The sequence below is a fragment of the Mastacembelus armatus genome, chromosome 14, assembly GCF_900324485.2.
Source record: "Mastacembelus armatus chromosome 14, fMasArm1.2, whole genome shotgun sequence".
Taxonomy (NCBI): Eukaryota; Metazoa; Chordata; class Actinopteri; order Synbranchiformes; family Mastacembelidae; genus Mastacembelus; species Mastacembelus armatus.
Window position 1 is genome coordinate 4,360,998 of NC_046646.1, and position 72,089 is coordinate 4,433,086.

Genomic DNA, 72,089 nt, shown 5'->3' on the forward strand with positions numbered 1-72,089 from the left:
CATAAGAGACTTATTACAAAGATCATTTTTGCTGTTGCCTGTCTCATTTGCAAAGGGAATGGGGGATTCCATTCAAGCTATGATTGCTTGTGGATGATTGAAAGAAGCAATGCATGTAAAGGCAGGATGATTGTGTTTGCCATTTCTAAAGCTTCAAATGCGTGCTCCACCTAATACCTTAATCCAGTTTATCCTTCTGCAGCAGAAACAGCGAGCTTGCTCATAGTCAATCTCTTGATTGTTCAGTGACCTTGAGCAAGCAAATAATAAGAGTGCTCAGTTAGCACAGTCCAATGTTTGGCACAGCTATGTCACAGAGATGGACACCTAAGGGAAAAAAAGTGAGCCCCTCATTAAAACTAAAACCTGCAGATTAAAGCAGAGAAGAGGGAGAAAGGAACATGAGGAGCCTGAGCAGCTATGTTTTCAGAAGAGAAGACAGATGGAGAAAGATTAAAAATGTCCAGCAACAAATCAGCTTTGCACCATATTAACATATTAATTTATTAGTTTGTTGATGTGCAATCTTAAAAGCAGCACTGATTATGAGCATAATTTAAGCTGTGACTGTGATAGCCATTTCCATGTTTTGGTCAGTCCACCACTTTGGCTCAAAGATTTCAGTGATTTCATGGCAATCCTGTTGTTAAGATATCAATCTTAACAACAATTAATCTTATGGAACACGAATGTGTGTGACATTCGTGTTCCATAGAGAATAAATTCTAATTACTTTGGTGGTACCCTGACTTGTCCTCTACAACTACCATGAAGTTGGCATTTGTGGATTTGACTGAAACATCTAGACAATTATTACACCAATTGCTCTGAAATGTATATTCTCCCCAAGATAAACAGTAATTACTTCGGTAACCTCTTAATCATCTTGTGCCATCATCAGGTCAATAGTTCACTTTTTCCAGTATTACCTGCAAAAATATATGATATCTCTGCTGTAGATTGTGTTTACTGCTATGTAACATATAGTTGCATGCTAACAGGTTAAACTAATATCCAGCCTACAGGGAGTCTGACATGTCTCTCAAATACTATGTAATGTGAAGTCATCTTTGTTGTGCTCTGAGTAGTGTTACTATAAGCTTGGAGAAGAGGTGGCAGTTGATTGTACGGTGGCCGACAAGGGCAAACGCGCTGCAAAACAGAAACGCTGCAAAACAGAAACGCTGCAAAAGAGAAACGCTGCAAAACAAAAACGCTGCAAAACAGAAACGCTGCAAAAGAGAAACGCTGCAAAACAGAAACGCTGCAAAAGAGAAACGCTGCAAAAGAGAAACGCTGCAAAACAGAAACGCTGCAAAACAGAAACGCTGCAAAAGAGAAACGCTGCAAAACAGAAACGCTGCAAAAGAGAAACGCTGCAAAACAGAAACGCTGCAAAAGAGAAACGCTGCAAAACAGAAACGCTGCAAAAGAGAAACGCTGCAAAACAGAAACGCTGCAAAAGAGAGAACACAACGGAAGTGCGCCAGGCCGATAGGGGGACCCCGAACTGAGGGGTGCAATGAACAAAGAACTTTTACAGAGGCGAGAGAGACACATGTAGTGACATAAGTCACGTCTCATTTTGGAGGCTGCGTAATGACGCAGGTTATAGTGTTGAATTGCAAAAGAATTGAATGAGCGACCTCTGATGATTGTTCTCATGTGCTAATATGTGCTAACAATGTTCTGTTACATTTGTTTACTTGATCAAAATGTCATACAACGTGGGGGGGGTGGGAGATCTGAAGGTGTGTTTTCCATTTGTTACTTAACACTTGGCCGTCATCTTTTACAACATTGTACTTTTATAATACTGTAAAACATGACGGCCAAGTGTTTAAAAAATAATAAATGTAAAACGTACTCAAATGCCCGCTAAATTCACAGCCAGCAGACGTTCTTTTGTCACTTTGCTTTAAGTTTTTAGTCAGAACAGGTAACAGGTAACAGGCTACTGTTTCAGCCGTAGCCACGCTAAGTAGGGATGGGAATATCGACTCTCTGGAATCGATACTTCCATACTTTGGAGTCGATACTTTCTTAAGTATCGCTCGATACCACTCCTAATAAAAAACGTGCAATTAGTTTTCACTTCTGAGAGTTTTGGATGTGTGAAAACCAGCCCAAGCGTATTTTAAATGGTCTTCCGTATCACATGATTATGGCAGCCAATCAGATGTCAGAGCTTTCCAGAGCCAGTCATGCGCTGCAGAAGGAAGTATTACTCTCTCCACTCTGCAGCGTGGAGGGACCTCCTCCGTCTGTGCTGACAGGCACGGCAGCATGAAGAGAGATAGAAAAAGAAGCATTGTGTGGTGCTATTTTTCACCCACTACGAGGGGAAATGCTATTTATTTATTATCATTTTATTATTAGCATTTAAACAAGTATTTATGTTCATGAGCATTATTCATGTTGCCATTGCAATAAAGATATTAATCAACACTGTGCAATAATGATTTTCCTTTAAGGTGCAGAAGGTATCGGTATCGTCAATACTGACCCTGTAGTTACTTGGTATCGGATCGATACCAAATTCTGTGGTATCGCCCATCAGTAACGCTAACTCCCCTCACCGAACAGCTCTCTCTCACCCTCCCTCTCTTCCCTCCACACACACTTCTTCCCTCCTCCCTGACCCATCTCCCTCTAGTTCACCCTACCGCCTCCCCAAAGAACACCCTGAACAAGACAACAACCTATAGTCATTACAGCACCTTCAGATCTCCCACCCTGCAACACCCCCCCCCCCCCCCCCCCGCCACGTCTCCCGACATGTATCAGAACATTGTTAGCACATATTAGCACATGAGAACAATCATCAGAGGTCGCTCATTCAATTCTTTTGCAATTCAACACTATAACCTGCGTCATTACGCAGCCTCCAAAATGAGACGTGACTTATGTCACTACATGTGTCTCTCTCGCCTCTGTAAAAGTTCTTTGTTCATTGCACCCCTCAGTTCGGGGTCCCCCTATCGGCCTGGCGCACTTCCGTTGTGTTCTCTCTTTTGCAGCGTTTTTGTTTTGCAGCGTTTCTCTTTTGCAGCGTTTCTGTTTTGCAGCGTTTTTGTTTTGCAGCGTTTCTCTTTTGCAGCGTTTTTGTTTTGCAGCGTTTCTCTTTTGCAGCGTTTCTGTTTTGCAGCGTTTCTCTTTTGCAGCGTTTCTGTTTTGCAGCGTTTCTGTTTTGCAGCGTTTCTCTTTTGCAGCGTTTTTGTTTTGCAGCGTTTCTCTTTTGCAGCGTTTTTGTTTTGCAGCGTTTTTGTTTTGCAGCGTTTCTCTTTTGCAGCGTTTCTGTTTTGCAGCGTTTCTCTTTTGCAGCGTTTTTGTTTTGCAGCGCGTTTGCCCTTCTCGGCCACCGTATGATTGGGCCATTGTGCCTGATCATTGTCTGCTAGGGAACTCAACAGCCTCAACAATGTCTGGTTGAACCGCTCACAGGTGCCTCTCTGCTGTGGATATGCAGTCGTACGTTTTTCTTGGCATCCTTACAGCTGACACAGCTCCTGCATCAGTGCAGACTCAAAAGCAGCACCTCTATCTGTCAAAATGTGCTCAGGGCAGCCGAAGGTCTCGATAAGCTGTACAGAGCTCTCATTAGTAGAATGATCAGTTGTGGGTATTGCAAGAGTATATTTTGAGAACAAAGTAGTCATAACTAGGATGTGGGGATAATGGTCAGCTGGATGACCCAGAGAGAGATAGTCTAACAATTTCAAATGGATATGAAATAGATATGGATACCATTGGAGCTGTTCTTTAGCACAAACATGCTGTGGGCAGGCTTCTGTCCACTCCTTAACATCCTCTGTCATCCAGGGCAAATAACAGAGCCGCCAGTGACGTTTTGCTGCTGGGGTGGTGCATCTCCTGGTGGTACTCTACATACTGTTGGTTTCCTCTGGCCATAGTGATTGCTGCTCCTATGATCATCCAACCTGGGTGGGGTCTGGGTCTCTGGCTTGGCATTCCTTCTGTGTCTTCACCACCATCCATGACCTGGTCTGCATGCACCACTTCTCCCCTTTACTCTGACAGCCATGACACAGCATCAGCCTGCCTATTTTGTGTACCTGGGCAGTATTTGATAGTGTACCTGAAAGCTCCCAGCCAGGCCGTGTGAAGATCAAATAATAATAGGTTATTTGTGAACACAGTAAACTCAGCACCAAAGAGATAGTCTTTGAATTTTTCTCCAGCTTAAAGGAGCTGTAGTTTTGGTCTTTGCACTTGTCTTTGACAAGTGGAGGCTGCAGCTGGTGCAATGACCCTCTCCTTGCCTCCCTGTTCCTCTGCTCCCAGGCCATCAAAACTGGCTTCTGTATGTAGCCTAAAAGGAAGGGAGAAGTCAGTGTATGTCATGATGGATGCATTGGTTGGATGATGACATTCTGGAAACCAGCTGACTGGGGCTGAGGGTTCTGAGGGACAAGCTGGAGCTCAAAAGGGTTGGTTTCCATCTATCAGATTGGATTTTGGATTACCTTACCAACCATCCACAGAAGATGAGGGCATGGGACTATGTGTCTGACATAGTAGCCTGCAGTACAGGGGCTCTCCAGGGAACAGTCTTTTCACCATTCACCCTGTATACTGCAGACTTCTCTGGTGACTCAGACAGTCAATCGACAGCCTCATTTCAGACTAGGATAGCGGGGAGTACGTAGGACTGATCCAGGACTTTGTGGACTGGTGCCTACAGAACCATCTCCAGATCAACACAGGGAAGACCAAAAAGCTGGTGATGGACACCCCTTACCTAGACCCAGTGTGGGTGGTGGGAAACAGGAGGATGTAGGCCAAATTAACATCTTTGTTGGAGAATGACTCTCGTCCTATGCATGAGGCTCTGGCAGCACTGGGCAGCTCTGTCAGTGACAAACTGCCCCATCCCAGATGTGTGACGGAGCGCTTCTGCTGGTCCTTCTATCCTGCTGTTATTAGACTATACAACCGGCACTGCTACCATTAGACACCCTGCCACCCCCACTCCCCACCCCGCCCCACACACACATCCCTGGTTGAACAAAAAACTGTAAATATTCTATTACACCACAGAGCAATGTTCTAATTTTTCTACTTTTTAAAAAAATATTTTTCTGTTTTTCTTACATTATTACTTTTATTCCACTATATTCTTATTGTATATATCTTGTAGATAACTTTATGGTTATTTTTTAAAGTGTTGCTTCTATTTTTATATGCTGCTGTAACGTTTTGGAATTTCCCCACCATGGGACAGATAAAGGTTCATTTTATCTTATCTTACCTGGTCAGCCCTGCTCCCTCAAGGTACCTCATAAATAGGCTTTGGCTCAGCAGTATGACTTGGGAGCCTGTATCAAGCACAAATGGTATAGAGCAGCCATTCATTTTCACATTAACATTCACGGACTATTCAAGGCAGACTTCTGCTATGCTGATAGTTTTGTTGAAGGTTCTTTATCTGACATGACCACCCCCACTACTTGGCCCTCCACTGCTGGGGCTATTAAAAATCCTGAGGCTTTGATAGGGGCACCAGTGATGAATATGCCCAGTGATGCCTGATCTCGGGCAATTGGCAATTGACTCTGGGTATTCCCACTGGTAAGCAGAAGCTGATGGGACTGCTGGCTGTTGCCCTGACCACGAAGCTCATGCTGGGGCTGCATAAGGCTCCATGAAAGGGGTTCTTGAGGCCAGGGACAATTCCCTGGTGGAAAGCTGCACCCTATCAGGTTGGCTGAGAGGGCCTTTATCTGCTTCCTTCCTCATCTCCCTAATCAGTTGAGTTTACAGCTCAGCCTGTATCTGGCCTTTCATCTTTCATTCAGGTCTACTGTAGTCATGGCTACACCACCACCTCTCAGCTCCTGCTCCAGAGCATCCATTTTTCAGTGGAGCTAGTATCCAGGTGACAATGCCAAAAACTTTAACAACAGTAATAAACGATACCTTGGATGTGGGCTTTTTTCTATGTATACCAGCCAACAGAAGGTTTGATCTTCTGTTAAAGAAAGCTGCCAGGGGTGCAGTTTACAAGTATTCATTGATACATGTTTCTTTAAAAGGTTGTACATAAAAATCAGCCTTTTAAAAAAATATCTAAAAAAGTTGCCACCTAACAGAATTGTAATAAATTCAATAAAACACAATCAGCTATTTCAATTCAATTAAATTTTATTTGTATAGCGCCAAATCACAATACAATCATCTCAAGGCACTTTACAAAAATACAAAAAAAAAAAACAACCAACAAATCCCTTATGAACAGCACTTGGCGACAGTGGAGAGGAAAAACTCCCTTTAACGGAAGAAAAAACCTCCAGCAGAACCAGGCTCAGTTTGGGCAGCCATCTGCCTCGACCGGTTGGGGTGAGTGGATAGAGGAGAGAGAAAAGAACAGCAACAATAAACAACAAATAGACACTGCAGGTTGGTGGGACCAGTAACTGCACATCAGCGATATACATCTCCAGGACCAGGGACACCTGCAGAAGGTACAGAGAGAGAGAGAGAGAGAGAGAGCACAAACTAGGGGAGAGAGAGAGCACAAGGTTAGTGACATTAAGTGGTGGAATATACATGTGAGGGGGGAGGAGAGGAGGGGAGGGTTCGGGTAGGGGAGCTCAGTGCACTGATGGTCCTCGGGCAGTCTAGGCCTATAGCAGCATAACTAAGGGATGGTTCAGGGTTACCTGAAGCCAGCCCTAACTATACGCTATACTATAGCCAAGACTCCTGGATCAAGACTAGGCTTTTTGAGTAAGGGTTTGATTACTGCAGTCTTAAAGGCCTGTGGTACGTAGCCTGATACTAGAGATAAATTTACCAAGTCTAATAAAGATGAGTTCATTAATGGCAGGGTGCCTTTAAGCAGTCTAGTCGGGATGGGGTCTAAGAGACACATTGATGATTTAGATGAAGCAACTACTGATGTAAATTCAGAGAGATCTATGGGAGAGAAGCAGTCAACACCGACAAGATGGCGACCAACACAACCAGCGAGGCACCTACAACGCCACCGACACCAAGAACAACAACAACAACAACGCCAACACTACCTGACAATACCAACTCGGACAATGCCAATCTACTACTCCGTCTAGCAAACAATGAAATCACCAAATTAAAGCAGGAAATACGCCGCCTCTCTCACGATCTCCAACAGAAAGACTCCATACTGACTAGCTTCAGGGACATTGCCCTCGAGCAGTCGAGGAAGATCTCCACACTTACCTTCACTCTCCAGGACACTGCCCCATGGGACCCGTCAACCTGTCCACGACCCTCCTCCTCTTCTACACCATGTCTTCAGTCCTCCTGGACCGAGGTTGCGGTCCGTGGCCGGAAAAAATACCACCACGGGTCTCCGCGTCCCTCCCTAGACCTCTCCAATCGATTTGCACCTCTGTCTTCTGCCACTCCGGACCTACATACTGTCTCATCCGTCAATCACGTACCGGAGCAGAACGATCCGGTATCCCAACAACCCCCGTCACCCGCCAATGTCGTTCGGCGCCGTCACCTGCTCTCGCTCCCCTCTGACGACACCCGCCGCCCCCGCCTTAGTCCAAGTGCTCCTCGCGAAGCCCGTTGCCCCGGCGGAAAACAGTCTCCATCCCGCTCAGCTACTACATCAGTGCGCCGTAGGATCTTTCGCGAGGCCGTGCTCAGGCACACTCACGGGCTCCCTAGTTACGGACCAACCGAACTGCCGCCTCCATCTTCCACCTCAGCACCTGATGTCACCGCCCCGCCTCCCCGCCAGTCAGCAAGACGACACGACTCAAACGGCCAACTACTGGCGTCTTCTCCACGCCCCCTTTTTCCCCCAACCACGTTAATCATCGGAGACTCAATTATAAGGAATGTACGCTTTTTCAACGCCACTACTCACTGTTTCCCTGGAGCTACGACCTCAGACATCTTGGCCATGCTTCCTGGATTACTGCCAACACTTCCGTCTTCCATCATTAGAATGATTGTTCATATTGGAACTTGTGACACGTCACTCCACCAGTCTGAACTAACTAAAAAGGATTTTCTTTCTCTCCTCCACCTCCTAAGCAACTGTGGTAAGACTATTTTCATGTCTGGTCCCATCCCCACGTTTGGAAGAGGCTCTGGCCGCTTCAGTAGAATCCTCAGTCTCAACACCTGGCTCAAGTCTGTCTCCCTGTCCTACAATCTCCAATTCATCGACAACTTCAACCTCTTCTGGAACCGACCTGCCTTCTTTGCAGGAGATGGTCTGCATCCTAACCGCCTGGGCTCCCATATACTTTCCACCAACATTCAACATGCAGTTCAATTCAATTCAATTCAATTCAATTTTATTTGTATAGCGCCAAATCACAATACAAATCATCTCAAGGCACTTTACAAAAACTAAAACTAAAAACCCAACAATTCCCTTATGAGCAAGCACTTGGCGACAGTGGAGAGGAAAAAACTCCCTTTAACGGAAGAAAAAAACCTCCAGCAGAACCGGGCTCAGTTTGGGCGGCCATCTGCCTCGACCGGTTGGGGTGAGTGGATAGAGCAGAGAGAAAAGAACAGCAACAATAAACAACAAATAGACACTGCAAGTTGGTGGGGCCAGTAACTGCACATCAGCGATAAACAGCTCCAGGACCAGGGACACCTGCAGAAGGTACAGAGAGAGAGAGAGAGAGAGAGAGGGAGGGAGAGAGCACAAACTAGGGGAGAGAGAGAGCACAAGGTTAGTAACATTCAATGGTGGAATATACATGAGGTCGGAGAGAAGGGGGAGGGGGGGGCGGGTAGGGTAGGGGAGCTCAGTGCACCAATGGTCCTTGGGCAGTCTAGGCCTATAGCAGCATAACTAACTAAGGGATGGTTCAGGGTTGCCTGAAGCCAGCCCTAACTATATGCTTTGTCAAAGAGGAAGGTTTTAAGTCTAGCCTTAAAAGTACAGAGAGTGTCTGCCTCCTGAACCCAGGCTGAGAGCTGGTTCCACAGGAGAGGAGCTTGATAGCTAAAGGCTCTGCCTCCCATTCACTGTACCCCACACGCTAACACTGGACAACCTGTCCATTCTGTCCCACAAGCCTGACTATCTGACTCCATACTACCAATCCCCTCCATCTGGTCATCCTCCCGACCTCAGCCGAGGAAACCAGGTATACACCTGATCAACCACTCTGTTCTAGCTAACATCCCCAGATACATGGACTCTACACCTTTCCATAACACTCATTTTGGACTACTTAACGTTCGCTCCCTCTCTCAAAAAGCATCCCTCATCTTTGACATTATTCTAAAACATAATCTCGACATCCTGTGCTTAACTGAAACCTGGCAGCAGCCCAACGACTTCACTGAACTTAATCAATCTATTCCTCCTGGTTTCACATATCTCACCCATCCACGCCTCTCGGGACGTGGTGGCGGCCTCGCCATACTGTTCAACCTTAAATACAAAATATCCATCCACCCCACTGTCACCTTTCAGTCCTTTGAAGCTCTCATAGCACGTATTCATGGTCACACACCAACCTTCTTGGCCACTATCTACCGCCCACCAAAACCTAACCCGACCTTCCTGGATGAACTGTCTGACCTCTTAGCTAACCTCATCTCTCTGTCAGCCAACATAATTCTTCTTGGTGATTTTAACATCCACTTCGACAATCCCAACAACACCACAACAAAAGACTTCATTTCCTGTCTGGACAGCTTTGGGCTCCAACAATACATCACCTCCCCAACACATTCTCTAGGCCACACCCTCGACTTAGTCTGCTGCTCTGGCGTCACAGCTCAGTCATGTTCTACCCTCGACACCTCCTTCTCCGACCACAAACTAGTCTGCTTTAACTCCAAACTACCTATCTTCAAATCCCACCTCTCCCGCACCATCACCTTCCGTAACTTAAAGAACATCGACCTCCCCTCCTTCACTGCTGCTCTCAACAAACTTTCATGTACTAATTATTCACCGTCCCTCTCCAACATGTTATCCAATTTCAACCGTGAGCTACGAAATGTACTCGACACCTTCGCCCCACTCAAAACTAGATCTGTATCCTTTACGCACTCTGCTCCATGGTACACCCCCGAACTCCGCCTCCTCAAAACCCAAGCCCGTCGCCTTGAACGTCTCTTCAAAAAAACAGGTTCATCCACCCACAAGGACTTATACCTAAACCACATACTGAAGTACAAGCAAACCATTTCTCAAACAAAATCTGACTTCTATGCCTCTCTTATTGTATCCGCCTCTGGCTCCACGCGTTCCCTCTTCTCCACTGTCAAAAATTTATTGGGCCCTCCCGATACTCCTCTCTTCCCCTCACTCTCCACCACCTTGTGCAATAACTTCCTGGATTTCTTCTCATCAAAAATCGAAAATATACACCAGCAATTTCCCCCCATCTGTGACACTGCGAACTGCCTCCACTGTACCTTACCCTGTCTATCAGTATCCTCCCTGCTTTCGAGTTTTATCATTCCACCCACCACGGTTATCTCTTCCCTGATCCTCAAATCCAAACCCTCAACCTGCAAACTTGACCCCCTACCAACCAACCTCGTCAAGCTCTGTCTCCCCTCTCTCCTTCCTCATGTTACCCACATTATTCACACTTCCCTCAGTTCTGGTATCGTACCCCCATCACTCAAGCCATCATCACACCAATCCTAAAAAAAACTGGTCTCGATCCTGCGAACCTTAACAACTTCCGCCCTATCTCCAATCTTCCGTTCTTCTCTAAAATTCTTGAAAAAGTTGTCCACCACCAGGTCCATACCCACCTTGCCGCCAATAGCCTATACGAACACTTTCAATCTGGTTTCCGCCAACTTCACAGCACTGAAACTGCCCTGGTCAAAATCACCAACGACCTCCTAGTAGCTGCAGACTCTGGCCTTGTCTCCATCCTCATCCTCCTTGACCTAACTGCAGCTTTTGACACCATCTCACACAATATTCTCCTCCATCGCCTTGCTTCCATCGGTCCTCTCATGGTTCACCTCCTACCTCTCTGACCGCACCCAGTCCGTCCATCTCCAGAACTTCCACTCTCAGCCCTCTACTGTCAGTTGTGGCGTGCCCCAGGGCTCTGTCCTGGGGCCCCTCCTCTTCATTATTTATCTCCTTCCTCTCGGACATATTTTTAGGCAACATAACATCAATTTCCACTGTTATGCAGACGACACCCAGCTCTACCTCTCTGCTGCTCCATCTTCTGCCCTCCCCCCTCCCTCCCTCCTTACCTGCTTACATAATATCAAATCCTGGTTCACCCATAACTTTTTGAAACTCAACCCCGACAAAAATGAAATTCTCCTCGTGGGCACCAAATCCACCCTTTCTAAAACCAGCACATTCTCCATTTTAATTGACAACAATACTGTCCTCCCCTCCCCCCAAGTTAAAAGCCTGGGTGTCATCCTAGACAGTACTCTCTCCTTCACTCAGCATATCAATACCACTACCCGGTCGGCCTACTCCCATCTCCGTAACATAAACCGCATCCGTTCTTCACTCACCATCGATAGCACGGCCATACTCGTTAATGCCTTTGTCACCTCTCGTTTGGACTACTGTAACTCACTCCTCACTGGTCTACCTCTCAAATCACTTCATAAACTACAACTTGTCCAGAACTCTGCTGCCCGAATCATCACCAGAACTCCATTCTCACATCATATTACCCCTGTCCTTAAACAACTTCACTGGCTCCCTGTGTCCTTCCGTATAAACTATAAAATCCTCCTCCTCACCTACAAAGCCCTCCACTCTATTGCCCCACCATACATCACTGATCTACTTCATATCTATTCTCCGCCTCGTACTCTCCGCTCCTCCAGTTCCACTCTCCTCTGCACCCCTACAGTGCGCCTGGCCACCATGGGCGCTAGATCCTTCAGCCACACTGCGCCCCGCCTTTGGAACATTCTCCCTCATCGCATCCGGTCGTCTCCGGACTTATCAACTTTTAAATCATCACTCAAAACGTATCTGTTCCGTATAGCGTTTTCCACCTAACTCTCTTAATATCCCAAAGCAGCCCGTGATGTTCTACCACCCTCTGCCTATTTCATATTGTCTCATATTGTTTCATATTTGTTGTTCTGTCATCTGGGTTTTTGTGTTTCAATTTGCTTTTGCTGTACATCGCCCACTTCCTGGATGCTCTGCACTTTTGCCTTTACATTCTGGCCCTCTGTTTATGCATTGTTGTTATTGTTGTTTTAATGCACTCTATGTATTTCATGCTGTATGCTTCCTTTTTCTCTCTGTAAGGTGACCTTGAGAGTTTGAAAGGCGCCATGAAATAAAATTTATTATTATTATTATTATTATTAAACATAACTGAGGTCTTACATATGATTCAAGAGCTACTGTAGTAGAAGATTCATTTATTGCAGCTATAGGAAGCATCTGCTGAATTTTATCTCTAATAGTTGTGATTTTATTTGTAAAGAAACTCATAAAGTCATCACTGCTGAGAGCTAAGGGAACACTGGGCTCAACAGAGCTGTGACTTTTTGTCAGCCTGGCTACAGTGCTGAAAAGAAACCTGGGATTGTTCTTATTTTCCTCTATTAGTGATGACTAGTATGCAGCTCTGGCTTTATGGAGAGCTTTTTTATATGTTAATATAACAACGTTTTTCAGAGGGGCCACAGTATCAAGCATTTCACGCAGTGAGACTACAGCACTGTCAACAATATGATCAATTTGGTAGGTAGTGGGATTGAGGCAGCTGCCCTCCACTGTGTTGGCACATGGCATAGATGTAAATAAAAATGGAGTCATTATCTTAAATTTATTAACAGCGTTGTCAGATAAACATCTGCTGTAGTGGAATTTTCTTCCAAACGCTGCATGATCCATCATCTTAAATTCAAAAGTTATTAAAGAATGATCTGACAAAACAGGATTTTGGGGAAAAACTATTAAATGTTCAGTTTCGATGCCATAGGTCAGAACAAGATCAAGGGTGTGACTGAAACACCAATTGAATCTAATAGAGAATTAAATGCAATGCTGAGGCTGTTATTTTCAACATCTACATGAATGTTAAAATCTCCCACTATAATGACTTTATCTGATCTAAGCACTAAATCAGACAGGAAGTCAGGGAATTCAGTTAAAAACTCTGAGTAAGGGACAGGTGGACGGTACACAATGACAAGTAGAACTGGTTTTTGTGTTTTCCAGTTTGTATGTGAGAGACTAAGAGTGAGGCTCTCAAATGAGTTATAACTGTTCTGAGGATGAAAGTTTAATAATAAGTTTGACTGGAAGATTGTAGCTACTCCTCCACCTCGACCTGTGCTTCGAGGAACATGACAATTTTTATGACTGAGGGGGGTTGATTCATTCAGACTGACATATTCATCCTGCTGTAGCCAGGTTTCAGTAAGACAGAGTAAGTCAGTTTGGTGATCAGCTATCAAATCATTTAGAGATTTAGATGAAAGAGACCTAATATACAGTATAGAGTACTTAGTCTTGTAATAGTGTGCAAACCTACCAGTAACAAATGTAGGCATACTGCACTGAGGTAATGAACCTGGATCTATAAAAGCTTTTTTGCAGAATATAAAGACACAGCTGAATTAACTATGGGGAATATGCAGAAATAATTAGTTATGCTGTGCTCAGTAGGACTGTAAACATGTGGTTCACTCAATATAGTTTCTCTTTTCAATTTCCACAGCAAGGTCAGGGACCGGTGATGCACTGACAAAAGCTGGTAAATGTGTCTTATATGAGAGGAATGCTCATCCAGTTGTTAAGCAGAATGGTGAGGAAAATTAAAATGCACTTCCTCTAAAGTGGCTCCATCTCAAAGGAAAGGGGAGCTTCTGGAATATTTAATAGCACGGTGAACAGTGTAAAGATGGGGAGCCATCTTCATGGACAACTTGCCATTACTGGTTTAGTTTACAAAGGCACATTCTACCCACACAAAATGCCAAAGCAAGTTGCAAAAAGACTCAACTGGCTAATCACATTTAGTTTCCATAAAACCTGCCTGGTATTTTTTTATACTATTTTGTTATATAAAAATCTAACTACCATTTTCAGTTTCAGTGAAATTCAGAATCCACTAAATAATGTTTCATTTCTATTTTCAGTTGTTTTTTTTTTTTACTGAACCAAACCTTAGCTTCATGATCACTTTTAGCATTTTGAGGAGAATAATTTCCTCAAAATGAAAACTGTTCAGTTAGTCTTTTTTTTAACCAGATATGCATTGGGGAAAAAGGAGTTGGGTGACTTTTCTAGTCTTGACTGGTGTCTGCAGGCTTCCTCCAACATCTTATTATCGTGTGGCAAAGTCCAGGATTAAAAAAGCTGCAAATTACCTGCTGCTGCTTGTAAAGCTCTGCTGTGAATTTCAGGTAATAAGTGAAGAAAACTTAGATAAGCTTTTTAACTGTTCGATCAATTCAGAGCTTCTTTATCTGGATTTTAGCAGTTGGAGTGCAGCTTTTATCACATAAAACTTAAACTGTAATAGGATTTTGAAAAGAAAGTAGGAACATGCCATGTTATTTCATTTGATTAATTAGTGTGTTTGTGGTGTGCTTTGTAAATGATAACAAATTCAAATTCACTTACAAATGGAAACATATTATAAAGTATATTTGTCGTATTGGTGTATGAGTTGATAATGTATTCGGTTTCGCGTGACAGCCTGCAGCTCTGTGTAGCCACTAGTGTCCCAGATGCATTCATAATGTGACTGTCTAAAAATACCTTTCTAGGTTGATAGATATGTCACTCATTTTAAAATCAATCATCGAAGACACATACATCAGCTTGTGAGACACCTTCAAATAGAAATAAATTATTTTGAGATTAAGGACCATGTGACATAAAAAAATATGTCAAGGTTTATTTATGGCTCAAAAATACAGTTTTTACAGTATTTGACTTCGGCATTGATGCTAGATGTAGCAATTATTCTCTACAAGTACCTTATCTTGCTTTGGGCTGTGATCCGATTGAGTGTAACAGTTCTCTTGTCGGGTGTGCTGAATATATTGGCAGGTCAATAATTGATTCAACATCCAGCAGGAAGCCAGTCAAATAAACTCTAAGGGGTGCTGTGCTTCCTGTCACAGGTTCATCTAACTGACTTAATTCTGCTTTGTGGATCCTTTGAAAAGTTACACAGCAAGGATCAGTGGAATTAAAACATGAGAGTATTTTATGTGTTTTTTTGTGTTTCTATTAGCAAGTCTGCATGTAATTACCCCAATAAGCTTAGATATCACCCCCACAGTGGAACTGGCCTTAATGGTGTCCATGAGAAACCATAAAGCAGTTTCATACTGTATGATTTACATGAGTGTACAGTAAGGAAACCTTTACATCCCTGTATTTTTCAATTAAGTTTGCTGTATCTGCTGTTGCGCAACAATTTATTGAAGTGCTGTTTGAAAGGCTTGTATTTCTTTTAAAGCAGTAGTTCAACCCATGCTGACTCTAGAAAATTAGCAAAGAAAACTACACACACACACACACACACACACACAACAAAAGTCATGCATGAATCGTTAGCGAAGAGAAAACGAGTTAAGATGAAAGTATATGAGGAAGACAGGGAGAAATGTAGATGAGAAATGTTTGGGCTGGATTGAGTTTTCAGTTTAGGCTCAGAGATAGGGAGTGACTGTGTCCTGTCAGGGGTGGAGAGGTCATTACACCACTGGAAACATCAGGAGAGGAGAGCTGAGGTTTTGAATTTAAAATAAGGAGTCAAGAAGCTTGTGAGAAGGGGATGAAATGGGAGAGTTTAGTGTGGATTAAAATGAGACAGGCTGCAGAGGCTGGAGAAAGGTCTTTCAGGAACCCAGTCAGCAGGGAGCTGTATTAGTACAGATAAGCAGTGAGTAGAATTTGGACAAGAAGAAAAGATGAGGAAGAGGTAGTGGTTGTGACTGCATTGTGCACAAATTCACATCAAGTTTATTGGTAGTCTGAGCAGTCAACTGTTTGGCGTTGTCAGTGAAACCAAGGTCTTCTGCAAAAGTTAGGATTTGCAGAAGAAGAAGAACTGAGATTGATGTGCTTGGCAGGCAACCAGCTGCAGATGTCAGCTAGAGGTGCAAGCCTCAATTTGTGTGTCGATAGGAGAAAAGAAGGATTTGGTGTTGTCAGCATTAACAATGGTAGAAAAACTTGAGATGTGATAGTGGAGTTGGGGACAAGAAGAGCAGCAGAGGGACTGCTGACCTGAGGATGTAACTAATAGTGGGGATGCAAGTGAGGGCAGAACTGTGTGTCAATTAGACTCTGGTGAGCAAACATGGCAAACATGGTAAGGAGAATTTAGGCTGACTATAGTTGACAGAAAGGGATGGTATGAGGTGCTGCTGGAGAAGGATTTCAAGGCCTCACATTAGAAGACCAAAAAAGAGAAGGTCACTTACAGTTTTCAATCAGTAGAGTGAGAGGATGAGCAAAAGTGACAGCTGGAAAATCATACAGTAGATGTAATTAACATTTTGAATAGGGCACAGTGAAGGTGTAGCTAGTTTCCACTGACAATTTGATTTCAGTACATTTCTGTGGAAATTTGACTGAGACAGATGCAATAAAGAAAGGGGAGAAATTAAAAGTGCATGAGACATTTGTGCAGCTTTCTGCCTCTTTCTGTCAGCAGTGGGAGGGCCATAACAATTCATTTTCCAAGGTTTTCAGACAGCCAAGCTGTACAAGGAAATCCTGATAGTGAAGGTCAAAAGAAGAACAGAGGACTGAGGGCTAGTTCACTCTGTGAAGTTAGAGAGGAATACTGCAGGCTGTAGATTTTGCTAAGCAGTGTTAATGTGAAACCAGATTACAGGGGCTAGTTGAGACAGGAATATGAAGGACACATAGTGATATCCAGAAAGTGAGCCAAAGCTGCAAAAATCAAGGCACACAAAAGATAGAGTTATAATGTTATTAGCATCAAAATAAACTGGAAAATGGAAAAAATGCCACCTTGTTTGTAGTGATAATGATAGCTGCACCATATTTGATACAAGCTAAGTGGAGATGAGAGCTTATAATGCAGTATGATAGGCTATTTATTACACAAAAATACTGTATAAGTGATGAAATATTTGTCAGATATGAACAGAACTTTGGACATAAATATTACAGATAATAAAACATCTAAGAACTCATAAGATAAGATAAGATAAGATAAGATAAGATAAGATAAGATAAGATAAGATAAGATAAGATAAGGTAATTGAGGACATATTTACCCAAACCATGATCTTTACCTAAACCTAACCAAGCTGCTTTGTGCCTCAACCTTAGCCACATGTGTATTATTGTTATCAAAATCATAAAGGTCTTATACACCACTGCCATTATCCTCCACATTTATTATTGTAACCATGATGGTCAAGGTTCAGTATGCCATCAACAGTATACTCCACATGTTTATTATTGTAACCATGATGACAAACAGATGGTGTGTCTGCCACTGGTAGGGGTGCTAATGCTTGTATGGGTTATATCATAATGTACAAGCAAACAACATGTATAGTCATTTAGGTGGGAAGACTTGTTGGGAATTACAGATGGCTTAGCACTAAACAGACTGCTTAGCTTGCTGAATTAACTAGAACAGTGATATCCTTTAAAGTCAGATGTGTTTACTATTCATACTGTAGTTTTTAATGGAGACTTGTGTGAAGACATTTGTATTTTTTAAAAAAGTCTTGATGTATGAAACTGAACCAGGAACTTGATGATCATAAGCAAGTTATAAGTCCTTAATTGAGAAAGAAGTGGTATGACATATACTAGAGGAGAGCTTAACATATGATGGAGAAGAGACTGAGGCATTGTGCTGCATAGAGACAGCAGCAAGTGTTTCTGTCTTGTCTGAGGTGATCAATGTCTGTGCGGCAGCACAGAGTGATGGCAGAAGGTAGAGATGGGACAGATGAGCTCTGGTGTTTGGACTGCTGACTGACAGCTCCAGTCTCCTATCACTACAATAGATTGAGTGCATGCTGGCCTGAAGGGTTGAAAAGCTTTAAACTGACTTTACTGTTGGGGACAGATGGCCACATCCTCTGAAAAAGCAGGTTGAGAGGAGAAGTAGATGAGGACATGGCGAAGGGAAAAGTAATAAAAGCAAACAGGCAGGATGACATGGATTTACTCTGTCCTTCCTAAATGGACTCCTGTGGATTAGCTGCCTTGTTTTTGTGCAGCTGTTTAAGTTAAACAAGGCTGCAACTTTAGTATAGTCACAAGAGAAAAAGCTGAGATCAAGTAATATTCTGATTGTAATAATAAACGGAGTCAGCAGTGAGCAAATGGCTCAGTGGGGAAGGAAGTGTCACTCTTTATAAACTGGATGTGAAACACAGCAATGCACCTGTCAGCTGAGTGCAACAGCAAGGTAACAGCTTAATACAGTTTACTCACACAAGGTACATACCAAGCCCAGACAGCACACAAGAGTTGTGACGCATGGGAATTTTATTTATACAGAACACTTCACTGGGGTGAAACTGTACTTTAAATTAAACAAGTGATGTGAGGATATATTCAATAAAATACTGAAACGGGAAGAACCATTCATCCTCCAAATCCACACAAACCATACCACCATTCCCCATATACAGACACACATAGACTGGGTTTGACTATGGTTGAGTTCTAATATCTGACAGACTTGGGATTGATGTCTAAATTCTTCCATGGCTCTAGTTCTTTATTAGCTTAAATACAAATTTGAATAAATTCTGGTTAAACTAAGAGGTTTTCAAACTAAAAAGGTCTGATTGAGCTACAACATCAAATAGCTCAGCTCCCATCACTTGAGTAATAAATGTTGGTTAGCAATTATTAAAAAAAACACACAATATAGAGCATGTTTTCCACTTTTTGATCATTCAGTGCCACTGGGCATCGGATGTCACTAATTTGTTACCATGGACATAGTGATCAGCACCATGGACATAGTGATCAGCACAGTGTTTTAAATTTCTATGAAGTAGGAGTACAAGAAATGGCCCTGAAAAAATTTACAGCTTTTCTAATTTGTTTAAGATTTAAAACCACTGAGGGAAACAGGTATTGGAAATGTTCAGCACAGCATGTGAGGAAGACAGAAGACAGAGTTAGCTGCCTTTGAAAACCATAAGTGGGGCAGCAGTTACCCCCACAAAAATCACATACAATACTGTTTTTTCTGGGTCAGCCAGAAGACGATTGCTCCCTTCCTTTTCCTACTTATTAACATTATTTATCCAGATAATTTTGGATTAACTGAGTTGGTCAAAGGTAAGCTAACCTTTAAACAAGTCACCTCCTGTTATAATGTCTTTAGCAGCACAGTATTGAGATGTTCTGCTTCTTTTGGTGAAAGTATCCACACCCCTATATGTTTGTTCTGTTTTGTTGCATTACAACCTGGAGGTACAATTTTGGGGAGGTTTGTACTATTTGACTCACACGACATGATTTTGGCTTTGAAGGTGAAAAATATTTGTTACTGTGATACAAACATTATTTAAAACAGAAATCTGGAGGGTGTAGTATTCATCGCTCTAGCTGTGAAGCCCCTAAACAAGATGTGGTCCAACAATTTAATTTTAGAAGCTTCAGAATTACTTCAGTATGGTCCACCTGTGTGCTACATGATCTGTCACATGATGTCAATATAAATATACCTGGTCTGAAAGTCTGCAAAATTACTATGCAAGCAACATGAAGAACAAAGAGCTCTTCAGACAGGTCAGAGACAAAGTTGTGGAAAAGTATAGATCAGAATTGGTTTATAAAAAATATCCCAAACTTTGGACATCCCACACGGTGCCATTACATCAATTTGACCTCAATGGAAAGAATATAGCGCCACTACAAACCTGCCAGGAAAAAGGCTGCTTATCAAAACTCACAGACTGGGCATCAGTGATGCAACAAAAACCTCAAAAATAGCACTGAAGCCGCAAAGATCCAGAGTGGAGAGGGGACTAGCTGTCTAGTTGCAGCACTAAAAACTAATGACATAGTTTTCATGCACCCTCAAGATTTCTGTCTTAATTATGTTTGTATCACAATAGCAAATATTTTGCGCTTTTAAAGTGATAAGACTGTTGTGTGAATGAAACCTAAAAACATTGGAAACATTTTACAAAACAGGGCACACACCAAGGGGAGTGAATACTTCCACAACGCCCTGTACATACAACAGGCATTCAATGATAAACGGGGCTGCAATATTTGCTGAAACATAAACACTTTCTATGTTGACCAGCTCTACCATACATTTACAGTTTTTAAGGATTACAACAGTACGACTAACCTATGTATCTCATTATTTGAGAGTATTCTAAAGAAACGCCCTTTGACATCCTAAGTCCCGAATAAGACTGGAGGCCAGCTGTAGTTGGTTTGGTAGCATGAAAACTGAAAAGTTGTCCTATTCCTGATTTTTTAAATGTTGATCACTCCCCTTCAACTTTTCATCTCCACGTTCAGAACTTTTTCTAACCACTGCACTTACACATGACAAAAGTGAAGTAGTTTCAAAGGTCTCCTCATGTTTCCTCAGATGTTTTATGAAACACAGCTTTTTAACATTTTGAGACTCCAGATCAGATTAATATCATAAGTCTCCATATTAAACGAAAAGACAGGAGATGCATTTTTTTTGGGGTGGCGGGGGGGGGGTCTCCAGCCCGTGTAGCCTACAGCATACAGTGGGTACGGAAAGTATTCAGACCCCTTTAAATTTTTCACTCTTTGTGTCATTGCAGCCACTTGCCAAAATCAAAAAAGTTAATTTTATTTCTCATTAATGTACACTCAGCACCCCATCTTGACAGAAAAAAACAAATGTAGAAATTTTTGCAAATTTATTAAAAAAGAAAAACTGAAATATCACATGGTCATAAGTATTCAGACCCTGTGCTCAGTATTGAGTAGAAGCACCCTTTTGAGCTAGTACAGCCATGAGTCTTCTTGGGAATGATGCAACAAGTTTTTCACACCTGGATTTGGGGATCCTCTGCCATTCTTCCTTGCAGATCCTCTCCAGTTCTGTCAGGTTGGATGGTGAACGTTGGTGGACAGCCATTTTCAGGTCTCTCCAGAGATGCTCAATTGGGTTTAGGTCAGGGCTCTGGCTGGGCCAGTCAAGAACGGTCACAGAGTTGTTCCGAAGCCACTCCTTTGTTATTTTAGCTGTGTGCTTAGGGTCATTGTCCTGTTGAAAGGTGAACCTTCGGCCCAGTCTGAGGTCCTGAGCACTCTGGAAGAGGTTTTCTTCCAGGATATCTGTGTACTTGGCCGCATTCATCTTTCCTTCAATTGCAACCAGTCGTCCTGTCCCTGCAGCTGAAAAACACCCCCACAACATGATGCTCCCACCACCATGTTTCACTGTAGGGATTGTATTGGGCAGGTGATGAGCAGTGCCTGGTTTTCTCCACACATACCGCTTAGAATTAACGCCAAAAAGTTCAATCTTGGTCTCATCAGACCAGAGAATCTTATTTCTCATAGTCTGGGAGTCCTTCATGTGTTTTTTGGCAAACTCTATGCGGGCTTTCATGTGTCTTGCACTGAGGAGAGGCTTCCGTCGGGTCCCTCTGCCATAAAGCCCCGACTGGTGGAGGGCTGCAGTGATAGTTGACTTTGTGGAACTTTCTCCCATCTCCCTACTGCATCTCTGGAGCTCAGCCACAGTGATCTTTGGGTTCTTCTTTACCTCTCTCACCAAGGCTCTTCTCCCACGATTGCTCAGTTTGGCTGGACGGCCAGGTCTAGGAAGAGTTCTGGTCGTCCCAAACTTTTTCCATTTGAGGATTATGGAGGCCACTGTGCTCTTAGGAACCTTGAGTGCTGCAGAAATTCTTTTGTAACCTTGGCCAGATCTGTGCCTTGCCACAATTCTGTCTCTGAGCTCCTTGGGCAGTTCCTTCGACCTCATGATTCTCATTTGCTCTGACATGCACTGTGAGCTGTAAGGTCTTATATAGACAGGTGTGTGCCTTTCCTAATCAAGTCCAATCAGTTTAATTAAACACAGCTGGACTCCAATGAAGGAGCAGAACCATCTCAAGGAGGATCAGAAGAAATGGACAGCATGTGAGTTAAATATGAGTGTCACTGCAAAGGGTCTGAATACTTATGACCATGTGATATTTCAGTTTTTCTTTTTTAATAAATTTGCAAAAATTTCTACATTTCTGTTTTTTTCTGTCAAGATGGGGTGCTGAGTGTACATTAATGAGAAATAAAATGAACTTTTTTGATTTTGGCAAATGGCTGCAATGACACAAAGAGTGAAAAATTTAAAGGGGTCTGAATACTTTCCGTACCCACTGTATAGTGTGAAGGTCAGGCAGGTACTTCAGATTTACTAACATGAGGCTAAACCATGGGAACAAAAAATGAATTTGAACATCAAATTGTACAATGTGGACTTTTTTCTTTAATTTTTACGCACACATATTCTTGAAGTGACTGAAGGCACAGTACTAATAGAAATTTACTGGCAGCGTACATGTTGCTCGGGTCTCTCCTGAGGCAACATCGTGGGTCAGCAGAATGCGCAGCAATAAAAGACACGGTGGGTATGAAGCACGTAGGCTGTAACAGATATCTGAGGTGACACCGGTGTTTATTATAAGACCGTCTTAGGTGCAGGGCAAGCTGTTGACTGCTGGACACGATCGACCCCCGTTTGCACAGTGGAGGAGCTGTGACGCGTTTAGGTCACCAATGCAAATGAGACTGGCTACCCCTCCTCCTCCTCCCCAACATCCAACATCCTCCTCCTTGCTCACCAATACACACACACACACACACACACACACACACACACACACACACACACACACACATACACACATACACACATACACACACACGCACACAGTCTGCGCTTTATATTGCCGTGCCAGGCTTTCAGAGCGACGGAGAGCAGCACTGGCTGGCTGAGAGACAGAGACAGAGCTTATATAACAGCCTCTGTGGGAGATTTTTACAGAGCCGGGGGGACCTTTCCACAACAAGCGGGGAAACAGCGATCACATCGGCCATAAACTGATAAGTGATCGAACGATATGAGGATGCGTACCACTCCACCGGTGAAGGTAAGCCGCGTGTTGAAGTGTCCTGTCTACTGTAAATGGTGGAGGCACAGTGAGGGGTTTTTAAGATGGAAGACCTAGCCTTCTTAAATTGTTGTTTACACTCGCTGTTTATTTATATTTCAACCCATACGCCCCTTTCAGTCAAAGCGCACAGATCTTGATATTTTCGTTTACATTCGTAATGGGGAGTTATTTGGTGCCTAAAATAAAGATGGAGTTGAACATAACTTCCGCTCTCGGACTGTTTCATTGTACAAACTGTTGCTTCTGTCCTCGGGAGCACCGAATACCGCACCCCTACTTTTTATTTGGGGGCGGGGGCTCTATGTGTCCCCTTGACAAGACAGGCCTAAAGTGGAAAGTAGAGCTGAAGGGCATGGCGATGTGTGACGGCCACGGAGACGACGAGGCGTTAATGGATATCATCGGATGTGAGGACAGTCTGCGAGGCAAACATAGCTGGAAACCTCCATAGGCAAAGGAGAATCAGCTGTATCAAATAGGCTGTTGCAAACAGACCATCGTGCAAACACACAAAAGACCAGGTCAGGGCTGCACTTCACTGCCCATCTTTTCAGTCAAAGTATCAAGCTTCATGATGCACTTAGTGCATCCTAATTATTCAGAACCCCTCAACTGCGCCTCTTCGCATGTTTGATTTTTCCTTGCCACTTATTCATCTCTCCACAGATGAGGCAAGAGATTGTCTACATACAATTATGATAATCCCCATTTCATAAGCACCCATAACGCTCTCTCCAGACAGTGTTTTATCACTGTGATAACCAAGATTTGGATTGTGATGCTGGAAGATATTGCCAGTGTTGAAATGACATCTCTGCTCTGAATGCAAGTCCAGTTTAAAAGCCATATTAGTGAAGGTCAATATAATTTCCTAATTTTAAAATAAGTTGATTAATGTGACAGGATAGCACAATCCCAGCATGCAGACAAACCAGGGATTTACAGGAACTGCTGAGCATAACTTCAGGCAGGGTCTTAGATTACCAACAAATAGCACAAATGAAAGCAACACAGCAACTGGTGGTGGGGGGGGGGCAGACAGAAACACAAACCCATATGTCAACATGAGCTGTGCATCTAATCCACCAGGCATATACTTCGTTTTGACTGTGTTTAGATGCAGAAAAATACACTTGTGCTTTAAATCCAGCTGCTTGTGTGTATGTGTGTGTGTGTTTTCAGGTTTAGTGCATCAGCTTTTACCCAAGTATCATCCTGGAGTCAGTCACCACAAGCGTTGGATATTAAACCCCTTTCTGTTGCAAAACATCCATTGTTCTCCTGCTGCTGTTGGACCGCAGCGATGAAGGATCATGACACAGTATCTACACCACTGCCAGATGCTGCAGGTCTTTCCAAGATTATGAAGTTGTAAGTAGGTAACATATCCATCTTCAGGCTCCTAATCCAATGAAATGGTTTTGAGTTAAGTTGACGGAGTTGAGAGACAGTGAAAGGTGTGGGAATGGTGGCACCACTCTACAAGCTGCACTGCCTCTTGAAGCAGGCTCAGATGCTGCTGCTTTGTCTGGGTATTGCCTATCTGATGGCAGGCAGCGTCCTGCTTCTGCAGCGCTCCAACATCAGAGTCGCCCAGCCAAACCTCGCCAGCCTGCCACCCATGCTGTCCCTCGCAGCACCCCCTACTGCCCTCAGGAACGCAGGACTGGGCATGAGGGCACGCTCCAGATGGGCTGTCATTCAGACGGTGTCCAGTGGGGGAGCCAAGGCAGGTCGACACTGGCCCGCTTCCCGGAGCCTCGGGGTTCAACACTTGCATCGCCGCTGGTTTCACAGTTTACTGCCAGACAGTCCAGAGCAGAGGGTCTCTCTCCACAGGAGCAGCAGACATAAAGGTAAAGAAATGTATAGGGCTTACAGCTGTGTCTGTGAATACATTTATAAAATAAAACCTAATAGCCAATCTAAAGAGTTAGATTTGTCTCTACATTGAGCTGACACTGCTCTGTGGTTTTTCCAGCTCACTCATAGTTGTTACTTCATGAGCATCACTGCAACTTTCCTAGCAGGCAAAAGAAACATGGTAACCAGTGCTGATGTTACCATAGGATCACTGGGCACGGTTCAATGTAATTACATTAGTTAGTTTGCAAGCAAGGTATTAACAACATGAAAGAGCTACTACAGTATTTTAGCTAGAAGATCAAACTGCACAGAATTCAACCAGGTCCACTGAAATCTCTTGAGACTACAAAACTGTGTGGCAAAGCTCTCAGCTATAACACCATCATACTGTCTAAAATACAGCAGTGGAAAAGGATATGTGAGACAGAAATATCCTGGTAAAGATGTGTTGGCTGAGACTTGGTTTTCCTGGTGAATAATATATGAATGAGCAAATATACAAGTTTGCTTTCTATTCTCTGATTTACCTTTTTAGCTCAGATGGCCTGGAGCCACACTGCGCACTGGGCCTCCACAGTACACTCACATCAGGTTTCATTTTATATTCACAAACAGATAATCATGATCTCAGAACACTTAGCGGAGCATTATTATACATTTATACAACATTTTCCATGCGGGTGTTTTGGATCTTGTAGATGAATGATAGTGCTAACTGATCCTCTCAGAACTGGAATGGGAAAAGGCAGGCAGACACCAAAGTGGATTATAGCAAATAAATGAGTAATTATGAAGATAAAATCATAGAATTTCTTACTTACACTTTGTGTGAAGAAGAATTCACATTACTTGAGTACTTTCAGATATCCCCGGAGATTGACTCTATTGTTTAACAGTGCCTGTCAGTGCCTTTGCCATTTTGTTGAAATGATAAATACAGTGGAATTACCTCCAGCGGAAGATTTGTTCTTTCAGCTCTTTCTTGAAAATCATCCTACAACAGCTCTTAATCCCTTTTTTAAACAGACACTACATAACCGCTCCGTCACTAAGCAGGGTAATACAGATGAAAAATGTTGGAGGCAGGAATGAGATCAGTTTCAGTAACAAGCGTCTGGCAAGGGTTCCTTTTAAAAAGTATTATCCAGGACAGAAAATGAATCCCCCCTCCTTCTATTATGTCATGTCCTGGAAGAGTAAGTGGCTGAAGGTTCCAGACACAAAGAAAGGGCCATTATTTGTGATATCATATATAAACCTCAACATTACAATACACCTTCAAACAATAAGCATGCAGACATATCACTTTCACATGCTGCTGAAATAGTTGAGCTGAGAGAAAATAAATCTGCACATATTTTGCTAATTGATTAATGCCTTAAAGCAATAGACATTTTAGGAAATACACTTATTGGCTTGCTTGCGGAGAGTTTGATGACATCAACAACTCAAGCCTTTCATAAAGACCGAAGGCAGGGAAATTGCTAGCCCGGCACCTAAAGTGCTGAACAAATTTATTAGAGCAGCGCCCACAGCTGCCCTGAACTAACAGTACTGGTGATTACCAGCATCTTTGATGTTTCTGTATTGGTTAGTCCACCAGTATGTTCAAGCTCTTTGGTCAGTACTGTTTATAATGCTAAAATATAATTATTGTTATCCATGAAGAAAGGCAGGAATAAATCATGAAGCACATTTTTTTATTCAGATGCTCAGTTACATTTATTTACCTGCATTCCCTAATGGAACAATAAGTCTTAATTGGTAAATGTTAAGCTTGATTACATTTACAGTATACTTCTGAGTCCAATGTGCCAGCATAAAAACGTGAATTCAGTTTGAAATTCCTTATTCCTGTTCAGAATGGTGAAGCTAATAAATGACAATCAAATTTTTAGCTTTAAGCAAGTTTCTGACAAGTTCCTAAAATATTAGTGTTTTTTCTTTTTATCACTGGTGGTATAATTTGTTAAGCACTGTAACCTCTCATAAATCCACAACATTTAGTTTATGTGCTTTATGTGCATGCATTAAACAAACAAGCTAGACCATGTTAGCTTTCAAGGTGCTGGTAGGCAGATGATACCTCAGGACAGAGCCAGGTTAACTGCTTTCCCTTCACAGCCAACCTTTTATGCTGAGCTATATTATCCATATAAGAAAGACACTGATCTTCCCATCAAACACTCAGGAGCAAAAAAAAAATCAGTGTATTTTCCAAAATGTCAAACTATGCCTTTATTCCTTTTTATCAAGCAAAAAGCACACTAATCTGCTGCTCCTAGCTTCTGAAATTTAAGAATTATTTTGTCTTTTGTGTGTTTTCAAATTAAATAACATTTTGTTTTGGAGTCCCAGTCTAAAAAAAGCAAGAAATGTGAAAGAGTGACTTTCAGTAATTGACTTGACATTTTACTACATTTACACTAGTCTCACATGTCATTTCTGTTTTTCTACAACAGTTAAAGAAGCACTGTCTTACACGGTAGAATATAGACATCTCACAATATAAGTACATATAATATAACATATATATATATATATATATATATATAATATAAGTCTCTGCACTGGAGCCGAAAGTTTGCTCCGAAAGTTTGCACATGCATCACCTGTTTCAGATATTCATGGAATCAGTGGCCCTACCTATTCAAACATTTTACAATAAAAGTGAGAGTCACATGCATATTACTTTGTGTCTGCTGCTGGAAACTTTGCACCTCACAGGGATGAGTCACAAATTCCTTGATATGCAAAGAACAAATCAGAAGTATTACACAGCCATAGGTGTGCAGGGAGATCAGAAGAGAGAAATATTGCAGGGGTTGCACAGTAGGAGCCACGCTCTCTGTGTGGTAGTATTCCATGATATGTGCTTCTTATAGGGTTTGCATTGATGCCTTTGAAAAGTTGTAGGCAGTCAGAAAGTGCAGGTGATGTGCTTGTATGTGCATCTGTTTACAGTATACTACGTCCTGTTGCAATCTCTAATCCTGGCTTGGGTTAGCAAATCATGTTGAAATCTCTGCTGTAGTTTTGATGACCATCCTCACATCTATGGGGATTATAGACCCAGCAAAGAGAGTATAAACCCTCTTTAGCCCAGTGTAATGAAAACACACAGTGCATGTGGCCTCATACTTGGCTGTTCATTAGCCTCCTCCATCCAATTCTGTGGGGAAGAATCAGCTCCAGCACAGCCATCTGTCTTAGTGTTTAAGAAAGCGACACAGTATCAGACCTAAGTGCAGTGATTTCTGTCATGTCTGGGAATTCAGTCTGCTTCCCTCCATTATACCCCAGCTGCAGCTGCCTGGTGCTTCTCCTTCACTTTGATTAAAGCAAAAACCTGTCCTGCTGGGTGAAGGGGGTGGAAGGGCCTCACCTTGGGTGATGCCTCTTGAGATGCTTCCTACCTCAGACTTTGGCATTCTCAGCTTCTTAGTGTTCTCAGGCACCAGCTGCTAGTGTTCTCAGTGTTAGTCTGCTGAGGGACATGCGGCTAGTGACTCATCCTCACCCCAGTACAACAGCCTGGACTGGCTTCAGAGGAAATCACAGACTGATTGAATCGCAAATTCAATATGGTGATGCCTGGTCTCCCAGAGATTTCACAGTCCATTGCCTGCTTCTCGTCTGTGAACCTTGCTGCCACATAGCTTCAATCTGGGTAGCATGTACTGTATGTCCTCTAATGCTTTTTAAGTCCTCTCTTTGACTACCTGGCATCAGTTTATTTTTATGCTGACAGTAAAGATACAAATATTCAAGCTGACGCCTTACGGTCATTGAAACCTTTTAAAATATCAATGAATACAAATTCATACTAAGATTTGTAAAATAAGCCTCAAAAACAAAACTGTGGAATTACTCATATGAAATCCATGCAGCAAGAGTTAAACTAACAGCATACAGAGTAAAGACATTTAGCTTATAATCTAAAAATATACCTCTCAGACCTAAGGGGCAAGATGTAAATGAAAAGAGCATGTAAACGAAGTGCATGTGCTAGCGTCTACACAGAGACTGGTATTTATAAAGAAGACTTTTATGTGTCAGCTGAGCAGAGACTGCAAAGACAAGGATAACATCAAAGACTGAATTTGGGTGATCTTATACATGGAAACCTAATCTTGTCAGCACATCAAAACAGCCTATCACAGCCTATTACGCATTACATTCTTCCTTATATACAGGGATCATTTTTATTCCAGTGCAAGTAAACACTGTAGGAAAAAGAATAATCTATATTTAATGATTAAATTAGGCCTAGGCATGTTATGAATTAGTTAGATATTATGGCTCACAATACACACTGGTGTGCCGAATTTCTGTGAGTAAGTGATGACTCAAAGGCTGCCTTGGCATCGTTAAAGGACAGACTAAAGAAGTCTGGTTTATGTCCAAGTTGAAGTGGAGCGTGTTAACAATCATTCACAGCGAATTGAGGGAGTGTGCATTATTCTCATGAACATGCATGCAGTTTGCATCTGGGATACTTAGCAGAAAACAGGGCAGTAAGTGCCATCCTTGTTATTATTATGGACTTAGTCTACCTTAAATAACAACATTTTTAGAATGTTTTGAAATATGCACTGAAATAAACTTAAAGAATAACGATAACCTGTCCAGCGTGTACCCCTGTCTTTCACCCAAAGAGAGCTGGGATAGTCTCCAGCAGATCCCTGTGACCCTACTAAAGAGGAATAAGCGGGTATAGATGATGGATGGATGGATATAACAAAAGAAAAGAAGTTATCCCTCACTTTTCAGCAGAAACAAAGTTATTCTGCTTGGTAAAACACTGAAATGATTACCAATTATCTATATTGTTGTCAAAGCCGTAAATTTAATCAACAGTAGTGTGTCAGTTGTGTGAGGGTGCTTATACTGAATGTCTTTACAGGGAAGGTTTCATACTGAAGTGTTTGTTTCTCCTGCCGACACATGCAGGAACCTACATGGGTTGCTTTCTGCACAATGCCAGTGCTCGAGCCCTGGGAGGAACCATGCTTTATGACCTGCGCAAAATGACCAGCTCTCTGTGTCAGGACACCTGCTCAGAAAGGTAATGCGTTTATGGCATGCTCCTGTGAAGGGACCACAGAAGGGTTGCTGTTTGAATAAACGCTTTGGATCTCAGTCTCTTCCATGAATGCCTCCTGTGTTTGGAGTCAATGGAGAGCCAGGTGGCTGGATGACAGTTAAAGATGAGGGGGTAAAAGAGGGGAGAGTGAAGAGCAGGCCAGGACAGAAGGCTGGATCTGTTGCAGAAGGAAGGAGCGAGGTGTGTATGTGTTAGAAAGCTTAATGAGCTGACTACAGCATTTGGTGAATAAATCAGTGGTTAGATATGTTCCTTCCTGTGGCCACAGTGTGGAAATCTCTGACTTGGTCATTGCGAGTTGAATTAGCAGCAATGAAATGGCTCTCTTGCAAACAACATGGAGAGACAGGTGGATTTTCACTCAAGGAATGACCCAATTAAATTATTCCTTTTAATAATCTTAGCAGCAAGGAGGCAGCGCAGCCTCACTGAAACAGAACAGCAGAGGACAGATGGATGCAGTCAGACTGAGAGTTGGCGCTCACATCTCAAGCCCACTGAACCTTCTGCCCACCCACCCACGTGGAAAGCTGTCATGCTCGTTACCTGAGCAGGCCAATTACCACAAGGAGCAAAAGTAAAAAGTCAAGGCAATTTATGAGGAAGCTTCAAAGGACATATATGAAAAGGTCAACTTTGATGAGGTCTCTGTCTTTCCAAAGAAGGCAGGATAAAGAGAGGGGAGGAGGGATGAGTCACAACATCCTTGATATGTAAAGTACAGATCAGAGGTGACCACAGTTCAATTAGAAAAAGGTATTATGCCCCACAGAAGGATCATTGACACGCGGGACAGAACACAGACGAATTAAATGCTGGGATGTTCAAGTTCAGTTAACCAGAAAGTTGTTGATGGCGTTTTAACTGATGTGGGATGGCTTTGCCTGAGGGCAGTAGCTTAGGGTATAGGTTATAGGTTATAGATTACAGATTGCGATAGCTAAGACAATAACTGTGCACCTGTGTGTGTGTGTGGTTAGTGGGTACCAGTTTGCAGGTCTGGAGTATGGAGCTGAATGCCACTGTGGGAACCGGATCAGTAGCTCACGGGCTCCTGAAGAGGACTGTAGTCTGATGTGTCGGGGTGAGAGAGGGTCTCCCTGTGGCGGTGTGGGTCGACTCTCCATTTACAAGGTGGAGGAGCAGCTGCCTGGTCACAGAAAATGTGAGTCACTTTCCCCTCCAAAGAAGGAGCAGGACTGTTCACTATTTATTCTCTGCATGAGCTGTACTGTAGGTGACTGCAGACAAGAAAAGAACTAACTGAAAAAAAAAAACAGAATTAAACGAAATTAAACAGCTCACGCACCAATTTCAGTTTGATGTAAATCGTGATACATATGAAAAAAGCAGTCCTTTTGTTCTGTTGTGGGACAGCTACCTTCTCACAAATCTATATGCCAAACTGTTTTCACACTACGGTCTAATTGTACTTCTTGTAGTGAGCCCACATTGTGCTGAGGGCTTCTTTTTTTCTACCTGCAACATATGCTTCCATCACCACCCTGACATCACATCTGACCTTACAGAGAAAATTCAAAATCCTGTCAGCCCAGCCCAGGACTTTGTCGTATTAATACAATGTACTTAATTACTTATTACTTATTACTTACTTATTTTTGTGTTTACTCTTTTTTTGTTAAGCAGTTTGTTACTTAGTTCAGAAGTGCCATCTAATTCAAGTCAACATAATTCTTAAGACTTTTTAATAACTACGACACTGATTACCTATGAACATGTTTCATAGAAAACTCTTTTCTGTTCCTTAGAGATATGCACCCATTGTTGTTGTCAGCAAGGTCAAATATTATATAAGGACTTCATATCATATGCAATATTAATATGCATAATTGGATTCACTCTCTGGAGGTTTGCGGCAGAACTGTGGATGTATATTATCATTACACTTTTATTATAGGAATATAGAATAGGGCAGAAATACTTTGGAATGAATGGTTATTTGCACGTAACTTTGATACACATCCTATTTCTTAGTAATTTTAACTTTTAATTTTAGTAACTTTATTTACCCTTGTCAGGGCATAAATGAAGATACTTTCTTGTACTGGCCAGTGCAGGTGAATTCTACCAAATCTATGCTGCCACTGGTGTGCATCTATTTTGTTGTGTATTTTTCTCATTCCAGTCAGAAATGTTCACTACCGTGGTTGCTTTGTGTTGCCGAAGAGCACCATCAGCAGCTTCCCTGTGTACTCCTTTCAGTCCAACCTAACTGCACAGTCCTGCATCGAGTTCTGCACTGATAAGGTTTGAATTCATTCTCCAAAATGACAGACCTTATGATCGCTTTATTTCACATAATAGTGGCTGTCTGTAGCATACTGGCACTTCTCTACTCTGAGGAGTGGAGAGTGTAGAGCTCAGGGCGCTGTCTCCATTCCCAGCCAACCACATGTGGGAGTACATGAATTTTGCTGAATGTCTAAGGTTTAGTATGCCTCTAATGAGAAGTAGATGAGAAGTGAGATCGTACTGGATGCAGCTGTGGTTCCTTAGAAAACACAAATGGCTGGTAGAAATATTGCACATCATCTGGCAGTGACTGTGATGTGACTAATTCTGACTGTGTGGCGTGTGTGTGTGCATTAATGTCTGTATGTGTGATTATGCATAACTTGTCGAAAATTGCTACTGCAGTGCCTGTCCTTGTGCTTTGACATTGAGCATTCTGACCTTCTCTAACTGGAAAAGTGAGAAAAAATAATGACCAAAAATGAAGTGTGGAGTGTGGACACACACTTTCCTGCTGCACAGTGAGCTGACACACTAGCCTTGGGTAGAGCAGGAGAGAGAAAAATAACTAATAAAAAATAAATAGGATAAAATACATGGAGAACATTTGTGCTTTTGGTTTTGTAGGAGCTTCCGCTGGCTGTGTTCAAGAAGCCCCACTGTTTCTGTACATGGACCACATCTCTTTTCAGTCTCAACCAGCAGTCCGAAAAACAGGAGTGTGTGGGGAACAGTGCTCTGAACAACACAGGCATCTCCACACCTGTAGCACCCCCTGAGCAAGACCACTACCAGGTGTACCACACACCCGTACTTGGTAAGATATTTGTTATACAAAGACACGCCTGTGTCATTGGTATGTGACAGGGTCTTCTTTAAAACTCCAATCATATAAAGCCTCATCTTGATTTGTTTTACAGAGGGAGATGGGACAAAGTAATATTTAGCAGACCATGTTCATATTTGAATCCCATCCAATTCTGATAGTTCAGTAATTTTTATGGATCACACACAGCTCCGGGTTCTCTCTCTTCCTGTAAAAAGGCCTGTAAAAATAAACTGTGATAAAGCTAGTCTTTTTCCTGACTGTCAGGGGATATTGTCTCATTTTCTTGGGGAAAAACACTTAGTGCATGACTGAAAAGGAAATTGCACTTCAAAGTAGTTCATCTCTAACTTAGAGCCAACCTTAAATCTCAAACTCTGATCTGTCTCATAAAACTTGTTCTTCATTATCTTTGTTCTGAAAATGGCCTTTGAGAATCCACATTTGCTGGTATATTCTGATATAATGGTTGTATAACTGAAACTGACAACAGTAGCTCCTTCTAGACTCCAGGTGCAAAGAGAGGATGTTTCTCCCGCAGCGGTCCAACTCCCTGGTGGCTCTTTCTAGTTTTCCTGGTGCAGGAAACACCTGGGTACGGCACCTGATCGAGCTCGTGACTGGTTACTATACAGGCAGCTTCTATTTCGACGGCACACTGTACAACAGAGGTGGGGAGGGCACCGCACCACTGTTGAAATGAGTTTTTGAGTGAGTGCTGAGTGAAATACTGCCATGCAGCTGACCATTATTCATTCATTTATTCATTGGTTCCAGGTTTCAAAGGAGAGAAGGACTACTGGAGGAGTGGCCGCAGCATCTGTGTAAAGACCCACGAGAGTGGTCAGAAAGAGATTGAGATGTTCGAATCTGCTATCCTGCTGATTCGAAACCCTTACCGCTCCCTCATGGCTGAATTCAACCGCAAGTGTGCTGGACATTTAGGACATGCCACAGATGCGCAGTGGAAAAGTAAAGGTAATGCAGTGCAATCCACACAGACATAATGGTTGCCTGGTTTATGGCTGTGCTGGAGGACGGTGTAGTTACTGATGCATAATGTCCTGCTGTTGATGTTACAGTGACTGTAGAGCTAAGGGCCTTCTGTGACTGTGAAAGCATCATGAAGCAGTTGCATTCTCCTATTTACAGTGAAAACTATAATTTTGAGTGTTACAACTTTTATACCACAGTCAGTAATACACAGTAAATGTATTTTCAAGGTTTTATTTTAATGAAAAAAAAATCATCAGTGCCCTTGTTACCCTGCATAATCCACACACCTAAAACTGTAAACTGTGTTTGGACTGACTTTCTACAAAAACAACAGACCTTATCAAACCTTTCAGGCTGCCCCCAGTGGTCTAGGATGCTGAGAAGGAACCATAGAAAGATCTGTTCTGATTATTCAGAGTATGCAGACATTACTATTTTATTTGTAGGATTAGTCTGGGTGATTTTTCTGATTTTCATTTTCTGTGCTGTGGAGCAAATTCAACATTCTTTCATTTTTTATTTACTGTCAACAATTCAAATCACAAGTCACAAATCACCTTATCACTGGTTGAGACTGTTCTCCGAATGATCCTCAAATGTGCTCTATTGTCTTCAGAATGGCCAGAATTTGTCTCCAGCTATGCCCCCTGGTGGGCATCGCATGCACTGAGTTGGCTGAAGTTTGGGCATCGTCTGCTGGTGGTGAATTATGAAGACCTGCGGAAAGCGCTTCTCCCTCAGCTTCGCCTCATTGCAGCTTTTCTAAATGTCACTCTGACTGACGAGAGGTTACTTTGTGCCCAGAGCAACCAGGATGGGCATTTTAAACGCTCTGGGGCCCAGCGGCCTTCCTTTGACCCATTCACCCCAGACATGAAACAGATGATTGACTCCTTCATTCATACTGTTGACCAGGAACTCCAAAGCAGGAACTTTAGTGGGCTTCCACAGGAATACCTCCCCAGATGATGAAGGGGCACAAACTGGTCCAGCAGGGATTTGTGAAAGGAAAGTTCTTTAGCGAGTGCTCTGTGGCAAACAGACACACTCTGGCTGATTAAGAGGACTGCCTGACTCTTTGATAAACCAGACACACAGAATGGCTGCAGAGTCAGGGAAAGACAGTTGAGGTCACTGGAGAAAAAAATGACAGTCCATTGTGAAGTTCAGTGGTGAACAGCAATGAAAGCCTCAGGGCTGGGGACTGCCGCTCTGAGAGCAGCAAATATGACAAATACTCAGAGAGGATTTGATGTGATTTGTTGGACTGCAGAGTTGGGCTTAACCAGCAAAGAGCCTGGCTGCACAAATATGCGTGTGTAAATCCAGGAGAGATTCATTTTGGTAAATGAGGGTTTTTTTGTGGCCCTTTATAATTTCTCCTTAGTACATACTGTATATTGTGTTTTTAGCATACACAAAGCCAAGTCATACTAACATAGATTATAAACACAGGAGTATTACCCAGATTAGACAGTGCTTCCTTGGGAATGCACTGGTTGCTAGAGGTCTGCAACATGTAGCTGAATGGACTTTCCATAAAACTAGATTGACTGTACATGAACTAAAGAAATATGCTGTGAAACTGCTTTAACCTGTAATTCAAACCACCTGGATTTATGAACATTTTGTTTCAGTAAAATTGCATTCAGTTTGAATTGAATGAAGATTTTTTACAGTCTAAGTTTATTTACTTGAATTGTTTGTCACTTTAATGGCCCAAGGTGAGTATTTTCTGGAGAGGTTTGTGTATTTAGCTGTTAACAGTCTGTCCCAGCACAGATAGTCTGTGTCCAGACTGTTCAGTCTGTAATTACAAATAGACTTAAAAAAAAAGTACTCGTTATATAACTTTGTCCTCACTTGTTCAGACATTGGAGATGTGAAGACTTACCACATTAATGAGTCCTGATAGATACTGGAAGAATGGTGCCACCTGGTGGTTGAGGTGCTAATAATGCAATGACCAGACCATAGCAACATTAAAAATGGAGGAGTGGGCAGACTTTTCCCAAAAGTATCGCTACCACCATTATGAAGCCTTGTTTTGAGTATTGATATTACTGTCAATATAGCCAATACCAAAAGCACCCCCCACCTGACTGAGAGTATACAGAAAACTTCCACCTAATGCAGTAAAACAAGGCTCCCTCTCTTAGGGGAACGCTCATGCCATTTGAAAATTACATCTCCACATGAGCATCACAGTATCCCATTATCTATGCATGTCTGGTGAGAGAGAATGGACTGACAACGAGATTTATTTTTTATGTATATTTATGATGTTTTTATTATTGTTCATGCCTCAGCAGTTTCATCATTGATCAGGTGAAATTAATAATGGATTAACAGAGCATATTTGAAATAATAGGAAAAAAAGCCTTGATTGGCAATTACTGAGCAACATCCTGTTGACAAGAGATTCACATCATACTGTAAATCACAGCATATTCTTCACCCTTACCTGATATTACATTGGCTCCTTTCATGGATTAACTGCACCAGTATAAGTGATCCTGGCCTAGAATTACTTCCTACTAGAACAAAGCCATTTTGTGGTATTGCCTATGCCTGTTAAAAACCTTGAAATCTGTCCAAAATTGTATTTACAGTGTTCAGTTAGCAATAACAGGGAGAACAGAGCCAACACACAAAGATGTCTATCACTGTATGCAAAGAGACACAATATCAAGAATATCAGCAAAAGACAGTTCAGTATAACCACTCTGCAACTTGTGTCTATATTTTTTACACTTACATTTTTAAGTCAAGGAGGAGACAGTTTTACTGAATATCAAGGGCAAAACATCATAAACTTTAGCCTCCAAAATTTACCACATAGTTAAAGCAATAACTCAGAACTGAACATTAAAGTTTCATTGTACTGCCTCTGCACAGGTTTTCATGAGATTTTGTCCATCCAGCAGTGTTTCCAGCTACAAGCCTCAAGGTTAAAATCCTTCCTGAGCTGGTTCACAACCCTGCTGTGAACATCTATCCTATGCAAGCCTGTCTCTGTCTAAATTTTTTCCTTAAACACGTGTCTGACACATCGGAAACCAAACACTGTCTTCACATTTATGTGATAGACGACAACAGAAATGTGGGCCAATGCGTTAATCTGAAATTTCTAGCAAATCTCACAGAGGTTTGGTTGACAGTTAGAGACATTCTCCTGGTTGTGATAAGTGCTTATTGATTTGAGCAGTTTATCTTCATAAAAACTTATACAGCTTCATGCCCAAATTTAAATGCAAAGATTTTGTCAGTGATTGGTCACCGAAAGAGAAAATGCAACAGGGAAAGGCTGTGATCCGGAGATGTTTCACTCTCTGCAGGACAAACTGTTCTGCAGAGAGTGGCACAATTCAGCCTTCAGCTCTCAGAAACATCATCACTACTTCTTTCCATTATTTAAAGAGGACTCTTATAGGACTTGAATTTCTGATCCAACACCATAGAAAAATGGACTGAAAGCAAAACATTGAAGTTACCAGTTATCACTGTAATTGTCTATTTTCTGTAGAAACAGAACAGCATCAGAACAATTTCTGAAGTGTTATAATCACATTATGTGATAAGTGTTATTTGTCAAATGACTGCAACAACAAGATAATATAATCTGAATATGTATATAATCAGAAATGTGATAGATCAGAAAGCCAAGTATCAGGAAGTCAAAGTAGGTCTACGCTTGTAGAAATGAACCTACATAAAATATTACCTAAATCAGTTCTCCATAGCATTATGAAGTGTTTTTATCAGTTTTCATGTCAGCTTTTTGGAGCTGTCCTGCAGCATTACTGTTTTGTTGCAGTCTCTCTGCTTTTATCATTTCAAGGCAGCTGTTTTCAGCAAAGAAGCTCTAATAAACCCAATATACAATACCTACGCTAGACACGCAGATATTTCCAGCTCGTGTGGTTGTAACCACAGTGGTTGTGAATTGGGCTCTGAGTACTTTGAAAATGCGAGTGACCTATACTCAGGACTGTGCTTGAAAACCTCTTGTGCAGACACAGATGGGGCACGAGAGCTGCTGCTGCTTTGATAATGTGTTGCTCACAGTATGCCTCCTATGTTGGCAGTGTCAGGGGTTGGTAGAGAACAAAATCAGAGCTAAAACAAGAGTAATTACTGGATTTGCATTTACCTACAACTGAGTTATAATGTTCTTTATCTGCTGGATATGTAAATAGGCAAGTGCTAACAAGTTTCCTATATCAACTTTATAAAATATGGTAGTGTTGTGTTTCAGCCTTATTGCATTGACCCCAGTTGGCCAAACAAAAACAAAAAGAAAAAAAAGGAATGCAGTTTGGGTTGCTGCAGGTGAGAAGGTTTGTGCTGCCTGTCTTAGGAGACTCCCAGTGCAGCAATCTTTCAGTGTAAATGGATTAAATGTTGCTCAAAAAGAGACAACACAGTCAGATGTGATCATTAACTACATCCTGTAAATGTAGTAATGTCAGTTACTAAAACTGAAAGTTGTTCAGTGAAGGCTGGTTGACAGGCATGTCGGCTCATCATGTTGATTGTCTTTAACAGTTTGTTATTCCCAGAGATTGAGACAAAGCTTAATTAGTGAAGGAATGCCATAAGGCCTCACAGTCAGGTGTCTGTCATAAACACAGTAGACTGACAGTCTGGGTTGTATTAAGACACCCGACACCATCTGCTTGAACAGTATGTGATGTCAGAAGTGATGTCTTTACTGGCTTATTCTCCTGATGATCTGTGAAAATAAAAATGATGTGCCAAAAAAAGAAAAAAAAAGAAATGATGCATTTTAAGACACCAAAGAGAGAGAGAAAAGAAGGATGTATCCAGACTGCAGATGATGCTCTTTCACACAGAGAGGATCCAGTACAGACAGCAAGACGAGTCCTGACAGCTCACAGGGGATGTCAAAGTACACACACTAGCAATAGCAGTGAGGCTACAGCCTTATATCAAAAGGAGAACAGAGGGAGCACAAGTGCTTCTCTACCTCTTCTGGTCCCTGAACACCAGCTACATCACCGGCAAAGCCCAGCAGCATCTCTATTTCCTGCGTAGGCTGCAGAAATGCCCATCTGCCTCCACCTATCCTCATCCCACGTGCTATAGAGGGACTATTGAGAGCATCCTGAGCAGCTGCATCACTGCCTGGTTTGGGAACTGCACCGTCTCGGACCAAAAAACCCTGCAGAGGCTAGTGAGGACAGCTGAGAAGATCATCGGGGTCTCTCTTCCCTCTATCAAGGACATCTATAATACACGCTGCATCCGCAAGGCCAACAGCATTGTGGATGGCACTACACACCCCTCACACACACTCTTCACCCTTCTGCCGTCTGGAAAGAGGTACCGAAGCATTCAGGCACTTACAACCAGACTGTCTATCAGTTTCTTTCCAGAAGCCATCAGACTCCTCAATTCAACAGAACTGGACTGATACACACACACACACAAGACACACACATCTATATGAATTATTTCTGCACAATATTCAGTACAAGGAACTGGACTGAATACACACACACACACACACACACACACGCACACAGACACACAACACACACACACACACACACACACATATGAAGACACGTAGTTATACAAAACAGACTTCTGCTGCTGCTCTGACATTGTTTTTATATGAATGTACACAAATGTTTTCAGTTTTAAATCATCTAACTATCCTGCATTACTTGCACAATGTATACTAAGTATAATGATAAGTATTATTCTGATCCTGAGGGGTTTTTTTGCACTAACAATACTTGCACATCACCTGTACAGTTTAGTGCTATTGTGTATATTATGTAGAGTACTGTTTGGTCTTGTGTATTGCACACATGCACTTATGTATTTTGTCGACCTTGTTAAATTGTCTTACGTTTAGTCTTCTGTTGTCATATGTCGCTCTATATATGTAGCACCATGGTCCTGGAGAAACTGTCTCATTTCACTGTGTACTGCAGCAGCTTTATATAGTTGAAATGACAATAAAAACATCTTGACTTGACTTGACTTGACTTGCTTATGTATGTGTTTAGTATGAAAAAACAAAAAACACTGACAATTACAAACCTACATGTAAAAGTCCAAAAGCCGTATACTTAGGGGTGCAAAGTAAGTGAAATTTTCAGGCACTCAAGTAGGTCAATTTTATGCTATTTTAGACTTTTTCACTTTCTGCACAACTAAATGCGACATTTAATATAAATTCACTATATATGGAAGAATAGAATGGTTTTGAGAATGTAAGGTACCTATGCTGTATATAGTCAAATGTAATGGTCAACAGTTGTCATGGTTGAAGAATGGAAAATGGGGTAGGTGTATAAGTTTTTCACTTCTTCGTACTCCTTTTTGGCATTAAGATATTGTGACATATAGAGCCATGTATTGATCATGTTGAACTACTCAAATGAACAAACAAACAAACTTCATCAAATATAATTCATTCATTCAAGTTTAATATGCTTGACAGTATATACATTCATCAGAATTAGGCTATAATAGTGTTGCAGTATATTTATATTAATAGTGTCCATTCTGCTTGTGACTATTATTATTATTTGCTGTACTTACAAAACGTTTTCTTAACATTTTAAAATCAGATTTATTTATTATTCCATTTATTCTTATGCAGCATACAGTACCAGGCCTGACAATGTATGGTTTGAAATGGATCTTCTTTTGTTAATTATGTGACACTGCTCATTGTGTCTAGAACACCACTAAATGAAATGTGGAAATCACATGATTTTCTACATGCACACTTTAAAAAGCAACAACAATGAATCTATTAATATTTGAAACATTAATAACCATCCACTCCTTTTCACAAGTTTATGTGCCTACTTATAAACTAATAGAACATACTAAACTTAATAAACTTAAACTTAATAAACTAAACTTGTACTAAATCAAACATTGCCCAGAAGAGTGAAATAAGGATAATCTCAGGCAGAATTCCCCTTTCAGTGTCAAGATATTAGCTGTAGTCACTTTTTGGGAAGAAGAAAACATAATTTTACTGCTGTACTGAATCCTGGCACGTACTTAAACTGGTAAAGAGGATTAGATGGATTATAGTCTATACCACAAATATAGACTAGAATGATTACAAATCATAGTCTTTATTTTATATATAACCAATATCAGTAATGTTAGAGTGTAGCTTCCAAATATATTAATGGAGTAAATCAGGGGGTAAATCATGGAGTACTAGGGGACAGTGCCACCCTGTGATCAAGCCTGGTATTTGGTGTTACCAAAATAGAGTATTGACCTCAGTCCTTAACAAAGGCCCACACAGTTGAGACAGATATATGCTGTTTTCCTCATCTGCAGCCACTCTGGTTTTGCAAGTGTGTTGTATAACACATCACTGAAGAGGTTTCACAACCAGTCAGTTCAGCAAGATTTCTGCCAAGCCAGATTTTTACTTAGATTACTTAGTTTTATGAAATTCCTTTACTTCAGCCCAGTCTGCTCTGCAAGTTTGAATACACCAAAACAAGAAGACAAGTAACAGCTGCTGATGACTCTAATGACAATTACATCGTATGTGTGTAACGGATGCCAGTGGACACAGAGATAAGTGAAGTCACCCAAGTGTCTTTATTAAACAGAGAGCACGTTAATCACCAGGATACATGAACGGGCAGAGAAGAAAAACATAGGAACTGAGAATCGTGACTTAGCTTCTCTTGGCTCGCAAGTGTAAGGTCCACGTCGTCTTTACGAGATCAGACAATGAGGGGAATGAGGAGAGTGCTTATATCTGTGGCTGTGGTAATGAGGTGCAGGTGATCGTGGTGAGGACTCAAGTGAAGCGGATTGAAGTGATTGTCTGAGGGGGGAGCCTGACCCAACCGTGACAATGTGAAACCAGTAAGGTTTTTTCTACAAGGTTCTTTATCCCTCCTAAGATAGTAACGGAGATAAAAATATCTGCCCACAATATGAACATTTTCAGGTAATGTGCTTTTCATCAAGCTACCTCAAACTTGTCACACCCTAAACAGCTGCTACAGCTGTAAAATTTCATAGTACAGGTACAAAACACACTTTAAACATTTGAGGTTAAATGTGTAATATTTATAATGGTCTATTATCAGAAACAAAATATAGTAAATAAATAAATGTGTTACCATTAGTGTGTAAACACCAGAAAAAAAACAACAGATGCATATTTTTAATGAGCCTTTTAAATCTACATAAAGAGCAGGTCTCCTTTCACAGAGGCAGAGATGCTACACTGCCATGTTTCTACAGTAGCCCAGAAGGGACAAACCAAATACTGGTTCTAGACAGGGAATTGCATTTTGTTTTAAAGGTGATGGCCACTGTACTCTCTCTCACACCTGGAAACACATGAATCTTTTGGCTAGTAATAGGTGAGAACAGACTAATTAGTTTACTAGTCAGCATCAATGCTACATATACTGTACATATATATACATGAGAGCAGGCCCATCACGGCTGGAGACTGAACAATACTGGAAAAACATATGAGAGAAAGAGGCATCACATAACACCAATGCCGGTGGACCTGAGAGCAGATTACAGCAACCTCCCTGAACAGGACCCAGTAACCATCACAATGGCAGATATCCAAGAAAGGGTCTCAAGCATGAAGAACTGGACAGCACCGGGACCTGACATGATACACACCTAGTGGCTAAAGAAGCTAACTCCACTCCATGAGTGCCTGGCAGCTCAAATGAACCAGCTGATAATGGATGGGACTCGCCCTGAATGGCCGACTGAAGGCAGGACAGTCCTGATCCTGAAGAACCCCCCAAATGGGGGTGGTCACAAGAGAGGGAAGGTTGTCAGGACTGAAGGAATTGAAATTCCAGAAGGCAGCATAGCAGATGTTGAGGTAAGCTACAAGTACCTTGGAATTCCACAGGCAAATGGGAACCAAGAAGAAGCCACAAAGAAAGCAGCAACAGCCAAATACCTACAAAGAGTAAGTCCTAAGAAGTCAGCTAAATGGGAAGAACAAGGTCCAAGCCATCAACACCTACACTCCATCGGTCATCAGATACATAATGGCATAATAAGGTGGCCAAAAGAGGAGATAGAAGCCACTGATATCAAGATAAGAAAGCTACTCACAATGCATGGAGGGTTTCATCCCAAATCCGGCACCCTGAGACTGTACACTAAGAGGAAGGAAGGAGGCTGAGGACTGGCGAGTGTCAGAGCTATCATCCGAGATGAAACGGCAAAGATCCATGAGTACATAAGGAAGATGGCCCCGAGCGATGAAGTATTGAGTGAATAGCTCAGGCAACAGAAGCCTGAAGCAGCAGAGGATGAGCAAAAACCATCATGACAGGACAAACCCCTGGACGGTATGTAACACTGACAGATAGAAGAACTGGCTGATATGGAAAAGTCCTACAGTGGCTGGAAAAAGCTGGACTGAAAGACAGCACAGAGGCTCTAATCATAGCAGCACAAGAACAGGCCCTGAGCACAAGATCAATAGAGGCTCCAAAGGTGGTGGAGAATGACTGAGCTAAGATCCTGTGGGACCAGATACAGCCTGACAAACAGACAAACAGGTGATGGATAACCAACCAGACATAGTAGTGGTGGACAAACAGCAGAAGAAAGCCATAGTGGTAGATGTAGCAATCCCAAGTGATGGCAACATCAGAAAGAAGGAACATGAGAAGCTGGAGAAATACCAAGGGCTGAAGGAAGAGCTAGAAAGGCAACAGTGGTCCCCATGGTAATCGGCACCCTCGGGTCCCAGGAACATCAGAGCTCTTAGTCCAGAATGGCTCAGTGCTAGGAACAGCTAAGATACTGCGAAGAACCTTCAAACTCCCAGGTCTCTGGTAGAGAACCCAAGATTGAGGAAGAGACACACACACCACCCGTAGGCATATATAATTTTGACCACATATATGTCCCCATAATGTCAAAATTAATGCATTAATAACATGTTAATGCAAATTAATTTTAATGGCACTAATTTTATTAACGCGCGATTAATGCAGTAATAATAATAATAATAATAATAATACATTTTATTTCATGGCGCCTTTAAAAACTCTCAAGGTCACCTTACAGAGAGAAAAAGGAAGCATACAGCATGAAATACATAGAGTGCATTAAAACAACAAAATCAACAATGCATAAACAGAGGGCCAGAATGTAAAGGCAAAAGTGCGGAGCATCCAGGAAGTGGGTGATGTACAGCAAAAGCAAATTGAAACACAGAAACCAAGATGACAGAACAACAAATATGAAACAATATGAGACAATATGAAATAGGCGGAGGGTGGTAGAACATCACGGGCTGCTTTGAGAAGTTAAGAGAGTTAGGTGGAAAACGCTATACGGAACAGATACGTTTTGAGTGATGATTTAAAAGTTGATAAGTCCGGAGACGACCGGATGCGATGAGGGAGAATGTTCCAAAGGCGGGGCGCAGTGTGGCTGAAGGATCTAGCGCCCATGGTGGCCAGGCGCACTGTAGGGGTGCAGAGGAGAGTGGAACTGGAGGAACGGAGAGTACGAGGCGGAGAATAGATGTGAAGTAGATCAGTGATGTATGGTGGGGCAATAGAGTGGAAGGCTTTGTATGTGAGAAGGAGGATTTTATAGTTTATACGGAAGGACACAGGGAGCCAGTGAAGTTGTTTAAGGACAGGGGTAATATGATGTGAGAATGGAGTTCTGGTGATGATTCGGGCAGCAGAGTTCTGGACAAGTTGAAGTTTATGAAGTGATTTGAGAGGTAGACCAGTGAGGAGTGAGTTACAGTAATCCAAACGAGAGGTGACAAAGGCATTAACGAGTATGGCCGTGCTATCGATGGTGAGTGAAGAACGGATGCGGTTTATGTTACGGAGATGGGAGTAGGCCGACCGGGTAGTGGTATTGATATGCTGAGTGAAGGAGAGAGTACCGTCTAGGATGACACCCAGGCTTTTAACTTGGGGGGAGGGGAGGACAGTATTGTTGTCAATTAGAATGGAGAAGGTGCTGGTTTTAGAAAGGGTGGATTTGCTGCCCAGAAGGGGAATTTCATTTTTGTCGGGGTTGAGTTTCAAAAAGTTATGGGTGAACCAGGATTTGATATTATGTAAGCAGGTAAGGAGGGAGGGAGGGGGGAGGCTAGAAGATGGAGCAGCAGAGAGGTAGAGCTGGGTGTCGTCTGCATAACAGTGGAAATTGATGTTATGTTGCCTAAAGATATGTCCGAGAGGAAGGAGATAAATAATGAAGAGGAGAGGCCCCAGGACAGAGCCCTGGGGCACGCCACAACTGACAGTAGAGGGCTGGGAGTGGAAGTTCTGGAGATGGACGGACTGGGTGTGGTCAGAGAGGTAGGAGGTGAACCATGAGAGGACCGAGCCGGCTATGCCGATGGAAGGCAATGCCGATGGAGGAGAATATTGTGCGAGATGGTGTCAAAAGCTGCAGTTAGGTCAAGGAGGATGAGGATGGAGACAAGGCCAGAGTCTGCGGCTACTAGGAGGTCGTTGGCGATTTTGACCAGGGCAGTTTCAGTGCTGTGAAGATGGCGGAAACCAGATTGAAAGTGTTCGTATAGGCTATTGGCGGCAAGGTGGGTATGGACCTGGTGGTGGACAACTTTTTCAAGAATTTTAGAGAGGAACGGGAAATTGGAGATAGGGCGGAAGTTGTTAAGGTTCGCAGGATCGAGGCCAGGTTTTTTTAGGATTGGTGTGATGATGGCTGTCTTGAGTGATGGGGGTACGATACCAGAACTGAGGGAAGTGTGAATAATGTGGGTAAGATGAGGAAGGAGAGAAGGGAGACAGAGCTTGACGAGGTTGGTTGGTAGGGGGTCAAGTTTGCAGGTTGAGGGTTTGGATTTGAGGATCAGTGAAGAGATAACCGTGGTGGGTGGAATGATAAAACTCGAAAGCGGGGAGGATACTGATAGACAGGGTAGGGTACAGTGGAGGCAGTTCGCAGTGTCACAGATGGGGGGAAATTGCTGGTGTATATTTTCGATTTTTGATGAGCAGAAATCCAGGAAGTTATTGCACAAGGTGGTGGAGAGTGAGGGGAAGAGAGGAGTATCGGGAGGGCCCAATAAATTTTTGATAGTGGAGAAGAGGGAATGCGTGGAGCCAGAGGCGGATACAATAAGAGAGGCATAGAAGTCAGATTTTGTTAGGGTAATGGTTTGCTTGTACTTCAGTATGTGGTTTAGGTATAAGTCCTTGTGGGTGGATGAACCGGTTTTTTTGAAGAGACGTTCAAGGCGACGGGCTTGGGTTTTGAGGAGGCGGAGTTCGGGGGTGTACCATGGAGCAGAGTGCGCAAAGGATACAGATCTAGTTTTGAGTGGGGCGAAGGTGTCGAGTACATTTCGTAGCTCACGGTTGAAATTGGATAACATGTTGGAGAGGGACGGTGTATAATTAGAACATGAAAGGTTGTTGAGAGCAGCAGTGAAGGAGGGGAGGTCGATGTTCTTTAAGTTATGGAAGGTGATGGTGCGGGAGAGGTGGGTTTTGAAGATAGGTAGTTTGGAGTTAAAGCAGACTAGTTTGTGGTCGGAGAAGGAGGTGTCGAGGGTAGAACATGACTGAGCTATGACGCCAGAGCAGCAGACTAAGTCGAGGGTGTGGCCTAGAGAATGTGTTGGGGAGGTGATGTATTGTTGGAGCCCAAAGCTGTCCAGACAGGAAATGAAGTCTTTTGTTGTGGTGTTGTTGGGATTGTCGAAGTGGATGTTAAAATCACCAAGAAGAATTATGTTGGCTGACAGAGAGATGAGGTTAGCTAAGAGGTCAGACAGTTCATCCAGGAAGGTCGGGTTAGGTTTTGGTGGGTGGTAGATAGTGGTCAAGAAGGTTGGTGTGTGACCGTGAATACGTGCTATGAGAGCTTCAAAGGACTGAAAGGTGACAGTGGGGTGGATGGATATTTTGTATTTAAGGTTGAACAGTATGGCGAGGCCGCCACCGTGTCCCGAGAGGCGTGGATGGGTGAGATATGTGAAACCAGGAGGAATAGATTGATTAAGTTCAGTGAAGTCGTTGGGCTGCTGCCAGGTTTCAGTTAAGCACAGGATGTCGAGATTGTGTTTTAGAATAATGTCAAAGATGAGGGATGCTTTTTGAGAGAGGGAGCGAACGTTAAGTAGCCCAAAATGAGTGTTATGGAAAGGTGTAGAGTCCATGTGTCTGGGGACGTTAGCTAGAACAGAGTGGTTGATCAGGCGTATACCAGGTTTCCTCGGCTGAGGTCGGGAGGATGACCAGATGGAGGGGATTGGTAGTATGGAGTCAGATAGTCAGGCTTGTGGGACAGAATGGACAGGTTGTCCAGTGTTAGCGTGTGGGGTACAGTGAACTGCATGTTGAATGTTGGTGGAAAGTATATGGGAGCCCAGGCGGTTGGGATGCAGACCATCTCCTGCAAAGAAGGCAGGTCGGTTCCAGAAGAGGTTGAAGTTGTCGATGAATTGGAGATTGTAGGACAGGGAGACAGACTTGAGCCAGGTGTTGAGACTGAGGATTCTGCTGAAGCGGCCAGAGCCTCTTCCAAACGTGGGGATGGGACCAGACATGAAAATAGTCTCACCACAGTTGCTTAGGAGGTGGAGGAGAGAAAGAAAATCCTTTTTAGTTAGTTCAGACTGGTGGAGTGACGTGTCACAAGTTCCGATATGAACAATCATTCTAATGATGGAAGACGGAAGTGTTGGCAGTAATCCAGGAAGCATGGCCAAGATGTCTGAGGTCGTAGCTCCAGGGAGACAGTGAGTAGTGGCGTTGAAAAAGCGTACATTCCTTATAATTGAGTCTCCGATGATTAACGTGGTTGGGGGGAAAAGGGGGCGTGGAGAAGACGCCAGTAGTTGGCCGTTTGAGGCGTGTCGTCTTGCTGACTGGCGGGGAGGCGGGGCGGTGACATCAGGTGCTGAGGTGGAAGATGGAGGCGGCAGTTCGGTTGGTCCGTAGCTAGGGAGACCGTGAGTGTACCTGAGCACGGCCTCGCGAAGGATCCTACGCCGCACGGATGTAGTAGCTGAGTGGGATGGAGACTGTTTTCCGCCGGGGCAACGGGCTTCGCGAGGAGCACTTGGACTAAGGCGGGGGCAGCGGGTGTCGTCAGGGGGGAGCGAGAGCAGGTGACGGCGCCGAACGACATTGGCGGGTGACGGGTGTTGTTGGGATACCGGAGCGGAACGATCCTGTACGTGATTGGCAGATGAGACAGTATGTAGGTCCGGAGTGGCAGAAGACAGAGGTGCAAATCGATTGGAGAGGTCTAGGGAGGGACGCGGAGACCCGTGGTGATATTTTTTTTTTCCGCCCACGAACCGCAACCTCAGTCCAGGAGGACCGAAGACATGGTGTAGAAGAGGAGGAGGGTCGTGGACAGGTTGACGGGTCCCATGGGGCAGTGTCCTGGAGAGTGAAGGTAAGTGTGGAGATCTTCCTCGACTGCTCGAGGGCAATGTCCCTGAAGCTAGTCAGTATGGAATCTTTCTGTTGGAGATCGTGAGAGAGGCGGCGTATTTCCTGCTTTAATTTGGTGATTTCATTGTTTGCTAGGCGGAGTAGTAGATTGGCATTGTCCGAGTTGGTATTGTCAGGTAGTGTTGGCGTTGTTGTTGTTGTTCTTGGTGTTGATGGCGTTGTAGGTGCCTCACTGATTGTGTCGGTCGCCATCTTGTCTGACAGTACACATTTCCTGTCTGACCCGTGGCCTAGCCCGTAGTAGGAGAAAACAAAAAATGCAGCCATAGACAGTAAAGAGAGCAGCAGCAAACAGAAATGGAGAAAGAAAAAGGTCTGAATGGTAAATTCATTTACAAAACGATGTCTGCAGATACTTAGCATCACCTCCATCACATCCATACCTTGTTTTGTTAGACTGTTTTCACTGTCAGGGCATGTTGTTCAGAAAAAGTGATCTGTCCAGTCATCTGAAAATGTAAACAGGCTCGTCAGCAAAAATCCATCCTATACCCACTCATTCCTTAACCAAGGTCACAGGGATCATCTGGAGCCTATCCCAGCTCTCTTTCGGACAAATAGACACTGTAGGTTGGTGGGGCCAGTAACTTCACATCAGCGATATACAGCTCCTGTCATGAACTAGAACATGGTCACACTTCAGCACACTTCACCCACACAGGACACAGAATTAAAAGGAGAGAGTCTTTTATTGAAAACAATGGTCGTTAGATGGATAGACCAGTAGATGGCAACGATGGGCTTAAGAAACGTTGAACGGAGGTTGAGAGGGTCGCAGCTGGGCCGGGTCACGGTAACGCCGTGGTGGTCTCAGGTGATGGTGCTGGTAAGTCCGGGTTTGGCCCGCAGGGCAATATCTGGCAGTAGCAGAATATCCTTGGTCACAGGATCCGGCTGGGTCCACATAGTGGAGCCTTGGAAAAACAGGGGAAAAGCAGGGTCACAACAATATCCGACAACGGGGCTACGGAGACCGGCACTATGGCAATGGTACAGAGTCTTTGGGTTGCCAGGGAATCCCACAAAGTCTTTAAGAAATGTTCAAAACTGAAAAACGGGGTCCACAAAAATACTCCCGTGCACCGGGGAAAAAACTAAGTCTCTGCCACCGACCTCTGTCGGGGAGGTCACAAAGAGAAAGACAAGCAGCATACTAGCTCCACTTGGAATATGAGAAACCAAAGCTTAAAAAAAAAGGGATAAAAAATGAAAACACTTCCCTGAAAATGTCCTTGATCTCTTGCATGAAAACGGGACGGTGAAGGCGAGTAGGATACCAGTCATATCCACTGAGGTCGAGGATGGAAACGGGCGTCGGTGAACAGGAACTGGACAGGGTTTAGCGACAGTAGGAATGAGGGCCGCAAATAAACAGACAACCTGGCAAAGAAACAGTGACTGAACCAAGGAATATAAAGTGAAGCAACAACGAGGGACAGATGATATGAATAAACTAATTGGGACAAAGTAAAGTGAACAAAAGTGAGCTAGAACTAAATCCTGCCATGATCCCTTCCAAAATAAAAGCAACAGGAAGTGCACAATGCGGGTCATGACAGCTCCAGGACCAGGGACACCTGCAGAAGGTACAGAGAGAGAGTGGGAGAGAGGGAGAGAGCAAAAACTAGGGAAGAGTGCGAGCACAGGGTTAGTGACATTCAATGCTGGAATATACATGCGAGCGGGGAGGAGAGGAAGAGAGAGGAAGGGAGGAGAGGGTTAGGTTAGGGGAGCTCAGTGCACCAGTGGTCCTCGGGCAGTCTAGGCCTATAGCAGCATAACTCTAAGAGATGGTTCAGGGTTACCTGAAGCCAGCCCTAACTATACGCTTTGTCAAAAAGGAAGGTTTTAAGTCTAGCCTTAAAAGTACAGAGTCTGTCTGGCTTCTGGAGCTGGTTCGACAGAGAAGAAGGATTTTAAATTCTATTCTGGATTTTACAGGGAGCCAATGAAGAGAAGCTAATATAGGAGAAATATGATCTCTCTTGCTAGTTCCTGTCAGGACTCTGGCTGCAGCATTCTGGATTAACTGGAGGATTTTTATGGAGATACTGGGACATTCAGATAGTAATGAGTTACAGTAATCTAGCATTGAGGTAACAAATGCATGGACTAGTTTTTCTGCATCATTTTGAGACAGGATGTTCCTAATTTTGGAAATGTTGCGCAGGTGAAAGAATGCAGTTCTAGAGATTTGTTTTATGTGTGAGTTAAAGGAGATGTCCTGGTCAAAAATAACTCCCAAGGTTTTTCACAGTAGTGCTGGAGGCCAGGGTTATGCCATCTAAAGTACCTATAATTTTAGAGAAGCTATTTCTGAGGTTTTTAGGCCCAAATTCTGTTTTCTCTTAATTTAAAAGCAAAGAGTTATTGGTCATCGAGGCCTTTATGTCAGTTAGACACGCTTGAAGTCTGGTTAACTGGTTTGCCTTAAAAGGTTTCATAAATAGATTCACCTGAGTGTCATCTGCATAGCAGTGGTAATTAATAGAGTGCTTCCTAATGGCATTGACTTTTAACAGTGCTGTTTCTGTACTATGATGTGCTCTAAATCCTGATTGGAAATCTTCAAATAGTTCATTCCTGTGTAAGTGGTCTGATAGCTGCTTAGCAACAGCTTTTTCAAGAATTTTAGAAATAAATGGCAGGTTGGATATTGGTCTATAATTAGCCAAGACTCCTGGATCAAGACTAGGCTTTTTGAGTAAGGGTTTGATTACTGCAGTCTTAAAGGCCTGTGGTACGTAGCCTGATACAAGAGATAAATTTACCAAGTCTAATAAAGATGAGTTAATGGCAGGGTGTCTTTAAGCAGTCTAGTCGAGATGATGATAAGAGACACGTTGATGATTTAGATGAAGCAACTACTGATGTAAATTCAGAGAGATCTATGGGAGAGAAGCAGTCTAAACATAACTGAGGTGTTACATATGATTCAAGAGCTACTGTAGTAGAGGATTCATTTATTGCAGCAATAGGAAGCATCTGCTGAATTTTATCTCTAAGAGTTGTGATTTCATTTGTAAAGAAACTCAAAGTCATCACTGCTGAGAGCTAAGGGAACACTGGGCTCAACAGAGCTGTGACTTTTTGTCAGCCTGAAAAGAAACCAAGGATTGTTCTTATTTTCCTCTATTAGTGATGAATAGTATGCAGTTCTGGCTTTACGGAGAGCTTTTTTATATGTTAATGACTGTTTTTCCAGGCTAGATAAAATTCCTCTAAATTTGTGGAACGCCACTTCCTTTCCAGCCTTCGTGATTGCCTGCTTTAAGGTATGAATATGTAAATTATACCATGGAGCTAATCTCCTCTGATTCACTAACTTCTTTTTCAGTGGGGCCACAGTATCAAGCATTTCACGCAGTGAGGCTACAGCGCTGTCAACAACATGATCAATTTGATAGGGAGTGGGATTGAGGCAGCTGCCCTCCACTGTGTTGGCACATGGCATAGATGTAAATAAAGATGGAATAATTAAAAAAAAAATTTTAACAGCATTGTCAGATAAACATCTGCTGTAGTGGAATTTTCTTCCAAATCCTGCATGATCCATCATCTTAAATTTGAATGTTATTAAAAAATGATCTGACAAAATAGGATTTGGGGGAAAAACTATTAAATGTTCAATTTTGATGCCATAGGTCAAAACAAGATCAAGGGTGTGACTGAAACAGTGGGTGGGTTTATTAACATTTTGAGTGAAACCAATTGAATCTAATACAGAAATAAATGCAGTGCTGAGACTATTATTTTCAACATCTACATGAATGTTAAAATCTCCCACTATAATGACTTTATTTGATCTAAGCACTAAATCAGACAGGAAGTCTGGGAATTCAGTTAAAAACTCTGAGTAAGAGACAGGTGGATGGTACACAATGACAAGTACAATAGGTTTTTGTGTTTTCCAGTTTGTATGTGAGAAGCTAAGAGTGAGGCTCTCAAATGAGTTATAACTGTTCTAAGGATGAAAGTTTAATAATAAGTTTGAGTGGAAGATTGCAGCTACCCCTCCACCTCGACCTGTGCTTCGAGGAACATGACAATTTTTATGACTGAGGGGGGTTGATTCATTCAGACTGACATATTCCTCCTGCTGCAGCCAGGTTTCAAGTGAGACAGAGTAAGTCAATTTGGTGATCAGTTATCAAATAATTTACAGATATTTAGATGAAAGAGGCCTGATATTTAATAATCCACATCTGACTGTTCAGTTTTTCTGTTCAATAAGAGGAGTGGTCTTAATTTTTATTAGGTTTTTATGAATAACCCCTTTTGTGTTAACTTCTGATTTATATGTTTGAGGGGCAGACACAATCTCTATAGGGTTTGGAGGGGGTCACGGCTCTAAGGAAACTACAGAGAGGCGTTTTAGACTGAGTCTCTGCATCCCGGTCCCCACTCTGGAATGTCAAACTTTAGGTTGGCTAATAAACTCGGCCAAATTTCTAGAGATGAGAGCTGCACCATCCAAAGTGGGATGGATGCCATCCCTCGCTACCAGACCGGTTTTCCCCAGAAAGTGTCCCAATTGTCTATGAAGCCCACATCGTTTGCTGGACAGCCAGCGATGGAACAACGACATGCAGCTAAACATGTCGTCGCTGGTCAGATTGGGGAGGGGTCCAGAAAAAGTTACGGAGTCCGACATTAATTTAGCAAAGTTACACACCGACTCAACATTAATTTTAGTGACCTCCAATTGGTGTAATCGGGTGTCATTGCTGCTGACGCGAATAACAATTTTTCCATATTTATGATTAGCCTTAGCCAGCAGCTTGAGATTTGACTAGATGTCGCCCGCTCTGGCCCCAGGAAACATTTGACTATGGTCGCTGGAGTCTCTAGCTTCACGTTTCTGACTATGGACTTGGCAATTATCAGAGTAGGTTTCTCAGCGGGTGTATCGCTGAGCGGGGAAAATCTATTAGAATATTAGAAACGTGAACAGGCAGGTGATGAGCCCTGGGCTTCTGCTTAGTAGTATGTTTCCGTCGGACCGTCACCCAGGCTAATTCTCCAGGTTGCTCCGGAGCTGCCCTTGGACCGCTAACAGACCCTGAGTCTGAACTCGGTGGCTCCACACCTGCTAACGGGGCTAGGCTAGCTGGCTTTTGTTCAAAGGTGCAGAGCCGCGCTTCCAAATCAGTGATCTTGTAAGGATTAAAAGTTATTATATGCTTTCTATCAACTGCTTGTAAAAGAATGTAGCTTTGAGAATGGTATAGTAACTGTGATAGAGTAGTAGAAGTGACCCTCCAGAAACCGTTGACCTGGTGAACGTGAGTTATTGGTTAAACAACTGCACAATGAGGGGTACCTAGAAACAGTCAGTAACGGAATTCTTTAGATTTCACAGGTGGGCGCTGTCCCACGGGATTGGATGAAGAAAGTGCCGAGAGATTGGGGCCGGACTGCACACCAATCAAGGGGGAACTAAGTTCAAAACTATGGTTGCCCCCATCAGTATAGACCAATCAGACAGTCACACATTTTCATATTGTAGTGTGAACAAGGGATGAGGTTACCCAGCATTCCTTGCAGCACTGCCAGTTATTGTAAATAGTTCATTCTGTGTTCAGTTAGCATGTTATGTGTGTCAGTTCTCATATCTGTTAACTGCCTTTAGGTGTCTCCCATGTAATCAATGTGAGGCGAACGTTTTCTTGTCTGCACCATCAATCAGAAGTGTTGTCTCATGTCTCACTCCCTCATGTTCTCCCATATGATGGCATGTAAAATCTCAAGTCTGCCTTCTGGGAGTTGTGCGGTGTATGAAACGCAGGAGGCTTGCTAATGTCTGTTCAAATAAAAGGCTGCTGCCAAAAAGCTACAGTGTACCTAGTGGTTGATTCTAGATCGCTGCACGCAACATTGGTGTCAGAAGTGGGATTGGTCCACAAGAAGATGGCAGCAAGAAGTCATGAAATTGATGATCTGATCAGACAGCTACAGGAGGAAGGGATGCTCTTGATACAACCCTTGATACACAGCAGAGACAGCCCTCAGAGGGGGCTAGCGCACAATGGCTAAGGCTTGTTAAGGAAGGGACCACGTCAAGAGAACCAGAACGCAGTATGACCACAGCGCCCCCTGCAGTTGAGCCAGTGACACGGCGGGTTAAGTTGCCCCGCTACAATGGGGAAGAAGCGCCAGATTCCTACCTGGTACAAGTCCAGCTGGCAGCCCAGTTCAATGCTTGAACTCCAGAAGAAACAGCGGTTCAAGTAGCCTTGGCATTAGAAGGGCAGGCCCTCCAGGTGTTAAATGACCTTTCCCCAGATGAACGCTTGCACTGGCCTGCTCTAGAAGGAGCACCGAGTTGGCTCGGTGGATAGAGATCCTACAGGGTTATGACTTTGACATCAACCATCGAGCTGGGCGGGTTCACACCAATGCAGATGCCCTATCTTGACGGCCCTGTGAGGTGGTGAGCTGCCGCCACTGCCGCTGAAAGTCGGGCTGCTCTGTCACCTGTGGTGAGAGTTCTGCAGGCAGCCATCCCAGAGGATGACGCAGAGGCCCTGGAACCCCAGCAGCTCCGGCAGCAGCAGCGGGATGACCCTGTCCTGCAGCACATTCACAGCTGGCTCACTTTGCTGTATTGGAACGTTGTTGTAACTCTATACCAACCTGGTCTTGTATTGAAAATTTAAAGTTTTGCCAGTAGCTTGATTGAAAACAAACACAAGGCTTGAGTGTTTAATTGCGCATTGTAAATTTCCACGCTGGTTAACTGAGGTTTGCTTTAAGTACATTAAACCTGTTGTTATAGTGTAAAAGTTACAAAGCGTACATGAAACAGCCGAACTTGGCGGCCGTGTGAGCACAAGTTTGGTTGTGATTGCAAACTAGCTAAAGTTTAATATTGCATGGGCGAATGCCAGTAAGTAGCCTGGGAAAAGGAACTTTGTTTGATGCAAAAGAGAAGCGCCTGAACACGAAAAACCCGGGTAACGACTTTGGAGAAGTTCGTGGACGTGGAAGGACTGTGTGTATTCAAGTGATTTCTGATCTTATGAGGTTGGTGTTGACATGCACACTGGCAGAATCTACTGTTAGAAGATAAAGAGTACTCAGTGTTTTTTCCTTTTGTGTGATGGACGAAGGAGGAAGTGTCTGTACAGACGGCAGGTTAAAGTGTGGTTGTAATAAGGAGGACAGGTAGCGTAGTTCAAGTAGGAGGAGCTACAGGAGCACAGGAGGGGACATATGGTGGCATACTAAAGTAATTGCAAGAAATACTGGTTGAAATTAAAAGTACTTTATTAATCCCCAAGGGAAATTTTAATTATTACAGCAGTTATTCTAATCTGAAGTCATTTATTTGATTTTAGTTTTAATTTAAAAGTAAGTATTGTGGAAGGGTGTAATTAAATAAAGAAAGCTAAAGTATAATGGAGGATATAAAAACACTGGGAGAGCTAAAGCAATGGGTAATTCAGAAAACGACAGAAGGGGCCCCTGAAAAGGATAAGGCTCCGACTAAGAAAGGAGTAGAAAGGTGGTGGAATAGATGGGAAAAAAGAGGTCTCCTCACCAGCGATCCTAAGGCCCCGATCCCTAGCAGCCCAACTATTTTGTGTATAGCCACAGCTGCAGCCACTGATTATAGAGCAGCAATCGCCAATTGGGAAGCAGCTGGCAAGTATGGATTGGGGTTAACTTACACCAAGCTGTGGAAAACCAAAAATGCAGATGAGATCACAGCAGCCATGTGTGAAATAATGACTAGCATCTTAAAGACACAGAGCAAGAAGAGGCAGGCACAGAAGCAGGAACCTCAGCAAACATACTCCACAGTGCCACCAGTGACAAAGGAAGGAACTCCTGAGAAAGGAGGCCTCTATCCCTCCTTGAAAGAGATACCCCCACCTTACAGCCCTGAAGGAGTGGGGCTTCAGGCCCCCATGATGGAGATAAAGAATGGACGAATGGAAGTGGAAGTGGAAGCCCCTATCCGGGATGCTGCAGCATTGGTGGCCGTCAAGGCAGCCAAAATGGCAGACCAAGCTGTAGGATGTTGTGTGAAGCAGTTACAGGACCTCTCAAGGAGGACAGAGGAACTCTCAATGAGAGGAAGCTCCATAGAGGAGGGGCAACAGCAGCCAGCACTCCTGCAGCCAATACCTCAAAGCCTGGGTCCACGTTCCCTTCCTGGGCGACTCCTAGGAGATCTTACTCCTCCTGGAGTAGCACCAGAGCAGTTAGGAGCACCTGATGTAAGGAGCTCTTCTGGCAGTGATGAAGAAGAGGAGGATGACTTTGAGGCCTTGGATGAAAAATATTTAGGACCAGGAAGAAGTGAGTTGTGGATGAAAGATGATGACTGGGCAGGTCTCAACAGCTGGTCCCCTTCCCAAGTAGCCCAAGTCACTGGCCAAGTCACTGGAGTGTTTGAAGGACACCTGGTTCAGAGTGGAGGCGCCTCAAGGCAACATGGGAGAAAGAAGACACTTAAGCCTTCCAGTGGTGTATTGAAACCAGAAAGATCACACCCAATGGCTCTCAGAAAGCCCCCACAAAGAGATGGCAGAGTGATGGGCCCAGGACCAGGGCAGACATTTTATGTCCCATTTGCACAACTTGACATGGAGGGCTTGGTGTGAAAGCTACCCCCATTAGCAGGAGGAGCGACTGAGTGGATATCAACTCTGGAAAGTCTAACTATGGGAGAAGCTCTATGTGCGGGAGATATGAGAGCTTTATTAGGAAGGATTGAAGGAAAGATCATGGCCAAAAATCTGCTTAAGATGGCAGGAATGGGATCAGGCATGGCAGACTCCACTCCTTTGAACCAGTTCCGGAACCATTTCAATTCAATTCAATTCAATTTTATTTGTAAATAAATAAAAATAGACACTGCAGGTTGGTGGGGCCAGTAACTGCACATCAGTGATATACAGCTCCAGGACCAGGGCCACCTGCAGAAGGTACAGAGAGAGAGAGAGAGAGAGGACATCCAATGGTGGCATATACATGTGAGGGGGGAGTAGAGGAGAGGAGAGCTCAGTTTATGATGGGAAGTCCTCGGGCAGTCTAGGCCTATAGCAGCATAACTAACTAAGGGATGGTTCAGGGTTGCCTGAAGCCAGCCCTAACTATATGCTTTGTCAAAGAGGAAGGTTTTAAGTCTAGCCTTAAAAGTACAGAGAGTGTCTGCCTCCTGAACCCAGGCTGAGAGCTGGTTCCACAGGAGAGGAGCTTGATAGCTAAAGGCTCTGCCTCTCATTCTGCTTTTGAGAACTCTGGGAACCACAAGTAGGCCTGCACTCTGAGAGCGAAGTGGTCTATTGGGATAATATGGTACTATGAGGTCTTTAAGGTATGAAGGAGCTTGATTATGAAGGGATTTGTATGTGAGAAGAAGGATTTTAAATTCTATTCTCTATTTTACAGCCAATGAAGAGAAGCCAATATAGGAGAAATATGATCTCTCTTGCTAGTTCCTGTCAGGGCTCTGGCTGCGGCATTCTGGATTAATTGGAGGCTTTTTATTAAGATATTAGGACATCCAGATAGTAATGAGTTACAGTAATCTAGCCTTGAGGAAACAAATGCATGGACTAGTTTTTCTGCATCATTTTGAGACAGGATGTTCCTAATTTTGGAAATGTTGCACAGGTGAAAGAATGCAGTTCTAGAAATTTGTTTTATGTGTGAGTTAAAGGACATGTCCTGGTCAAAAATAACTCCAAGGTTTTTTACAGTAGTGCTGGAGGCCAGGGCTATGCCATCTAGAGTAGCTATAATTTTAGAAAAGTTATTTCTGAGATTTTTAGGCCCAAATATAATGACTTCTGTTTTCTCCGAGTTTAAAAGTAAAAAGTTACTGGTCATCCAGGCCTTTATGTCAGTTAGACAGGCTTGAAGTCTGGTTAACTGGTTTGTGTTAACAGGTTTAATAGATAGCTATAACTGAGTGTCATCCACATAGCAGTGGTAATTAATAGAGTGCTTCCTAATGATATATCCTAAAGGAAGCATGTACAGGGTGAACAGAATCGGTCCTAGCACAGAACCTTGTGGAACTCCATAACTAACTTTTGTTCGTGTGGAAGGTTCATCATGGACATGAACAAACTGGAATCTGTCCCATTTGTGGGAGGAAATGAGGAAAGTCTACCCCACAGAAAGAAATGTTGATAGTGTGGGAGACATTAAAATAAAATCGGATGAAGGAGTTCTGGAATACCTCAAGAGGGCAGCTGAGCTCTGGGAACGACACACAGGTGCCAGACATGACTCCAGCGAGGCCATCCAAGCTCTATGGAGAATGCAACAGGTCACCAGAGGAGATGAGGAAATTAATAAGGCAAAGAAAGACAAGGCCATGTTGATGGTGGCCACATCAAATGCTGTACCGCCTGGATCACCCCAGCATTATGAGCAGCTAGCAGGAGGAGCTCTAACGACACCTGCGCCGGCTTCCACTCCATCTCAACCACCACAACCCTTCCCATATCCAACACCAGTGCCACCTCAATATCCCCCACCAATGACGTACCCCATGCCAGTGTTCCCGTATGACAGCGATGGTAGAAAACTACATTGCAGATTGTTATACCTGCAATGGATATAATCACAAACAACCTTATAAATGCCCCCTAGGAAGATTCCCTGTCCCAGAAGCACCTTTTTCAGGACATAACCATCGATTTCACCGACATGGGTGCGGAAAACAGGGTGAGGGGCTACAGGTATATGTTGGTGAGGGTTGATAGATTTACAAAGTGGGTAGAAGCAATACCAAGTAGAAAGGAAGATCGCAAAAATTTTTGATATGGTACGAAACTAACATGGGTAGATGCACTTCCTCTTGCTCTTATGTCAATGAGAAACTCTCCAGGACCAAATACACATTTGACACCGCATGAGTTACTTACTGGCAGGCCAATGCCAGGGCCACCCAGGGAGGGAGGTCATATGCCCTCTCTGGATGTATGGCAAGTAAGTTGTGATGATTACATGACTGCTCTGACTAACTTGACTCGAGTTTTGTTTTCCCAGGTGCAGTTGGCTGAGCCAGAAGTGACTCTAGCTGATACTCCAGCTGTACGAGTGGGAGATTGGGTGCGTGTTAAAGTCCACAAGAGAAAGTGGCTTGAACCCAAGTGGACCAGACCCTATGAAGTGGTTGAGGTAACCTCACATGCGGTCTAGGTAAAAGGTAAAGCTGGAGCTAATTGACACCACCTGACACATTGTGCACCTGAATCTCCACCCTCACGAACTTTGGCTGAGGTTAGAACTGATTTGGAAAATTCAGGGGGGGGGCTCTAAACAGAAGTTAGACTGAAATTGACTGAAATTTTGTGTTAAGCCCACCCACATTACCATGGTAAGATCCACCCCAAAGCCATGGTATCCCTTTGACACCAGGGCTCTGCGGAGCCAGAGGGACTATTCATTTTCTTGCCATTATCTCTTTGTTAATAGTACTACCTCTCTTGAGGTAGGAAACCCAGCATTTGAAACAATAGTAACTTTACATCCTGCACTTTCAGTTTTCAAGTCTCTTGGTTTACTAACCACATTACAGGAAGGAGTGTGTGTAAGATGATTGGAGACTACTGCTGCACTTTTATTTCCAATAACACAGCTCCAGATGACAGTATTACAAAAGCTTTAGCAGGTCTCATTGCGCTCTCTGGGGAGTTGGCGGGGAACTCATTGATGATCCATGAGGTTTATGGTTTGATTCCCATTTTAGCAAGTAAAAAAATTTGATCATGTCTCTTTTTGTCTCTATTGCATGTTTCCTGGCTGTTATAGTCCTTTTTGGGTGTTGCTGCATCCCCTGTTTGAGACCCCTGATTAACCGTCTGATAGTTACAGTTTTTACCGAAGAGCAACAAGAGGTTAAGGGACAGCAAATGCCACTATTGCAGTCATATGATTTACAAGGGGAAGACGAGGACTTAGAGGAGACACTGGTTGAATAAAAGTGCACTGTTTGTATTACTTTAACTGATTTTCATCCTGTTAGAGGGGATCTCTACCTCATGCATAATGCCATGCATATGATCATCTGCACATGTTGTTCACACCTTTCGGTGTGAAAGGACGGATTTGTAAAGATTAAAAGTTATTATATGCTTTCTATCAACTGCTTGTAAGATAATGTAGCTTTTAGAATGGTATAGTAACTGTGATAGAGTAGTAGAAGTGACCCTCCAGAAACCGTTGACCTGGTGAGTTACTCGTTAAACAACTGCACAATGAGGGGTACCTAGAAACAGTCAGTAACGGAATTCTTTAGATTTCACAGATGGGCGCTGTCCCACGGGATTGGATGAAGAAAGTGCCGAGAGATTGGGGCTGGACTGCACACCAATCAAGGGGGAACTAAGTTTAAAACCACGGTTGCCACCATCAGTATAGACCAATCAGATAGTCACACATTTTCAGATATAAGTTTGTGTAATGTTAAGGATAGGCATCTTCTCTTTGTTGGTCGGTTGCAGATAACTGCTTGCAGACTGAGATTTCCCGAACAAAGAGAGGTCCATGTACATATTGATGATTCTTCAATGCAAATAAATCTACTAAATTGAGTTACTGTGAAGAGTCCTCACTGCTAGTCTGTTGCTAATCCGTAGACGAACTATACAGCACACACAGCATGACACACTTGCAATAGGAAGTGATTCACTTACCCGGAAACAGTTCACCCAACTGGCTTTGGTGGTATAAAAGATGGGGTGGATCCTCACAGAAACGCTGGGCTGTGAGCCCAGGACTTTCTGGATGTGAGGCATTCTGAAGGAAGAGGAGATAAGAGGTAAGTAATTCATCTAATGACAACCATACTCCACTACCAAGTGAGGTGAACGGATGAAGTGGTGGCGTATATAAGGAGACCTGGAGACTTTATCCTCGAGGTAGGTGATTAAGTGCAAGTGCAACTCATCCATGCTACCTGGTCTCCTCCCTGCATATGCCAATTAAACAAACAAGGTGGACAAACAATACACAGACTCGGCCCAGGGGTTGAGCGGACTGGTGGTCATTGGCTTCAGCTGCGAGGTATAAAAGAAGGGACTACGTACTATAACCCAACAAAAGGCTGACTGTAGCCCCCAGTGACAGGCAGAATGACCTCCACACTTGCGATGTGAACTGGGTCAAACTCCGGCTCAGACACGGGCTCAGGGGATTTAAACTGGTGTTAGAGGGCATCTGGTTTTGTGTTCTGGGAGACAGTATGTGACCATGAATCTGAAATGATTAAAAAAGAGAGCCCAGCTTGCTTGCCTGGAGTTCAGCTATTTGGCAGACCGGAGTTATGCCAGGTGTTTATGGTCCGGCCAGACAAGGAATGGGTGCTCCTCTCCCTCCAGTCAGTGCCGCCACTGCTCTAATGCCAGTTTATCACTAGGAGCTCCTTGTTTCCCACATTGTAGTTTTTCTCTGTTGGGGAAAGATGCCGAGAGAAGAAGGCCCAAGGGTGCAGCTTGTTGTCCTTCTCAGCCTATTAAGAAAGGACCGCCCCTACGCTGGCGCCCAAAGCTTCCACCTCCACCACAAATTGGCGTTGGGGGTCCGGCTGGATGAGAATGGAAGCTGTGGTGAACGGCCTCTTCAGCTCCCTAAATGCCCCCTCCAGGTGTAGGGGTCTTGGTTGAGGTGAGTCTGGTAAGAGGCTGGGCAACACTGCTGAAATCCCTGATAAAGTGGCGGGAGAAGTTGGCAAAAACTAGGAACTGCTGCAACTTACGGTGAGTAGTAGGTTGTGGCCACTGAGCTATGGCATGCACCTTTTCTGGGTCCGCCCTAACCCTACCCCTCTCCATGATCAGGTTGAGAAACGGCACCGAAGTGCAATGGAAATCACACTTCTCAGCCTTAACATAGAGCTGTTCTCCAAGAGGCGTTGCGTGTTCTTGGTGCTCCTCCCGGTTCCAGGCTAACACCAAGATGTCATCTAAATAAACTAAAACGAAGTGGTGGAGGAAGTCTCTCTTATTTATTAGTGCTTGGAAGATGGTGGGGGCGTTGGTGAGGGCAAACGGTATCACCAAGTATTCAAAGTAGCAGTGCAGTGTTTGGAACACCGTCTTCCATTCATTTCCTTTGTGAATGCGGACTAAGTGGTACGCATTACGGAGGTCCAACTTCGTGAAAATCGTGGCCCACTAAAACTGCTCAAAAGCTGATGACAGGAGCAGTAAAGGATAGCGATTGCACGCCGTGATTGCATTGATTCCCCAGTAATCTATGCAGGGTCGAAGGATCTTGTCCTTCTTGGTGACAAAAAAGAAACCTGACCCGCCCGGGGAAGACAAGGGACGGATGACGCTAGTGATTCACGGATGTATTTTTCCACCGCTTCCCACTCGGAACATAACAGATTGTACAACCGACTGGAGGGTGACTCTGCTCCTGGAAGGAGGTCGATTGCACAGTCATATGACCGATGTGGGGGCAAGGAGAGAGTTCTCTCTATTGAAGACCATTGTGAGGTCATAGTAACACTTGGTCTGTAAGGTCAGGGAGTTTCCCAGTCTCTTCGCTGTCGGTAACAGATGGGGTGAAGGTGGCTTGCAAACATGAGACGTGGCAGTGGGGACCCCACTCAGTAACTTTGCCTGTGGTCCAGTGGATTATGTTGCTGGAGCCACGTTAGACCCAATACCAGGGGAGATTGTGGGGATTTAATAATCTAAAACTCAATCTCCTCTCAGTGATTGCCTGATAGGAGAAGTGAGAGAGGCGTGGTTATGTGCCTCACTTGTGCTAGTAATTGCCCATCTAAAGCCGTAGCACAGAGAGTGGGCTTGAGAGGGCGCAGAGGAATGTGTAGTTGTTGCTCTAGTGTGCTATCAAGAAAATTGTTGTCTGCCCCTGAGTTGACCAACGCAGCCAGGGGATGAGTCTGAGAGCCAAGCATGAGGGCAGCTGACAAATGCACCCTGGGGATTACTGTTTTCTGGGACACTTGACTCATCAGCGCCACCAGGCTCACTGATGAGTCTGCTCTATTGGTAGCCATAGACAGGTATGGAGTGAGTGGCCCGATTCGCTGCAATAGAGACACTGTCTCAGGCGAACCCGTCTCTGCCGCTCCTGGGAATCCAGCCTGCACAGCCCAGCTGCATGGGTTCCTCAGAATTAACCAGAGGAGAGGGAGGCGGAGAGGGAAGATGTGTGTTCCAGTGGTGGCCTGGGTCCTAGTGCTGAGGATCCTCAGCCTTGGCTGGCGCGTTCCTTCCTTCTCTCTCTGAGCCTGCTGTCCAGTCTGATGGCTAGGCGAACGCGAGAAAGAAAATCAGGAGCATCTCAACAGGGTAACTCGTCCTTTAATTGTTCAGACAAGCTTTGTCCATCAACTCCGAAGCGGGTAGTTCCCGTGCTGGCGTGTGGAGAGCGACTGTCTCCACTGAGGTAGAAGCTTCTGGTGCTGGGGGGGGAGAGTGTCCACATGTACTTCGTGAGGCTGGCCAGCTGCCAAGTCAGATCCTGGCAGGTCTGTACCAACCCTCGCAACATGTGCTCACGTTCTCCCAGTAGCGGTCCCTGCCAGGTCAGTGCTCACTGGCCTCTCAGTAGGCGAATCTGCTGGGTCCATTGAGGCCAGTTTGTTCTGTTATGTCTGTTATGACCCAAGTGCAGGTGAGGCAAAGCAAAAATGTTTTATTAAATGAACATAAAGTCGCTGGTTCTACCAAGTAACTCCAGGAGTCTTGTGAGATAAACACCGGTTCATTGCCAAGGACACAGCCGAGTGGAAAACTCTGTGCTGGCATTCTGAAGGAAGAGGAGATAGGAGATGAGAGGTAAGTAATTCATCTACTGACAACAAGCGGAGAGATACCATATTCCACTACCAAATGAGGTAAATGGACGAACTAGCGGCGCATCTAAGGAGACCTGGAGACTTTATCCTACATTTAGAACAGATAAAAATGTGCGATTAAGTTGCAATTAATCATGAGTTAACTCATGACAATCATGCAATTAATTGCGATTAAATATTTTAATTGATTGACGTGAGGGAAATTTACACTTTGACATCTGTCAACTCCCTGTGTGAATGCAACAGACAGTTTGTCTGCTACCTCCCTGTGCGACTTGTGTGAATTCAACAAACACTTTTGACACTGCTTTGTATTTCAGTTGGAAGCAGACGCAAAGACAGGTAGTCACACAGACATGCTAATCATATTACTGACCACTGTGTATTCACCTGTGTGTTGCCATGCCAGCGTGTTTTACATGTGAGTGACTGATGTGTAAATTAAAACTGCTGAGTTGATATAAATGTTTGTCATTTCCTTTGTCCTGGGTCAATTGGTATTGACCCGTTCTGCAGATCATATGTTCTGCTTGTGGCTCTGCTGCTTTTGCCTATTAACCCTCAGGGGTCGACAAATGCGCCGGCACGTGACGTGGCATCTTCATCTGATAATGCCAAAATGAACTTAAATTACTACGTCAGTTTTGATCGCACAGATAAGAGCAATATATCATTCGAATCTGTAAAGGGTCTAGTTTGATTTGTATTCATAATAACAACAAAACCCTGTGCGTTTGTAAAATAAAGAAAGCAGACAAATAAGAGTACTGAAAAAATAGTGAAAATAGCGCAAATGTCAGGGCATGTCAAAATTTGTCCAGGGCCCCAAAACACCCTTAGACCCCAGAGGGTTAAACTTGCCATCCTATTACCTGAGATTTGTCTCCTAGTACTTTTTGCCATGACAACTGACAACCCTAATACACACACACACATATATAATATATATATATATATATATATAAGAAAAGTTATAATATATATATAAAGAAAAAGTTGGTATTTTCCAATGATCACACACTAATAACATATTTATGAATATTATATTCCATTTTTGCTAACAGATCAGTCTAAATATTACACATTGAACCTTTAACCTCCCGCGACCTGGCATCCACATACATGGACATCACATTTTTGGTTGTCTGCACCATAATACTTCATTCTGTGTAACTGAAGCCTGTTGTACACAAATGTGGATCAACTGTTCCCACAGACAAAAAGGACATTCCTAGTTCAGAATAGTAGTTTTGGAGTGTTACAAAAAATCAAAAGCAATAAGCACATTGTCAAGGTTTTTGGATGTGTTGCATGTTTTGTTTTTCCAAAACCAAGTGTCCCCATCTAGAGGCTGGCAACTGGACTTCTAGTTTTTTGGTCGAAATGTTTCCAAGTAGCTTCATCAGTCTAAGAGAAAGCTGGTATGGAATCTCAAATTTATCCTTCAGGCTGGTTTCACTCCACCCTTTACCCAAATAGGCTCATTAGGTGAGCTATCTAAATTGTGTCAGAGTCGTTAGACTTTTTTTCAAGAAGTGTTTCATGTTCAAAGATAATATCTGGTTCTTATATTTATTGGTTAGAGGAATTCTAAAATGGAGGCCAAACCAAAGCTCGGTCTGAGGAGGTTAAATTGTAACCCTGGTCATTAAAGAGCCACATCATTACTGGCTAAAAATGTTCCTGAAAAATGGCTGGTCTGTCAGTTTTTGTCAGAGTCCTTTCCTTGCAGTGGCTCATTGTTTGATCTAAAGTGGAACAAAGTGTGGGTAAATCCTCAGTGACCAATAAAGTTTTGACACACACATCACTATCTGTCCATTCCCAAATTCCCAGACAGATCTGCCACTGGCTTCTCTGAAATACATCAGTGAGAGTGTGAGGGTGTTTTGCATAAAGCAACTCAGTAAACCCAGCTGTAAACACACACACACACACACACATGCACAACATAAATAAATAAATAAATCAACAAAATAAAAAAACACCTTAGTCTGACAAGATTCAAACTGTTCTGTAAGTGTCACCTGCTGGTGGATCTCCATGGGTAAAAGCAGTGTCGCACTGACAGGCTGGCAGCCAGCTGAGCTCGTTCTTCTGAACATGTAAACACAGTAGTTCTACACATTAATCTCATTTAAATCTTGGTGGTCGTGCACTTCAGCCCCCAGCTTTTTACTCACTCTGCCATGTTTAATACAGTTAGGTAGTGTGGATTTTCTGTATGGCCATTAATGAAATGTCACCAGGAGCAGCATAAAACAAAAGGAAGCGTTTGCTGTATGATAATATAACCTGATAAAACAGAAAAGAGCCCACAGTCAGCCTGTCAGCACTGCAGTGTCAGCTAATATTTTTCAGGAGGAGTAGGGCTGACAATATACAGTGACTAGCACACTGGAGAAAAACACACTGACCTCTCACAGTTTGTAGTTTTGCTTTTATTCTGACCTATTTCTGTCTCCACCACAAAGCAGCTGAGTAGCATTTTGTTTGTGCTGCTCAGAGAATTGGACAATTAAACAAAGAAAGAAAAGCCAAAGTTATTTCCAGTGATATTGTGCCTGGTTAGGCCTTTTCTCAGGCAGTGGTGGAAAAATTCACAGTACATTTACTGCAGCTTTAGTGTTCTCAACTGCAATCTTGAGGTATTCTACTCTATTGATTGCAAGCCTTACAAAGAAGCTTCTGAGATGGATTCATTAAAGTGACATTTAATGCTCAAATCAGGTAAAATTTTGCAATACTTAAAACATAAAAGCAGAGTGAGTCCAAAATGTGTAGCAGAGCTTTTGCCTTTTGCTTCATTTGTAAATGATCATGTTTTAAATACAAACATAAATTGATGTAATTGTAAATACAAATATCCATATATGAATTCCATGTATTGGCTTCAGTTTCAGGATTATGTTGTTCATGTTATGTTGGGCAGTCGTGGCCTAATGGATAGAGAGTCGGACTTGTAACCCGAAAGTTGAGGGTTTGAGGATCTCAGGACTGGCAGGAATTGTCGGTGGGGCGGAGTGAATAGCCAGCACTCTCTCCACCTTCAATACCACAACTGAGGTGAGACCCTTGAGCAAGGCACCGAACCCCCAACTGCTCTCCGGGCGTGGCAATGGCTGCCCATTGCTCCAGGTGTGTGTTCACGGTGTGTGTGTGCACTTTGGGTGGGTAATACAATTTCCCCAATGTAGGACTAATAAGGGTAAATAACTTAACTTAACTAACTTCATGTTACCTTGCTTTCACAATGATATGGCAATATTAATGTGAATAGTAACGCCAGTTCTTTTCTTATTGTGTGTCTGCCATGAAGCTAAAGATTATGGGAGATCAGATAATGTTTGTGTTTATGGCCTGTGTTTGAAATATGAAGCTACAGTCAGCAGCTGAGCACAGAAACTGCAAACCAGTCTTCACTAAGTTACTGCACTTGGCCAAGGATTGAGGAGGTACAGCCAGGTGGATTTTGCCTTTTCTTCACCCCTATTTCCAGTGTTTGTGCTAAAGTGATATTTACATTAAACTCTCACAAAGCAAGTTTCAAAAACTATTCCTTAAACAGAACAATCCTCACTTTGGTCATTTTGTAAAATAATAATGATAATTTCGCCTTCATTGCCTTTATTTTCTTTATCACTTAAATATCTCACTTCAGATTAAAATTATGTGGAAATGGGGCATTTAACGATCGATGCCCTTGGGTTTACCACTAGATGGCACCAAAGCTCTCTCCAGTCAAAGGCAGCACTGCAGGCCTTTCTCTCACAGAGCGGTCTGCACAGGAGCAACAGACCTAAGGATATTAGAACACAGGCAAACAATACTTGCTCACTGTTACAGTGATGTTTCTTATGAGAGATGTGTAAGTAACATCTGGACAGGACACAGAACATGGACAACAACTGTCTTATTCAAAATGTACTGTACTGTCAAAGGTTTCCAAACCATTCATGTGTTTAATTACTATCTAGGCCTGTGACAAACTGTCAGTCACTTTCCAATATTTCCATCTCTTTGCTCAAATTGAAACTAGTTTCTCACAGATGATTCACTGGCTCCTTAACACACTGAGAAAGCAACAGCTCAACAGCTAATTCTGACACAAATCTGTCCTCTCTAGTCATTTACATCACTGAGACGGAGGCACAATGAAACGCTGTATCCTGCTTCTCTGTGCTGATGGATATCTGTCTGACAGCAGCAGCAGTGCTGCGTGTTTGCTGTCTCGTGTGCAGGCACCAGTGAGCCTGTGAGGGACGGAGACATCTGTATATTCAAGTTTTCTCCTCCTGCAACGTGCTGCTCAGTGTGCACGATGGGGCACAGGGAGGTGCTTGCTGTTGGTGAGCCATGTAGCCGCCATCATTGTTCTGTGAAACTGTGAAATAAAGATGAATCAATAGTGCACAGACACGCACGCACACACACACACACACACACACACACACACACACACACACACTGTGTAGAGGCCTATAGGCTGCGCATTGTAACATGCAGGAGTACAGTGGCCTAAAATATTTGAGAAACCAGATCTTTCAGCAGACGTTAATGTTGATGTTCAGAAGGAGGATTACATGTGAAGTAGTCATTTGCATTTTAAGTCTTCCTTTATGTTTGAAAAAGAAAAAAAAACAATGGGAAAACATCTTTTAGTGTTTCAATTAGAGTGAAACTAAATTCAGGGAGCGGTACAGACAGCTCTTCCATGCCTGTGTCTGCTCTGTGTCAGACTACATTGCTTGTACTTACTAGGTCTACAATAAAGCATGAGGTACATTTTGGGGAATAGATAAATGTACTCCAACCACAGCTATGACAGGGGACATGTGTTGGGGATCCCATGAAGTACACTGGGCAGTATAAATGAACAACAGCAGTGTTGGCTGGACCACAGAAGAAAATCCTTCTGAAAAGTCAGAGATAAATACAAATTATAAATACAGTTTATCAGAGCTTATCCTGGAGGACATTAATGTGCTGTGGCACTTCATCCAGTTGTTATTGAGATACTTTATTGAAAACCACTGAATGTATGAAACTTCATGGTGGTACTAGAGGAAAGAGTCTGGGTATATGTTCATAAAAAAATCGCAGCATTCCCTCCAGTTCAGCTGTTCAGGGCCAAAGTCATGTGCACCACCATACACAGTGGGAAGCCTTGCTGCTAGCATGTACAGTAAAAATATGTGCAATGCATGTTGCTTTTCTGTTGTGTCTCTTAAACATGTTCTATCTCTTTTAGTTCAGGAAGCATGTCTGATATGCAGCAATGCAGGAAAGCAGGAGATGTTTTTGTGGTTTTCTCATGCATCAATACTAAACTATATTTATACACAATATATACATGTAATTTTCTTTTGTATGTCGATATTACACAGCATAAAAGCTACAGAGTGCATATATCTGCTGAAACCGCATGAATTTGTGGGCTGTAAACACACACACATATACTCACACTCACACACACTGCTGCAGCTGAGTTTATGTGTTTTCAAGGCTCATTTGCAACAATTGAGAAGCTTGTGTTTTGTTTTTTTTCCCTTCTTCCTCAGTGCATGATTCCAGGAGGCCACTTCCAGAGTCAGCAGATTCTGATAACATGTACAAGCATGTTTATTTTACTCATCAGAAATCAAAGTGGTCTTTGTGCTGAGCAAGGGTTGGATTCCCAGGCTTCAGAGCTCTCTGAGCTCACCACCCATTTCCAAGCTGTGGCTGAATCACAGTCACAGGGATTTTCAAAACCACTGGGAAGCTTTGTCTGAAGCCCTCATGCTTAGTTCAGTGCATGAACTCATGAGGGTTTTGGTTGTTGACTGAATTTCATTCTTTAGGTAGTTAGCTATTTATCTTTTTAATATATTTTTTGACACCACATCTTCCGCAGTTATTACTGTGCAAAAATGTTCAAATCAACATGCTCAATATTCTTGGTGAAAAGTAAAGAAGGTTATGTGTTCTTATTTGCTGTCCTTTAGACCTGTAATGCCACAGTGATTGCAGATCTGTATAGATTTAGGTTTTTCCACATAAGCTTTTTCACATGTGTGCGTGGTTGTTAAGGAGTTCATGTTTTACAGCAAGCCAAACATAGAAATGTAAACCACAAATGACAAATCCAGCATGCTGTGGTATTTTCACGTGACCAAAAACTGACTGGCCGTGCAGTTTTTTCTTTTCATGTGTTTTGCTGGTTGGTATAGGAATCCATTAAGTGCATCACTTCAGCTTATTCCTAATGATCCAACTGTAGGAGATTGGTATTTACTATGGAGCCCATATGACATGAATGCTCAGTGCTAAGGGGACTGCAGTAATCCACTTACCTGTCCTGCTTTAAATCCAAGGCCCTTCTAAAAACAGCATACTTGAATTTATTATTGAACACTTTACTTCAACAAATGAATCCCACTCTGTGCATAACCTTCTGTAGCTGGTGCACAAACATATGGAATGGTTTCACACAAACCTTATCGTGTGGTAAGAGTATTTATTCATCACACATATTCAAGTTAAAAAGCTGTTCAGAAATGTTTACTTTGACAAAAAAGCCTTCATTTAAAGGTCACTTAATAGATTTTTTTCTAGAGCTGTCGGCAGCATCTGGTGCCATTTGGTTTCTCACAAATACATTATAGTGAGTTATAAACCCTTTATTTACAGTTTTACCAATTAGATAACATCCATTAAAAAATTGCCCAAGTCGTATTCTGTTGATATTAATGAGTATATTTATTCAAGTCACTGACTGAAACTGATTCTGTCACTCTTTACACTTACATATATTCCTCCCACCCACATGTGGATGGTTTGTTCAGTACTTAATGTGTCTGATCCCACGAGTGTGTCCTACAGATCTGCTAGCAGTGATCAAAGATCCAAAGCAGGCACAGCTTTGATCACAAATTCATAGGATTTAAAGCCCTGACAGCCCTTCTTCCATATCAGCCCTTATCTGGGACTAAATCAAACCCGCCTGTAATGACAATGTGAATAAAAGGTGTTGAACGGACTCAAATTTGACTTTGTTATCAGCTTTTTGCAACCGCAAATGCGGTCCTGCCATATTTAGATTTTGGCACATCATTGTTATTGCAGAGAGAGCAAGCAGTTCTTAAGGTCTAATCTGCTTTATTCATAAGCTGTTATCTCTGCATGTGAAACCTACTTCTGAATGTATACAAAATGTAAAAATGCAAACATAAATTGATTTCTGTTTTAGTAATAGCTTTAATTTCCAAGAAGAAAATCAATCTTTTAAACCACAAAATGTTTGGCTCAGTTTTAGTGGAATGTAAGTCTTATTCTTTAAGATAATCAGTATATTGAAATAGCTGAAACTGATATATAAAGTTTATTTACAGATTAGTGGAAAGATAATTTGTTTGAAAAATATCAGAAATTATTTTTTGATAAATTCTTCTCTAAACACTTCATCACAATCATTTTCTAAGCAAAACAAATAAAATAAATAAATCAAATAAAAATAAAATCTTCTTAGTTTTTAAAATGTACCTGTATTTCCCTTCAGGGATTAATAAGGTTTATCTCATCATATCAAATGAAGCAATTTGTTCCATTTTCTTGTCTTAATGAAACAAATATCTTTCTTGATTGTCTTCTATC

At 42.9% G+C, this 72,089-nt stretch overlaps 1 protein-coding gene across 1 annotated transcript; it reads left to right on the plus strand.

Annotated features, from left to right (window-relative positions):
- The first annotated feature begins 22,768 nt into the window (after positions 1–22,768).
- wscd1b (WSC domain containing 1b) lies at positions 22,769–35,824 on the plus strand. Its single transcript, XM_026329373.2, has 9 exons — positions 22,769–23,094; positions 24,301–24,974; positions 29,938–30,052; positions 31,072–31,256; positions 32,238–32,359; positions 32,972–33,161; positions 33,677–33,841; positions 33,948–34,148; positions 34,783–35,824. Exons 2-9 carry the CDS (start codon positions 24,584–24,586, stop codon positions 35,133–35,135), a joined length of 1,722 nt encoding a protein of 573 aa, XP_026185158.1. The 5' UTR covers positions 22,769–23,094; positions 24,301–24,583; the 3' UTR covers positions 35,136–35,824.
- Positions 35,825–72,089: the final 36,265 nt, after the last annotated feature.

Coding starts and splice junctions, on each gene's coding strand:
- wscd1b (XM_026329373.2), top strand. CDS start 24,584: ATGGTGGCACCACTCTACAAGCTGCACTGCCTCTTGAAGCAGGCTCAG. Junction 32,360..32,971: donor TCGAGTTCTGCACTGATAAG/GTTTGAATTCAT, acceptor TTGGTTTTGTAG/GAGCTTCCGCTGGCTGTGTT. Junction 33,842..33,947: donor CGGCACACTGTACAACAGAG/GTGGGGAGGGCA, acceptor CATTGGTTCCAG/GTTTCAAAGGAGAGAAGGAC.